The sequence below is a fragment of the Pelophylax lessonae genome, assembly GCF_965119305.1.
Source record: "Pelophylax lessonae genome assembly, chromosome: 1".
NCBI classification, from domain to species: Eukaryota; Metazoa; Chordata; class Amphibia; order Anura; family Ranidae; genus Pelophylax; species Pelophylax lessonae.
Genome location: NC_138768.1, coordinates 667,200,530 through 667,272,618, shown reverse-complemented (window position 1 = coordinate 667,272,618; position 72,089 = coordinate 667,200,530).

The following is a 72,089-nucleotide window of genomic DNA, read 5'->3' as shown; positions in this document are numbered from 1 at the left end:
TGTCCTGGTGACAAGGCAGGAAGTGAGGGGAAATCTCTAACATGGAAACCAACAACATCAAGAAGCTGGGGTTCTAGCCTTCCCATTATGCTACTGGTAAAGGGTCTTGTTTCTGTCTGTGTTGCAGTTTGAGATTTCCCTTACTTCCTGTCTAGTGAAACCATTGTCACTGAAAAGGGAAATAAGAAGAAATCTCTCTAACACCCAAGATAGTTGTAAAAACCTAAAAGGGGTTTTAACTACTTCCCGCCCGCCCGCCCGCCCGCCCTATAGGCGATTGACAGCGGGAAAGTGGTTGCATTATCCTGACCGGACGTCATATGACGTAGGCTCTTTACCATGTGACCAGCTGTGACCAATCACAGCTGGTCACATAGTACACAGGAAGAGCCGTTGATCGGCTTTCCTTAGATCATGCCTGACAGGCACGAGTAGAGGAGAGCTGATCTGCGGCTCTCCTGATGGGGGGGGGGTCTGCACTGGTAATCAGATCATTGATTACCAGTGCAGACCCTCGGGAGGGGGTGCCACTAGAACCACCAAGGGTGCCCACCCATGACCCCAGGGATGCCCACCATGGCCACCAGGGATGGCAATCAGGGCTCCAGTGCCCTCCCCATCAGTGCTGCCCGCCAGTGCCCTTCCCATCAGTGCTGCCTACCATTGCCCATCATTGCCATCTATCAGTGCTACCCACCAGTGCCCATTATTGCCCACCAGTGCCACCTATCAGTGCCCATTAGTGCCCATCAGTGCCACCTATCAGTGCCCATCAGTGCTGCCTATCAGTGCCCATCAGTGCCACCTATTAGTGCCCATCAATGCCGCCTATCAGTGCCCAGCAGTGCCACCTATCAGTGCCCACCAATGCTGCATATCAGTGCTGCCTATCAGTGCCACATATCAGTGCCCATCAGTGCTGCCTATCAGTGCCGCATATTAGTGCCACCCCATCAGTGCCACTCCATCAGTGTCTCCTCATCAGTGCCTGTCAGTGCAGTCTCATCAGTGCTCATCAGTGCAGGAAAAAACATATCTATTTACAAAATTGTATAACATAAACAAAAAAACTTTTTTTTTTTTCAAACTTTTAGGCCTTTTTTCATTTGTTTAGCAAAAAAGAAAAAAACCTTGCGGTGATCAAATACCACCAAAAGAAAGCTCTATTTGTGGGAAAAAATGACATAAATTTGGTTTAGGTACAGTGTTGCATGACCGCACAATTGTCATTCAAAATGCAACAGCGCTAAAAGCTGAAAATTGGCCGTGGCAGGAAGGGGATGAAAGTGCCCTGTATTGAAGTGGTTAAACCTTTCCTACTCTATCCAAAACTAAAAAAATAATTATGGCTGGACTTGTATGTAGCACTGCCACCTTGAGAGTTGCTGGTTTTACACACTTTTGGATTCCCCTGGGTTACCCGTAGCAACTGCTTGCAGATATCTTAGCACTTTACGTTTGGCTCAGTCAATGACCGGTTGTTGTTTTATTTTATATTGGGATGGGAGAGGGGATGAGTTGGATACTCCAATACTTGAACTATTCACAATTCTGAGGACTTCTAACTTGAGAATGCGGCAAGGTCGCTACTTCATCCTGTCACTGCATGAATCTGAGGTAAATGTTCCTTCTGGTATTTCTCTTCAGGGCACTACCTAATACCCCCTTTCCTCCACCAGCTGACACCCGTCCACTAATTACACTACTCCAAAGTGGTCCCCTTCCTGGGCAGACCCTTAGGGAAGATCCTCTGTACTCAAGATACTGTTTTCTAGATTATCGCAGTGCCTCAACTCCTCCAGTCAGCTCTCCTAGACCTCTGGGCTCAGCTCCACTCCTCTGGCTTACCAGGTCGACTGCCTGTGACCACACACAAACTACTTCAGAAGAGGAAGCAGCCGCCACCCTCCTTCTGAGACTCTGCTTCCCACCAAAGACCTTGTGCACCTGTGCCCCTGCCTTTATATGCTAGACCCCACAATGCACCAAGACATCAGTCTGTGCCAATCCCTGGGGCTGTATCAAAGCCTGTGTCCTCATTGGCCAGGTTTCCTCCACTGTCCAATGTGCCTCCCCATTGGGCACAGTGGAGACACTCCCTCAGACAATATGAATCACACACACACACTGGGCACATTGAGCAGACCTAACTCACAGATCCTGCTCCCTGTTAAGCAGAGTGCAATATATAATTTACCTGCTGCTCCTCTGATAGGCAGGCAGAGCCAAAAACTATACTCACTCTCTAGCACCTACCTAGGAGGGTGCTACAAAGTGGTGAAGTAAACACAAAAGTAGAAAGGGAATGATTTAACAGATTAGCAAAAGACTGTTAGGACAGTTACATGAATGTTACTGGAGTTCCTTAGGGTGCAGAAGGGTGTTGTACGTGGTGTTGTACCAGCGAGCCAGCCAGCCACCCACAGGCCCTGTACCAGCCAGCCAGCCACCCACAGGCCCTGTACCAGCTAGCCACAGGCACTGTACCATCCAGCCAGCCAGCTACTCACAAGCCCTGTACCAGCCAGCCACCCACAGCCCCAGTGCCAGCCACCCACCCGCCACAGGGTGCCAACCAGCCAGCCACCCACCACAGGGTGCCAGACAGCTAGCCACCCACCACAGGGTGCCAGACAGCCAGCCACCCACATGCCCTGTACCAGCCAGCCAGTCACCCACAGGCCCTGTACCAGCCAGCCGCCCACCGACCCTGTACCAGCCAGCCACCCACAGCTCCTGTTTCAGTCATCCAGCCACCCACCACAGGTTGCCAGCCAACCAGCCACCCACCACAGAGTGCCAGCCAGCCAGCCACCCACCACAAGGTGTCAGCAAGCCAGCCAATAAACATTAAACAAAAATGAACATGTTCAGTACCAGTAAAAAAATGTTTTTATTTTTCAAAACTTTAAATGTACAAAATTTCGGCCCATGTTGGCCGATACCGATACGTTGTGACCAAAATATCGGTATTGGCCCTGAAAAAACCATATCGGTCTAACCCTAGTATGCGGGACCACTGGTGATATTCAATCCACAAATGGATGGCCTGTTATCCAAAGTTTCAACTGGCAAATCACCAGTGTCATAGAAGCAAGGGTTGACACAGGAGCAAAACAGGATAGCTGATCACATGGCCCAGGAACAGGAGGCATGGCCAAATATCATTGCAGTTTACATTTATTTATTTATTACAGGTACTTATATCGTGCTCTCAGTACACGCATTGCTTTACATATATACAGTGTATGTATATATATATATATATATATATATATATATATATATATATATATACAGTATCTCACAAAATGGAATTCCCCCCAAATCAAATGATTTTTGTAATCATTTGAGTATATCTTTTCATGTGACAACAATGAAGAAATTACACTTTGCTACAATGTAAAGTAGTGAGTGTACAGCTTGTATAACAGTGTACATTTGCTGTCCCCTCAATAAAACTCAACACACAGCCATTAATGTCTAAACTGTTGGCAACAAAAGTGAGTACACCCCTAAGTGACAATGTCCAAATTGGGCCTAATTAGCCATTTTCCCTCCTCAGTGTCGTGTGACTCGTTAGTGTTACAAGGTCTCAGGTGTGAATGAGGAGCAAGTGTGTTAAATTTGGAGTTATCACTCTCACTCTCTCATACTGGTCTATAAAAAAGAACTGCCACTCTACATAAAGATGGCCTAGGCTATAAGAAGATTGCCAAGACCTTGAAACTGAGCTGCAGCATGGTGGTCAAGACCATACAGTGGTTTAAAAGGACAGGTTCCACTCAGAACAGGCCTTACCATGGTCGTCGACCAAAGAAGTTGAGTGCATGTGCTCAGCGTCATATCCAAAGGTTGTCTTTGGGAAGTAGATGTATGAGTGCTGTCAGCATTACTGCAGAGTTTGAAGTGGTGGGAGGTCAGCCTGTCAGTGCTCAGACCATACACGCACACTGCATCTAATTGGTCTCCATGGCTGTCGTCCCAGAATGAAGCATCTTCTAAAGATGATGCACAAGAAAGCCCACAAACAGTTTGCTGCAGCCTAACGACTAATGACATGGATTACTGGAACCATGTCCTGTGGTCTGATGAGACCAAGATAAACGTATTTGGTTCAGATAGTGCCAAGCGTGTGTGGCGGCAACCAGGATAAAGTACAAAAACAAGTGTGTCTTGCCTACTGTCAAGCATGGTGGTGGGAGTGTCATGGTCTGGGGCTGCATGAGTGCTGCCGGCACTGGGGAGATACAGTTCATTGAGGGAACCATGAATGCGAACATGTACTGTGACATAATGAAGCAGATTATGATCCCCTCCCTTCGGAGACTGGGCCGCAGGGCAGGATTCCAAAAGGATACCGACCCCAAACACACCTCCAATCCAAGACGCCCACTGCCTTGCTAAAGAAGCTGAGGGTAAAGGTGTTGGACTGGCCAAGCATGTCTCCAGACCTAAACCCTATTGAGCATCTGTGGGGCATCCTCAAACAGAAGTTGGAGGGGTGCAAGGTCTCTAACATCCACCAGACCTGTGATGTTGTCATGGAGGAGTGGAAGAGGAGTCCAGTGGCAACCTGTGAAGCTCTGGTGAACTCCATACCTAAGAGGGTTAAGGCAGTGCTGGAAAATAATGGTGGCCACACAAAATATTGACACTTTGGGCCCCAATTTGGACATTTTAACTTAGGGGTGTACTCACTTATTTTGCCAGTGGTTTAGACATTAATGGCTGTGTGTCGCGTTATTTACACTGTTATACAAGCTGTACACTCACTACTTTTACATTGTAGCAAAGAGTAAGTTCTTCAGTTTTCTATAGGATTAATGTCTAGAGACTGACTAGGCCACTCCATGGCCTTAATGTGCTTCTTCTTCTTCAGCCACTCTTTTGTTGCCTTGGTGGTATATTTTGGATCATTGTCATGCTAAAAGACCCATCCATTACCCATCTTCAGTGTTCTGGCTGAGGGAGGAAGGTTGTCATCCAAGATTTTACAATTTGTAAACGGGGGGTTGGAGAACCAGCGCTATGGATAAGAACTGCCAGGCAGTGAAATAAAAGGTTGCAGCCACCAACCGACCCCTAAGAAACTTAGGGGCAGAAATGTAGTGTGGGGGTGAAGAGTTGGAAAACGGCGCTACCTAACGCATGTGCAAAGATGCGGGTGAAGAGGAGAAAGTGCTTAGTGCGTACAAAGTAGTGCAGATGTGTCACATATACCGGTAAATATTGTGTTTGTGAATAAATATATATAAAAAAATTCCAGCCGAGACAATAAATAAATAAATATATGTGAGGTATGGTAAGAGGTTAAAAAATAAAAAATATATACCGGATTAGTGGTTAAAATTTCCAATAGGTAATGCTGAATAAATAAATTGTGAATCAATCATAAATCATAAGAGCAGTGAGAATGCTAATTGTATACCTTTTAGGTTGTAATTCTCCAATTCAAACACTAGGGGTCACACTTACCCTAAAAGCCACAGATGGTATGTGTGTAAGCCAAAAAACAGGATATAGGTATGGTCCTCAAACCTGCTTGCTGGCGGTCCATGCGGACCAAAAAGATCCCATCTGGGTGTAAAGGGAAGAAAAAGGCTTCTTAGTGTGATAAGTAAGAGCGGGTATACAAAAAGATATTAGTGACTCACGCTTAGGTAGTAGGTAGTAGATGCAGCAGATCCTTTCAGATAGTGGCAGTCTGCGCCGAGGAAGCTTCCGCGTTCCAAGCATAGGCGAGCTGCGGACCGGAAGTGACGTGGGTTTCCGCCCTACGTACGTTTCGTCATAGGCTCCCCGTAGATGTCCTATGATGAAACGTACGTAGGGCGGAAACCCACGTCACTTCCGGTCCGCAGCTCGCCTATGCTTGGAACGCGGAAGCTTCCTCGGCGCAGACTGCCACTATCTGAAAGGATCTGCGGCATCTACTACCTACTACTTAAGCGTGAGTCGCTAATATCTTTTTGTATACCCGCTCTTACTTATCACACTAAGAAGCCTTTTTCTTCCCTTTACACCCAGATGGGATCTTTTTGGTCCGCATGGACCGCCAGCAAGCAGGTTTGAGGACCATACCTATATCCTGTTTTTTGGCTTACACACATACCATCTGTGGCTTTTAGGGTAAGTGTGGCCCCTAGTGTTTGAATTGGAGAATTACAACCTAAAAGGTATACAATTAGCATTCTCACTGCTCTTATGATTTATGATTGATTCACAATTTATTTATTCAGCATTACCTATTGGAAATTTTAACCACTAATCCGGTATATATTTTTTATTTTTTAACCTCTTACCATACCTCACATATATTTATTTATTTTTTGTCTCGGCTGGAATTTCTTTATATATATTTATTCACAAACACAATATTTATATGTGACACATCTGCACTACTTTGTACGCACTAAGCACTTTCTCCTCTTCACCCGCATCTTTGCACATGCGTTAGGTAGCGCCGTTTCCAGAGATGTATAGTAACGAAGTAGAACTACTTAAGTACTGTACTTAAGTACCGAAATGCGGTATCTGTACTTTCCTAGAGTAGAATTTTTTTCTCCTACTTCTACTTTTACTTCACTACATTTTTTCGATGATTTCGATACTTCTACTCAAGTATTTTTTTTTTGTGCTGCATAGTTACTCGTTACTTTTAAAAAAATTACCACTGCCAGAACAGTAGATGGCAGGTTGCATAAAGCTAAAAAAAATGTGTATAATGTCATTTGTAAATCAGCGCATACGAAAATAAAGGCTGTGTATAATAAAAGCTGCTATACCAAATCTTTCCAATAAAAAGAAAATATGAAACAAACAAATAAATGGTGCTACAGCACTTAAAGTGCATCAAGAAACTACTAACAAACACAGGTTAATCATTTGAATAAATCATTTGAAATAATAAAAACAATATGATGTTCATACTTTTGACTTCTTTCTTTAATAACTACATAACACAGTACTTGTACTTCTACTTTCAGTACTTGAGTAGAAATTTTTTTTCAAAACTACTGGTACTTTTTACTTTTAGTACTTAAGTAGCAAATTTTTTGAAAAAACTACTTGCAATACTTAAGTAAAAAAAATGTTGAATACTTTAGTACTTCTACTTAAGTAACTTTTTCTGCGAGCACTTCCACTTCTACTCAAGTAATTTTTTGATCGAGCACTTGTACTTTTACTCAAGTAGAAATTTCGAGTACTTTATACAAGTCTGGCCGTTTCCCAACTCTTCACCCCCACACAAGATTTTACAATACATGGCCCATCAGCACCTTATATATATTTGCACATTGTTGCATTAATAAAGTTCTCTAATTTCATTGGGATACCCTGTCAGCCCCTGCCCCAAGCCTTACCTCTACTGTTCCAGATGCATGTATACATAGTGAATGTTTGTAAAACTACTTTTGAGTACATTGTGTTATCTGATCTTATGGATATATATATTTAAAAAAATATTTTTGATGTATGTATATTCATTTTTTGCTGTATATTTCTTTGCGTAGAAATTGTGGGTTTGGTATTGAGCCCCTGAGGAAGCGCAGATTGGACGCCAAACATGTCGGGCTCACTGTACCCCCATACTGGACTTGTTGTCATGATGTTGGTTACCCATCAACACTGATATACAGAAATCTCCCCCGTTCAAAGGGATCAAACCTATATTATGTGTTGATGAATGAATTATTTGTGGGCTATAACTTTGAGTATCTAGGACACTGGTCCATGTGCAATCAAAACATTTGTTGGATGAATTTGTCTTTCTATAATTAACTGTTTTTAAAGATATTTAAATAAAAAGTGTACTATATTTTTTTAAAATAATTGTAGACCTCTGTGAGGTTGTGTTGTGCCATCAAAGTCCTACCCCCTTTTGTATCGAAATATCTAGGATGAGGCACAGATTTACCATTTAATGTACACAGTGCCACCCTGTGGAGACATTTAATTTAACACTATACTTGGTAGCAGAGCCAGAAATTATGAGGAAGGCCTCTCTTACAGCTTTGACTCGGGGCCCCTGGTAGTGTGAATAAAAGGCGCAGGAGTGCAGAGTGGCAAGAGTGCCTGTAGGACTTTCCAGTAGCAGAGCAGGTATCCACGCCAGGCAGGAGAGGTCGTCAGTAGTCTACAGTGAAGCCAGCGGGCTGGTAGACAGCTGGAGGATGGTAGACTGAAGCAGGCGAGTACTGGTGACAATGAGAAGGTGGGGAATGCGCTGGTAGCGGACTGTAGAACAGCAGGCACAGCAGGATGTGTTTTAGGCAAGCCAAGTCATATACTGGCAACAGGCTTTTTCGGCAAGGAAATTTAGACAAGTTTGGTAAACATGTGAACAGGAGACTAGAAGGATTTGGATATGTTAAATATTTACTATAGACTATTACTGGTGTTGGAGAAGGCTGGTGCCATCCAGTCATAGGGAATTATAGAAGATGCCACAAAACCATTGTCTATTCTAGATGGATTTCTGGAACTACACAAAATCCTTTCATTAAGGCATGGAGGATGTGACATGTCCCCTAAAAAGATCACTCTGTGTTGATCGAAAATGTTGCATTTGTGTACTGAAAACTAAGTCTCCATTCACACTAATACGACTTGTCAGGCGACTTGTCAGCCTGACAAGTCGCGGTCCGTCGCGGTCCATTGTGTGGTACGGGAACCGTTCTAACAGGAGCGACACAAGTTTCCTGTACTACTTCGGGGCGACCTGGAGTGACTTGCATAGACATTCATTCTGTGAAGTCCGTGCAAGTCGAGCCGAAGTCGCGCTGCACGCGATTTCACAGGTCGCCCCCGAAAGTCGCGCCGCTTCAGTGTGAACAGAGATGTATAGTAACAAAGTAGAACTACTTAAGTACTGTACTTAAGTACCGAAATGCGGTATCTGTACTTTCCTAGAGTAGAATTTTTTTCTTCTACTTTTACTTCACTACATTTTTTCGATGATTTCCATACTTCTACTCCGATATTTTTTTTTTGTGCTGCATAGTTACTCGTTACTTTTAAAAAAATGACCACTGCCAGAACAGTAGATGGCAGGTTGCATAAAGCTCAAAAAAATGTGTATAATGTCATTTGTAAATCAGCGCATACGAAAATAAAGGCTGTGTATAATAAAAGCTGCTATACCAAATCTTTCCAATAAAAAGAAAATATGAAACAAACAAATAAATGGTGCTACAGCGCTTAAAGTGCATCAAGAAACTACTAACAAACACAGGTTAATCATTTGAATAAATCATTTGAAATAATAAAAAACAATATGATGTTCAAACTTTTGACTTCTTTCTTTAATAACTACATAACACAGTACTTGTACTTCTACTTTCAGTACTTGAGTAGAAATTTTTTTTCAAAACTACTGGTACTTTTTACTTTTAGTACTTAAGTAGCACATTTTTTGAAAAAACTACTTGCAATACTTAAGTAAAAAAAATGTTGAATACTTTAGTACTTCTACTTAAGTAACTTTTTCTGCGAGCACTTCCACTTCTACTCAAGTCACTTTTTGATCGAGCACTTGTACTTTTACTCAAGTAGAAATTTCAAGTACTTTATACAAGTCTTAGTGTGAATGTGGTCTAAGTGTCAGCAGACGGTGACTGTGTATCCACTTTATTGAGCTCTGCTTATCCAAAAACTGTCTGGGATTTGACAAGTGCCAGCCACAGGAGACTGCCCTTGCTCTGTTACTCCACAAAATTTGTATACAAACAGCAAAAGCTTTATTCCAGGTCTGTCATTTAACAGTCCTCCTCCACTGCCAAACCCAGTGAAGCATTTCGCCCACATTGGGCTTAATAGTAGAGATCAGGGGGAATTGTGTCTGAGGGGTGTTGCTACGGGTGGAGGCTGTTAAACCGCAGACCTAGAGTAAAGCTTTTCTGAAGGAGTAATGTGATCAGTAAAAGGGCCAGTTCACACCACATGCAGTCCAGTGCGTTTTATTTGTGCATCAAAAATGCATGGAAAGTAGGTAATATGGATTTCAATGGCATAGTTCACACCAGTGCCATGTCCTTATTAAAGGTTAAGAAAAAAGGGGGAAAAATGCGCTAGACTGCATCAAAAATGCGCCAAAAACACACATGCAGAAAAGCATCTGGAACGCATCCGGGCTGCATTTCTATGGTGTGAACTGGCCCTAGGGCTGTTCGTAAACAGATACAGTATAGAGGATGAATGCGTGCTACAAACATTTTCACTTTTATGTTTTATATTCTTAAGGGCCAGTTCACAACACATGCAGTCCAGTGCGTTTTTTTGTGCATCAAAAATGCATGACAAGTAGGTCATATGGTTTCCAATGGCATAGTTCACACCAGTGCTTGCAGTTCCAGTGCGTTCCAGTTCCAGAAAAAAAAGTACATGCATTTTTCCTGCACTGGACTGTACTGGAACGCTGTAAAATGCATCAAAAATGCTCTGGAATGCACCTAAATGCAACAAAAATGCGCTGGAACACATGTTTCCTTATTTAGGGTCAAGAAAAAAGATGGGGGAAAATGCACTGGACTGCATCAAGAATGCACCAAAAATGCATTGGAATGCATTGAAAACGTGTCAAAAACGTGCATGCAGAAAAGCATCTGGAACGCATCCGGACTGCGTTTCTATGGAGCGCCCTTAATCAATACTCCAATATCCATTCCTTACTGAGAGCAGAAATCTGTAACATATTTTATTGCATCTTGTTTCTAAAAGCTCTTTCTGTTTTTGCCTGTTGTGTCTTTTTCTTATAAGGTATTGTGTTTTAAATACCATCAAACCTACATTTCCAGCTCATTTCATCTAATTTGTATATTCCACCCACTGAGTTTATTCTTTGCAGAACTTTGAAATGTCACTTGCAGTGAGTCACAGTTTTCTTTATTTTACTTACTTGCATGTACAGTAGTCAGACTGTTCTTTTTACTTGTAATATATCACGGTATTTATTCATAATGGACAATTCTACAATCTTCTTTAAAATACTCTTCCATGGCTGTATTCCAGCAGAAAATAATGCAGAATTTTTTCGAACCTCTTCAGTGGGAATCATTTTTCTATGTGATTAAACCTATACAATCCCCAGAGTGATAAAAAATCTGTCTGACCTGCAGAGAATCAAAACATTTGTTGAATGTATTTGTATTCACGAATACAGGAATCCATATTTGTGTGATTCTTCAGACAAATGTGCATGCATATATTTAGGTCAATCAAATATTTGAAAATCATCAATTCCATAATCATTATTATTAACCAGTGGGAGAAAAGATAATTATAACCGGGGTAGGTTAAAAGAGCAAGCACTAGGCTAGGCTGGTATATACAGTATGTAATGGTGATAATACCAATGATGCTTAGGATTTTGAAAATCTGAACAAGGTGCATTGTTGTCTATGGAACAGTGCACAAAGCTACGTGAAAACCTGTACTGTAGCAAATTCAGAGTTCAGAGCCATAAAAAAGAAAGAAAGAAAGAAAAATGTATGTTTGAGTGCAGTGATTTATGTGCATACATGTGTACACACATGTATATACGGACACATACTGTACATGTAAATTGCACCACTGACAGCTAGAAGAGGATATAGAAGAATTTTACATGTGTATACGTACATACAGTATATGCACATTTACGTTCCTATACATGTATATACAGTACCTAGGGTGCAATATAACTTTTTACTCAAGATCTGGCAGCAATATCCTGTGTATAAACATCAGTAAATTATTATGTCCATGTACAAGAGGCCTTATACACAATCAGATGTGTTGCAGTTAAGAGAGTGAAAGATTGTATTAACATGCCTTATTATATTTCATATATATATTTCAGTTTATGCCTGTAAGATCCTGGTACTTTCAGTACCTTCTAGTCTCTTACTTCCGGGTTGCGTTCCACCATTAAGGTAGATGGAACGCATATAGCTGCATGTCTCTTTAACAACTGATGATGTCATCACTAGGTGCCGCTCTGAGCGGCTATTTCAACCGACGGTCTGCACTCACAAGGTGTTCGTGCAACTGCTCATAATACAAGCCTGACTGACGCTGCCGTATCCTCCAGCTATCTTCCCTATACCTGGACTGACCGGAGCCTCGCTACTTGATCCTTTACCTCGCTACCTGATCCTTTACCTCGCTACCTGATCCTTACCCTCGCTCACCAGCCCGTGATAAGTACCCCGCAGGGGATCCCTTCCTACCAAACCACTTGCTATATCTTTCTGCATAATAAGACTGTTACTAAGCTCTAAGATACATGCTCTCACCATCTATCACCTGCATCGCTACCTAAAGTGTTAGCTCTTGAACCTACTACCACCTGTAACCTATATCCTTGTGTTTGCTTAGCATATCCTGTACACTTCATCTGTTATCACCTATCACCTATTACCTGTACATGATTGCTATCTCTCCTGCATACTATCTATCACCATCTGCTATCACTCCTGCAACATTACTACCTGAGTGCTTATTATTATTTGCTATCACTACTCAAGCCTATCCCTTCAGTATATCACCTCACTACTATTGCATAGACCTCTATCACTCCAACAACATCATCTCTGAGTGTTTGTGTGTGCATACTGAAGCAGGCTGAACCACCATGATGAGTCAAGAGAGTTGGATAAAGTGATTCAACACATCTCTACACGACTACTGAGTGGAAATTCTGCAGCTGCAAATCCAGTTCACAAAATCAAACCCCAGAGCGTTACAGATTGCACGAACCCCGAAAAAATGGATTCAGCAGATTTAGCCACTCATGTGATGCACCTAACACAAAAGGTAGATGCATTCATTGTTTCTCTTACCGAAGTGCAAAAAGAAAATCAGACTTTGAGACAGCAGGTAGCCCGTGTATCACAGCTCACTGCTGCTCAACCCCGTGAGCCCAAAATAAACCCTCCACAAGTGTTTACAGGTGATCGGAAAAAATTTCGTGAATTTAAAAACGCATGTCAATTGCTTTTTAATTTAAAACCTCGTACTTACAATACAGACCAAATTAAAGTCTGTACCACTATATCATATATGTCAGGTGATCCACGGGCCTGGGCAGACTCCTTCTTTGAGAAAAACGACCCTCTTCTCAACTCCTATCATGCACTCTTAGCAGAACTTTCTAGCCTGTATGAAGACCCAAACAGGCAGAGTACTGCTGACACCCAATTGAGGGCTTTAAAACAGGGAAGGAGACCTGTTGAAGACTTCGTAGCAGAGTTCAAGAGATGGACCCTAGATTCAGGGTGGAATGACGCATCTCTACGAACCCAGTTCAGGCTCGGGTTATCCGAAGCCGTAAAAGATGAGCTCGCCTGAGCGGATTTACCTGGCACTTTGGATGCCTTAATACAACTCAGCATCAATATCGACAGACGGTTACGAGGAAGGAAGGCTGAGAAAATGGGAGTACCATTAACCAATCCTTCTCGATTTTCGTCCTCCGACCCTACTCCTATGGAGGTAGGAATTATACGTCCACCATTGTCGTCTGTTGAACGAGCCAGGAGAAAATCTCAAAATCTCTGCATGTATTGTGCATCCGCTGATCATCTGATAAGCGTCTGTCCCCTTGTCCTCAAAAAAGAGGGTAAGTGTTCACATGTATTACTGGGGGGATTAATGACTTCTTTTTCTAATCCCTATCTTTTCATTCATTTGATCTTACAGTGGGACCAAAATAGAATCACTACTAAGGCTATGATCGACACAGGATCTTGTGGGAACTACATTGACACTAGTTTTGTTGCTTTGAATAAAATACCTATTATTTCAAAACCTATCCCCGTCTCTGTCAGTTTAATTAACGGTATTCCGTTATCTTCTGGTCCAATTACCAATCAAACACAAGCACTTCTTGTTACTACTAACAAGTCTCACGTTGAGACCACCACCTTTGATGTATTACCTTCACCACATTTTCCCATTATTTTTGGGCTTCCCTGGTTGCATATACATCAACCAAACATTGATTGGAAAACACGGACCCTAACTTTCCCCTCTCACTATTGCGAGACCACGTGTAACCTCCAATCTTATAAAAAAATCCTGTCCATGGTGTCGGATGAATTCACACCACCACCATGCTATCAGGACTTGTCTGAAGTCTTCCTTGAGAAAAATGCTCAAGTATTGCCTCCCCATAGGGACTATGATTGTTGTATCGATCCACTCCCTAACAGTAAACTACCTTTTGGACATGTTTATCCTCTATCTCAGGATGAACTTTCTCATCTTAAGGAATACTTAGATGAGAATTTAGCGAAAGGGTTTATTAGACCCTCTACTTCTTCCACAGCTGCAGGACTTTTCTTTGTCCGCAATAAGGATCTAAGTCTTAGGCCTATCATTGACTATAGGCAGTTAAATACTATTACTATAAAGGATCGCTATCCTCTACCTCTCATTCCGGAACTCATTGAACAAGTGCGTGGAGCCACTTACTTTTCAAAGTTGGACCTAAAAGGGGCTTACAATCTCATCCGCATCCGTGATGGGGATGAGTGGAAGACGGCATTCAGAACTAGATACGGACTATTTGAATATCTAATGATGCCCTTTGGATTGTGTAATGCTCCCGCAGCATTCCAACGCTTCATAAATGACATCTTCAGAGACCTACTCAATGTTTGTGTTGTGGTATATCTGGATGATATACTCATTTACTCTCAATCCTTGTCTGAACATGTAAGACATGTACGACATGTGTTGTCCAGATTACTCGCACACAATTTATATGTAAAGCTGAAGAAATGCCTATTCCATAAGGAAGAAGTATTATTCCTAGGATACATCATATCAAAGAATGGCATTAAGATGGATATGAGCAAGATATCGTGTATTCTGGATTGGCCTGTACCAACAACTCGTAAGGCATTACAACGATTCCTCGGATTCTCAAACTTCTATAGGAAGTTCATCAAGAACTTCTCTTCTATCGTAAGACCGCTCACACAACTCACAAGTGTGAAAAAAATATACAAATGGTCTGAAGAAGCAAATAAAGCTTTCCGCTTGTTAAAATCAAGCTTCACTTCTGCTCCCATACTACGCCATCCAGACCCATCCCTCCAATACATCCTAGAGGTGGATGCGTCAAATATGGCTGTAGGAGCAGTTCTTTCCCAACGACCAACAAACGCTTCTCCACTTCACCCAGTTGCTTTTTTCTCTAAATCACTAAGTAGCCCAGAGGTGAACTACCCAGTGGGTGAAAAGGAGCTGCTTGCCATGAAACTGGCACTTGAAAATTGGCGACATTTACTCGAAGGTACCCGGTTGCCAATACTCATATATACAGATCATAAGAATCTCCAATACCTTCAGATCAACAAGACCCTTTCCCATCGGCAGGTACGGTGGTCATTATTCTTCCTAAGATTCAATTTCTTAGTGACCTACACTCCTGCAGATAAAAACAAGAAGGCGGATGTGTTATCACGGTTAACCGAAGATAACTGTGCTGAAATCCCTTCACTTCCTATAATACCCCATGATCGTATTATTGGTGTTGTTCGTTCCTTAAAGGAAGAGATTCTGCACAGCCTAGGACTGGATTCACCACCACCACAACTAAGTGCTGATGCAGAAGGCTTCCTCTATTTTGACAACAAACTCTACATACCTCCTGGTATGCGTACAAAAATTTTAGAACTATCACATGACGTACCTATGGCAGGACATATGGGTATGACTAAGACATTTAATTTACTCACCAGGCAATTTTGGTGGCCTGGAATGAAGACGTCTGTATAGAAATTTGTTTCCTCATGTGACATCTGTGCAAGGTCCAAAATTGACACTACAAAACCATTTGGTCTACTTTGCAGTCTACCAATACCCAAAGTTCCATGGGAAGTTGTGTCTCTAGACTTCATAGTAGAGTTACCACCTTCCAAAGGATTTACTACCATCTTAGTGTCAGTGGACCATCTGACAAAGCTGGCACATTTCATTCCTATTCGCAGACTACCTTCATCTAAGGAAACAGTGGAATTACTGGTGAAACATGTGTTCAAACTACATGGAATTCCAAAGACTCTCCTATCTGACCGGGGATCACAGTTCATCTCTAAGTTTTGGCAAGCTCTATGTCGCATATTGCGTATTGAGCGGAAGCTTACTTCCCCTTATCACCCACAGACTAATGGGCAAACTGAAAGAGTCAACCAGTGTATTGAACAATATTTACGTTGCTACACCTCATACCTACAGGATGATTGGGTGGACCTCCTCCCTTTGTCAGAATTTGCTTATAATAATGCAACCCACAGTACTACTAAGCAAAGTCCGTTCCACCTAAACTATGGGTTTCATCCCACACTTCTTCCACCACGCATTCTACCATCAAGTAATCCAGTAGCCTCTGACTATCTCACCCAAATAAAAGACTCTCTGGATTTACTTAACACCACCATATCACATGCTCATAGCCAACAAAAAAGGTACTACGACCTTCGTAAAAGACCTTCCCCTCAATACACTATTGGGGATCTTGTCTGGCTATCTACAAAAAACTTGAGGTTGAAAATCCCCAGTAAAAAGCTTGGCCCTCTGTTTTTGGGACCTTTCCCAATCGAGAAACTCATAGGAACGTCTGCGGTTCGACTCACATTACCGGCGGATCTTAAAATACACCCCATTTTTCACGTATCGCTATTAAAGCCACATATACCCAACCAAGGGATTAGACCTACCATCTTACCTCCACCTCCAGTACAAGTTGAAGGTGGAGAAGAATTTGAGATTAGGGAGATTTTGGATTCTCGTATCCACAGAGGAAAACTCCAATATCTCATCAGATGGAAAAACTATGGACCCCAAGACGACACCTGGTTGGATGCTTCTGACGTTCACGCATCCAGGCTTATACGAAGATTTCACTCCAAATACCCTGAGAGACCAGTGCTATAGGCCTTCTGGAGCCGGCCTTAGGGGGGGGGGGTACTGTAAGATCCTGGTACTTTCAGTACCTTCTAGCCTCTTACTTCCGGGTTGCGTTCCACCATTCAGGTAGATGGAACGCATATAGCTGCATGTCTCTTTAACAACTGATGACGTCATCACTAGGTGCCGCTCTGAGCGGCTATTTCAACCGACGGTCTGCACTCACAAGGTGTTCGTGCAACCGCTCATAATACAAGCCTGACTGACGCTGCCGTATCCTCCAGCTATCTTCCCTATACCTGGACTGACCGGAGCCTCGCTACTTGATCCTTTACCTCGCTACCTGATCCTTTACCTCGCTACCTGATCCTTACCCTCGCTCACCAGCCTGTGATAAGTACCCCGCAGGGGATCCCTTCCTACCAAACCACTTGCTATATCTTTCTGCATAATAAGAACTGTTACTAAGCTCTAAGATACATGCTCTCACCATCTATCACCTGCATCGCTACCTAAAGTGTTAGCTCTTGAACCTACTACCACCTGTAACCTATATCCTTGTGTTTGCTTAGCATATCCTGTACACTTCATCTGTTATCACCTATCACCTATTACCTGTACATGATTGCTATCTCTCCTGCATACTATCTATCACCATCTGCTATCACTCCTGCAACATTACTACCTGATTCCTTTTTATTATTTGCTATCACTACTCAAGCCTATCCCTTCAGTATATCACCTCACTACTATTGCATAGACCTCTATCACTCCAACAACATCATCTCTGAGTGTTTGTGTGTGTGCATACTGAAGCAGGCTGAACCACCATGATGAGTCAAGAGAGTTGGATAAAGTGATTCAACACATCTCTACACGACTACTGAGTGGAAATTCTGCAGCTGCAAATCCAGTTCACAAAATCAAACCCCAGAGCGTTACAATGCCCATTCTATGATGAAATGTGGCCCCCTGCAATTACAGATTTAACGAGCCAGGCTAACACCCATTCATCCACCCTGGACAGCAGACAGCTGTATATTGCATTTAGACGACATGTTAAACCACCTTTCCATTCATTCATTTGAACACTTGACAGTTGGATATTTTGCATTTAGATTACAAGACATTTTGCATAGAGATTACTGACACCACCCATAAACAATTGACAATTGCTTACATTAACACATCAGGCAAGATGAACACAGACGGACCGACTCTGCCACAAAACACAGATTCAGATACAAGATACCTCATATTGACACAGATGCATAGAGAAAACAAAAGCCTTTCATGTACTGTTTTGTGAGATATGTGCTATTGTTAATTTGACTGATGAATTGTAAACCAGTTTGGAGCAGTCTTTCCCGCTCAAAACGTGCCTTAAATATGAGCGAAACTTGCAATAAAATCAGTTGTGTCTGCACTAAGTTTGAGTGCTATGTGTCGTCATAACTCCCGGCCGGATGAGGGGAAATTCACTATCTAGGGGGGGTTAGCCACTGAAGGGCCGTGTATCATCTTTTAATTGCCTCCTGACGAGATTTTAGCTAACAGTTTGGTGTCAGAAAAGTGGAATCTGCCAAAACACAGTATGGGGTAAGTAATTATATTTTTTATTATTATTATTATTACTACCCTATACTGTCAGAGCAGATAAACGGTACCCAGTTAACCGCTAATTTTAGCCCCTTCCGGGAATCTGATATTCCCAAAGATAAGATGGAGTCTGATACTCCAGGGCCTGAAGCCCCGAAGATAAGATGGGGTCTGATATCCCAGGGTCCAAAAACCCGTTTACGAAGCAGTACTGTGTGGGATAGTGAATTCTCCCTCTAAAACTTGTATATATTGCTGTATAGACATCTAAGTGTATTTTTAGTCGTTATATAAGATTGCATGCCATTGTATAGATGTATGTGGAGATTGTATGTGATATTAAGCTGAGCTTGAAGGTATACACTTGCCCACCAAGGATAGTTAACAGAAAACCATGAGTCGGGTGTATATAAATCTGATTAGAAAGTAGCAGGAAACCACATAAGTTGGGAAACTAGGTTTTCCAATAAAGTCTAAATACTGACCTCACCATCCCTATATATATATATATATATATATATATATATATATATATATATATATATAAACCTTCAAACTCAGCTGATCTCACTTTGTATTCTGAGCTTAGATAATGGGCAAGTCTCAAGGTAAGGGGAATCTCAAAAAAAAAAAAAAAAAAAAATGATGAAATTTACGTTTGGGAAAATTGTATGAAAATTGTATCGTGTATGGGCAACCTTAGATCCATGAATCGTTATGTTGTGTTCGTTTTAACACTGTTCCTAAAGGTGCTGTATCAGCAAAGCATTTCATAACACTGAATGAATATTGGTTGCATAATAATTTGTTTTGTGTTTATTACTTATGTTTTAAAGTGATGTGATTTTGCCACGAAAAAGGTAACAAATCCGTACTATGCTGGTCATGGCAGCTTTTAGAAGCAAGGAAATATATATTTGGTGTGTAAAGTGTGACCTTAAGGACTAAAATTGTATTTCTATCCTTAAAAATCGTAAGCAATTTTGAACTTTTATCATTAAGGTTTTGTGTCACCGACTTTTCTTTCTTTATCACTGACTTTTTAAAAAAAATATATATTTTCTGGTGCCTTTTTAGCAAACAAACCCCTCCCCCCTCCCCCCTCTCCTGTCTATGACACAGGTAACTGCAAAAGGAACTGTAAACAGTTGTATTGTCATACAAATTAACTATCAGTGTTGCTTTTGTAGAAAAAAAAAACAGTTTTGAAGGATGTTCCAAATGGGTGAGAAGAATGGTGATGGTGACGTATGGGTTCTTGTATCCAAATGTGAAATTACTAATGTTTATTTTTGAGCTGCTCATTTTTTAACCATGGTGAACAATAATAATTTTTTTCTTTAAGTTTATGGTATACCATAATATGAAAAAATATATAGAAATCCACGTGGTAATAATTAATTTGACGTCAACAATTTTTGGTATTAGAGAAGTGCACTGTTAGGAAGGGAAATATTTGACATGCTTACTGTATGCTAAATTCCTCTAACCGTTGGTTTATTTTTAGGAGGAAAAGTAAAATGTTTTGTTACTAAACCTTTCTTGATGCTTTATTCCTCAGATAAGTTTAATTTGAGACTTTCAGAACGAACAATCACAGCCTTCAACGACAACTCAACCTTATGGGAGTATTGTTTACAAATTGTTTTTTTTCTGATTGATTAGACTGTTTTTATTGGGTGTCAGATATTTGATGTGTTCTAATTTGACATATATGAGCTCTGGCATTAATGAGGTGCTATGCTTTAGATAATTAAGCATCTCTTATAAAGTTTTCTTTTAGGATATTGTGAAAAAAAAAAATATAGGATGGAATTGGGTGACTTGTTGATAGTGTGCTAAGAATTATAATGAATTTATGCCAGCGTTACTACTTTGAGATGTTACTACTTTGATATGGTTAAAGATTTAAAATTTTAAGGTAACCCCCTGCGGTGAATTCAATTAGTTGCCAAGCCATCTCTTTTCATTCAAAGGTGACTCATTGCCCAGGCTTTGCATATAAATGGTCCTTGAAGTCAGATCCTGTGTCTCCAAGGCTATTTGTTTTCAATTTCCTGCTTGGTGTCACTGAGCAAACTGTGCAATCTCTTATAAATTTATGTTTGCATGAGTACTCACTTCCAGCTGTTTTGTGTGTCTCTATGTGTCCATGTACACAAGACAGCTTGAATTTCACTCCCTGCTGTTCAGTGATCACAGCATCTTAGCCATGCAAGGGATTCTTAGTTCTAGGTAGCTGCCTGCTTGGGTGAGTCAGAGTACCGCAAGCCAACCCATCTCCACCTTTGGAGGAATACAAGGCAGTTCAACTCCTCCAAGGGCCCTCACCATTGTTGCATGCGTAGACATGCTGTGTTCTCCTAAAATAGTGCCATTAGGTATCCTTCCTGTCTTAAAATTACCTGCCTTCCTGTAGGCCCTAAACCCCAGTGCTGCGGGTAGTTTTACTAGCATTTATTTTTGCTGCCTGCCTGTAGGCCAGAAGCCCAGTGCCGCAATATACTCCTGCCATTCTTGTAAAACTTGTATTCTTGTCTCTGTACTTACCTGCTATTCTTGCTAAAGTCAGAATGACTCCAGACCCGTCTCAACCCCATGAGTCCATTTATTCTCATATCTAGTGATTTTGCAAGAGGGATATGTGGCAGAATTAATTGAAAAATTAAACAGTGATTATGGTGATATTTCGATCTTGTTTCGTTTGCCAACAGGTGCACCAACCCACCCATTCAAGCCTGGAGACAGACGGAAGCCCCACCCCTGGACCAGACGAATGACTGGAGATTGTGACGAGCACCAGACGAATGACTGGAGATTGTGACGAGCACCAGACGAATGACTGGAGATTGTGACGAGCACCAGACGAATTGCTGGAGATTGTGACGAGCACCAGACGAATGACTGGAGATTGTGACGAGCACCAGACGAATGACTGGAGATTGTGACGAGCACCAGACGAATTGCTGGAGATTGTGACGAGCACCAGACGAATTGCTGGAGATTGTGACGAGCACCAGCCGAATTATTGGAGATTGTGACGAGCACCAGACAACTTACCGGAGATTGTGACGAGCACCAGACAAATTCCAGCTGGATCTTGGTACAATGCCAACGGACACCCCTACTCCTGGAAGACTTCGCATTCATGCAACAGTGGTACGCTTTGTAGCAAGCTTAGCACTAGTAGCCACTGTCTGGTTACTTGCAACATGTGCTCACCACCCCGAGAACCTCTCCTCATTTTGCCCTTGCTCACCCCAGGAAAAGAGAGAGACGCGAGACATTCATGTCTCCACTTTACAGTCAAAGTCAAGCCTATTGGACACAAAGGACAGTGTTTTACGTTGTAGCCGCCAGGGATTTAGTCTGACCGCTCTGTTGAAAGGAGGGTCGAAAGGGAATTTTTTCCTCCCATTGAATTTGGGAGTTTATTTTTGCCCTTTCCTGGCAAAGGCTTTAGGACATGTTGAAAAATCACATGCCATAGTCAACAGGTGGTATGTGCTGCCATGGTCTATTTGTAGTGACTTTATTGCAATAATATGGAGTTTGGATTTTTCAGGCCATGGATTCTTGCAAGCTATGGCCCTCCCCATTGAACATGTCTGTTTTGATTTGATAGAATTCTAAGAAGTTATATCCCTATGTGCACACAACCAAGCCACCAGCCTACATACACCTTGGAATATAATGTCACCTGTTTTGTGCAAATCAGTTACCAATAATATGACATGCACTCATACAAAAACACAACCCAGGTATGTCAAGAATGTCCAGCTCATTCATAGTTGGACATATATCCCAGGAGGGCACATAGTGCTATTCAAGACTCTAAGTGATCCCACCGTTATGAATAAAGTTGGGATCAAAGGTTGGGTTGAAAGATTGTATTAACATGCCTTATTATATTTCATATATATATTTCAGTTTATGCCCATTCTATGATGAAATGTGGCCCCCTGCAATTACAGATTTAACGAGCCAGGCTAACACCCATTCATCCACCCTGGACAGCAGACAGCTGTATTTTGCATTTAGACGACATGTTAAACCACCTTTCCATTCATTCATTTGAACACTTGACAGTTGGATATTTTGCATTTAGATTACAAGACATTTTGCATAGAGATTACTGACACCACCCATAAACAATTGACAATTGCTTACATTAACACATCAGGCAAGATGAACACAGACGGACCGACTCTGCCACAAAACACAGATTCAGATACAAGATACCTCATATTGACACAGATGCATAGAGAAAACAAAAGCCTTTCATGTACTGTTTTGTGAGATATGTGCTATTGTTAATGTGACTGATGAATTGTAAACCAGTTTGGAGCAGTCTTTCCCGCTCAAAACGTGCCTTAAATATGAGCGAAACTTGCAATAAAATCAGTTGTGTCTGCACTAAGTTTGAGTGCTATGTGTCGTCATAACTCCCGGCCGGATGAGGGGAAATTCACTATCTAGGGGGGGTTAGCCACTGAAGGGCCGTGTATCATCTTTTAATTGCCTCCTGACGAGATTTTAGCTAACAGAGAGGATCTAGGGGTTGGATAAAACTTTAAAGTGGAACAAAATCCATTGATTTAATTGTTTTCCAAAACAGTTTCATTTAAGTCATGCTGTGATTTATAACAGTCACAGTGGCTCTCAACAGAACTGTCAAATGGCTGGTGTCATAACTGATCTCATTAGCACCTTGGTAACTGTAGATCAGAGACTAAAATGCTTCCTTGGCTGTAAAGTATAGGTGGGTTCTAAGGGATCTCTCATGGTTACGTATATTCACTGGGCACAAGGGACTGCCATTTGTACATTGTCCCATATAAGTGGTTTCTCTGCAACTTGCACTATATATTTCTTTGCACTTTTTGCACATTGAAGAATTGCACTTTTTTGCACATTGTATTATGAATTCAGCACACTAGTACCTATGTATGAAGTTTTTTTTACTGCTTGTATATGTTATTTTAAGAATTTATGAATTTTCTATAATTTAATGAATTCTTATAATTTATGAATCTGTAACCATATATACACACATTTTTAGTGTGTTGGTTCACCAGCCAACCGAATATTGGCACACAAACACATTTGATATTAACAGTTTTATTTATATTTAGTCTACCTTCCCAACAGGCAGCGCCACTACTCACCTGCACATCAGCACTTTTTATAATTTATGGGACACCACCACTAGGTGGCAGTCTTCGGTGAGGGCAGCAGCCGCACACTCACATACTTTTTAGGTCCATAGCGTGGGTCAGCCCCCCCTTTTTTTCCTTATAGGTTGGTTTAAAGCGGAGTTACGGCCTCGGGGGTGAATTTTATCTAAAAATTTCCCCGGGACAGTCAAGGCTAGTACATTCCACAATGGATAGCCTCTGTACTGTCCCGGGTCGCACTTACCTTTTAGAAGAAATACTTACCTTGAAAATTTCTTCTCCAGTGCTGCCATCTCGATGTGGGCAGCTGAAGCTAGCTGAAGCTAGCGCGTCCTCTTCTGCGTCCTCTTCCGTGTCCTCTTCTCCCAGTGCGGGCACGTCATCCCTCCACAGCTTCTGGGCATGCCCAGAAGCTGTTTAGCAGGGAATGAGAGGCGCCCGCACCGGAAGTGACGAGCGGGGCCGGTGCAGGCACATTGATTCCTGGGAGCGATGATGTTCAGCTCCCAGGATTTAATGCAAAGAGAAAGTGACGGCGCGGGCCGCGGCTGCAGAGGGAGGAAGAAAGGTGAGTATATTTTCTTCAATAACAAGGTAAGTAAACAAAAAAAAAATCGTAACTATCCATTTGTTTTTCAGGTGACCAAGAGCAAGTGGATGGCCCAAAAACGATTATGTCGATTTTGAGGCTGGAACTCCGCTTTAATTTCATTTTAAAGTATAATTCATTTTAAAATGGAGTTCTGTTTAATATTTTCTGCTAGTGGTGCTAACATTGACTCTGATCAGCCCAACATTAGGTAGCTCAGTTTACCAGCAAAGTGCACAGAGGCCATCAGAGCTCCATGCCTTGTAATCACTGTGATGGCCAATCACAGTGATTACAAATGTAAAAACTTCTACTGTTTACATTTGAGGGACCTCTCCTTCCTCAGAATGCAGGAAGGGGAGGAAGGAGGCTTTAATGAATGAATGAAGGCGTTGTAGGCAGCAGCAGATTTAAGGTCAGGGGGTTAAATTAGTTTGATTGTGGGATTGTTTTTTTTAAAATTATAAATAAGAAACAAAATGTGCTTATAATAAAAGAATAACTCAAAAAACCTTATAGTATCAGAAGGGACATAAATAAACATAAATAAACATAAATAAGTCGCACTACACAATGAGTTAATAGAACAATCATAAAGATCGATTTAGAAGAAAAACATAAACAGTGTGCACAAAAATAATACCAAACAATCAATATTAAGTCCCAGTGAGAATGTCATGAAGGAAATTGAGTCCTCTTCATATATGCTCAATAGTTCTGTATATATAGTAAACATTTATCATCGTTCCAAGCTGTGACATCACCACCACCTTTATGTGGTAAAAAATGCAGGCTTACCAGCAATACAGGACCTTCTTTAAAGAAGACCACCGACGGGCAGAGTAATGTGCTTACATCATTGTGTAGTTCTGTTCCCAGATGTGTGGCTTCTCTGCTATATGCCGAACGGCAAGGTTTCTTTTAAAGGTGTTTTAGTCATCCTATTGATGTAAGTGCAATCTTATGTTTTAGTAAATGTATCAAAAGGTTTTTACACTATGTGGAGCATCTTTCTGTGCTTTTGGGGATGAGCCCATGGGGATGGTTTAGAGAGGATCACCACTGTCTACACATCTGCCTCTAATGGGACCCCACAGGAACGCTGCAGGAAGATCCTGGCTGGGTTGTTTAGCCACAAGCTCGGATGACCTTTCTTTTTGTACCATATAAAGGTGGTGGTGACACAGCTTGGATCCCACTAACTTGCTTAGAGGGCGATCGCTTCACTGATCCCCGCTGAGCAGGTGGATGACAGGTCCTGTCCGCTCCACTGAGCATAGCAGACACGGACACATTCCCACTCTCCTCTATGGGGAAATCAGGTGGAAACCGACCACCTGTCCATTTTCATCCAATCCTATCTGATCCAACAGATGAATGGAAAATAGGACCACCATCCATCTGGATTTTGTGGGCAGGATCTGATTGGATGTCGGCAGATGTTAGCAGACATGTCACCGCTGACATCCGCCACCCCATAGGGAAGATTGGAGGGTCTAATCAGGTCCGCCTGAAAAACTGAAAGGCAGACCTGATCAGGCCCCCTTATGTTTTTACTCCTAATGTCATTAAATTTTTGATTGATCGATTATCTCATTGTGTATCGTGGCTCCTTTATGTTTTTTTAACCCTTACAATTCACCTCCTCTGAGTGTGAGCTGTACATCTCCATGCTGTCTCTGACCCTCTGAACTGTGTATTGCCAACTTTTATGTCTTTTCCTGCACATTAACTCCCTCATCCCCATCATCTCACTGTATGAGACTAAAGTAACCCTTTTACCTCCTCCTCTATGTATGACCCGTACATTATTAATGGACTGTATTTAAAGCACCATTATTTAACCACCCCAATACCTCAAAATTTGGCAAAAAATGAGATCACTGAGGATGATGTGTTCTTTTTACTTTACAAAAATGATTCATATTGGGGATGTTTTTACTGTCCTGACTTTTTTTGTTTCATACCAGAAGGTAAAGGAAAGGTTTTTTGTTTTTTTTCCATATGCTTAGTCTTTTTTTTTTTTATATATGTTAAAAAAAAAAAAGTTGGTTATCAAATACTGCAAAAAAAAAAAAAAAAAGCTCTATCTTTGTTTTTGTACAATGTTACATGCGTTGCTGCACTATTAATTTTGATCTACCTCCCAATACACTAGACTAGATCAACACAAAGTAGTGCATTGCAGTGCACTGAAAAATCAGATTTTAGGGATGTTTTGTGCCTTAGCAGCCCAATCATTCTAATAGGCTGCCTTAATGCAATGTTTATTATTGCAACGAAAAAAAGGTATTTTTTTTTCTTTTTATATCATATTTTGAATTGTATACTTTTTTTGAGTTCCAAGCATAATAAAAAAAAAAATTTTTGTAAAACGAAAACATTTTCGATAAGAGCTCACAGGGTTTGTTACAAGGAGACAGAAAAACACAGTAAGAAACAGATCCTTGAGAAATAGATTACAGGGCCATTAAGTAGTAACTGTAAATGGATTATTTTTTAGAAAGTACGCTTATCGTTTTAAGGTTTAGTTACGTTAAAACACAGTTATGTAAAGTAAGAAATTAGTTCTTATAATATGCCTGTAGCATACATTTAGCTATCTATCTAATCATTTTTTTGTAGAAAAATAATTTTCTAACTGGTTATGTTTGCTTTGATACAAGGTTATGCCAATATTGCTGCTGAAGCGATCACTGGAGCTTACTAGTGCCCTCTGCTGTAAAACCCTGGAAATAAAGGATAGTGTGGAAAATGTAGCAAAGGTATTTTGCTTGCTACATTTTCTAATTTAAAAAGGAAATTTAATAAATATCCGTTTTTTAAATAGTTTTAAAGCACCAAAAACTAGAGCTTAAAAATATTTTTAAAAATGTATAATGATAACATGCTAATTGCCTTGCAATAAATATTTTTTTTCTTTTATGCTTAAAAAAAATTAAACACTGCAACAAAGTGCACGCATACAGCATGCTCATTCCTAAAACATACATACATATGTTCTTCCCTGTGCTCCATGTGGTTTATTCGTTTCTTCTCAGCAAGAATGGTGCAGTTATTCTTTACATAAGGCTGTTGGTGCTCAACATTATTAATAGTCCCGATGCTTCCCTAAGTGTCACTAAAATTAAAATTATTTGTAATACTAAAGCACACCTTGACACTTAATAGTCTACTAACATCAACCATAACACTTAACCTAATGCCTGAAATGAGTATTTACCTCTTCATTGCACTACCATTTCAAATGTATCCCTAACCCTTCAAGTTAGCGTGATTATAAAGACAATTTTTTTTTTTTTTTACTTATATGCTTTGTGAAATGGTACTGCACAGTGCGGTCCCCCCTCCTCTCCTTTTAGAGTCCCTTGCCGGTGCTGTCTGCTTCTCCTTCCTCTGGATGCCCTCTCAGTAAGTGCAGTGCTAAGAGGGCACCCACGTGGGCCTGCTCCTGATCCAGGCTATGTGTGTCCAAAGACACACACAGTGCCAGTGAGCCCCACCCCCTCTCACTCCTCACAGGAGTTTGACTGACAGCAGCAGGGTTCTATGGCTCCCATTGCTTACCGTTTCTAAGGTGAGACCAGGAAGGGGGGAGAGCAAGGTTGCAGCTGGGACAGCGCTGGATCAGGGAGAGGAGGCAAGAGTAGTGGGGAGTGTTTTTTTTTTTTTTTTACCTTATGCAGAGAAAGCATTAAAGTTAAAAAAAATTGTATTTAGAACCACTTTAAATCATAGCACTTAACCTGACTTTACCATTAACCCTTACTGAATACTTAGGGATATATTAAAAAAGCAATGAATATGACATTCACCAAACATTCACTGCAGGTAAGTCACCAACTAGAATTAAAATATATGCACTAGGAAGATTGTTGTAAATGTTTGGTGAATGTCACATTCATTTCTGTATAAATATGCCCTTAACGCTTAAGGCAGCCCTTTAAATTAGCTCCTAATACTCCTCCCACAACAATAACAGACAGTTTGGATCCAGGGTCGTGTGTCCTTACACATGTTTACGCAAGTCCTAGTGGTTTCCAACGTATAGCCATTGATTACTATGGGTGGCTATACACCGCACGTGGGGCTCCTGAGTGGGGAAATATGACTACATTTTAGGTTGCATGGCCCCAGGTGCTGTGTGCATAAGGCTGTCTGCTATATCTGCTGTTACTCAGAGTTGCATTTTACCTGACAAATTCATAAATTACAGTACAGTATATCTCTTTACATATAGAAATAAAATTACTGACAATTGGAGGAAACACACTGACATCAGGGGCTTCAAAGCCATTCATTTATTTCCTTTCATTGGACAAAAGAAAACAAAGTAAAGTTGATACTTTCTACATAACAAGTGCATGCAAAAGGCATACTAATGGATTACATGAATTTGTTATACACAATGTATACATCAAGTGGGTTGTAATTGTTTTTAATGTTATCTAGAGTTACATTTTAGGGTATATATCAGAGATCTCAGGATAGTTGCCATGGTGACCTCATCTCCTCTAATTCTAGAATGCCTAATGTATAGAGTTTAGGGTTTATGGGCATAGTCGTCTTAAATATCCTGTTAGGAGTGTGAACCAATATCTACCAGTATACCAGTTTTCAGCATCTCCACAGCATATGAAGGAGTTCTCCAGGATCCCTTTCTCACCGGGTACAAGTTGGGTCAGGTAGTTTTCTCATTTGGAGTAACTTCAAAGGGGTGTAGTGAGTCCTCAGAACAATGTAGAGTAGAATCAGATGATGGGACACATTCAGTAAACTCTGAGCTATTGATTCCCACAACTCTCTCTCTCCACAGACCCAACATCTCCCTCCTATTGGACTGCAGCCCTGTAGGGGTGTTTTTTTCAAAAATATAAGGAGCAGCATGGAACAGCACATAACTCCCAATTTTTCCTTGATTTCAAGGGACTATCCCTGATTTGGAATAATGTCCCCCGTCACTCCTTCCTCCTCATTTGTTCCTCATTTTGGACTGATCTATATAGTTGTCTATAAAATTCCCTTTTAAAGTGTTTCCCAGCGCTAAACCTTTCATCCAATTTCTAAATTGTTGCATTTGTCAATTATAAAAGCCCATATAAAGGAATAGTAGTGGTAAAAAAAAAAACCTTGTGGGTGTAACTAATCTTTTTTTTAATTTTTTTTTATAATTCTCCTTTAACCGGTTGCCGACCGCCGCACGACTATATACTGCGGCGGTCAGCCCCGGCCAGGCAGAGTGACGTATCGGTACGTCACTCGCCTGTCACTGACTTGCGAGCCTATAGCGAGCGGGCGCGCGCCCGCCGAGGCGCGCGCCCGCCGCGGCTCGTTCACAGGCAAGTCAGTGCGTGTGACCGGCGGACTCGATGTCCGCCGGCCACACTACGATCGCTCCTGTGAAGGGAGAAAGACAGAGCAGCTTGTGTAAACAAGCTGCCTGTCAGTTCTCCCTGTGTAAAAGTAAAGATCTGACCGTTCTACTATGTAGAACGGTTGATCTTTGCTTTTACACCAATAGCAATGTCCCTACACAGTAGAAAGCACGCCCCTAGGACACACTTAACCCCTCCCTTCCCAATAAAGTTAACCCCTTCCCTGCCAGTGTCATTTTTGCAGTAACAGTGCATATGTATAGCACTGATTACTGCAGTAATGTCACTGGTAACCCCAAAAGTGTCAAAAATGTCAGTCAAGGGTCCGATCTGTCCGCCGCAATGTCGCAGTACCGAAAAAAAAATCGCAGATCGCCGCCATTACGCGTTAAAAAAAAAAACACCAAAAATGACAAAAATCTTTCTCTTTGTTAGTAAACGCGATAACTTTTGCGCAAACCAATCAAAATACGCTTTTTGCGATTTTTTTTACCAAACATAGGTAGCATAAAACAAATTGGCCGAAAAATGTTAAAAAATTTTGATTTTTACTTTTTTTTTTGGGGAATTTCATATAAAAAAATGTGAAAAATATTGTTATTTTTGCAAAATTTACGCTCTTTTTTTGTTTATAGCGCGTGATCAAAAAATCGCACAGGTGATCAAATACCACCAAAAGAAAGCTCTGTTTGTGGGAAAAAAAGGACGTCAAATTCGTTTAGGTACAGCGTCGCACGACCGCGCAATTGTCCGTTAAAGTCACGCAGTAAAAAATCGCAAAAAAACCCCTGGTCCTTTAGCAGCCAAATCCTCCGGGGCTTAAGTGGTTAAGGGGGTGTAGCAGGGTGTGTGTCCTATGCCTACTTACTTTTGCTAATAGGTGTCCCTCATTCCCATCTCAAAAAGTTGGGGGTATGGCAGTGGGATATAAACCCCATTGGTGCTTTCCATTTCATGTATTAACTTAAGAACAGGAATGGGGCTTAAATGCAAACTCCGGTGGATATTGGGTGGGAGAGCTTGGTTAAAAAATCTGGCACAATCTCCTATGTAAAGTCAAAGTTTGTAAAGAGATAGTCCTCATACCTCTCCAAATAGAGAGACTATGGGGAATGGGGATTTTTAAGTGCCGAAGACCAGTAAACAACATAGCACAGCACATAAAATGACAACATTTTTGATTATACAAAGTTTCAAAAAACCTCCATAAAAGATAATATATAATAGTCATAGACATATAATACAAACGTCTGTGCATCAACGAATAACAGAGAGTATATGGATTGATGTGTTTCGCCCAGCAAAAGGGCTTCTTCAGGATCCACTTTTTAATGTTTTTTTTAATCTTATAGCTAATGGATAATATAGACAATATATTGGTTCCAAAAAGTGCAAAAATATATAAACCATCACATTTGTAATAAAAAACATCATGTGCAAACATATATATTCAGAAAATGAGAGACAAAAATATCACCATCATATCACCACTATCTTTTGAAATCTTTATAACTAATAGTAGTTGTGAAGAAATCCGAAACTTGTCGAGGATGATACAAAATCAACATATTGGGGGGATGAAAGCCAAGAAAAATGGAGGAGCATACATTCTGATAGTGTGTCTTACTCTTACCTCAAATCAGAGCCACAAAACACAGGATATACAATGTGCACATATCTTGAGAGAGAGCAGCACACTACGGTCACAAACGTGGTATATGTCACAGGTGTCTGAAGAATCACTAGAATTAAAAGGTCACCACCACATAGCAGTCATCTAGTAAGAACAAAAGCAACAAATGTCAAAAAAAGGTGATAAAGACTAAAAATAGTAAAGCACAACACAGCCAGCACTAAAGACCACTTGCCAAGTGGACATAGTTTATAGATGGCTGAATTCATTGGGCCTTGGTAATATTGGTCAAAACATCCAGGTAAAAGGTGACAGATGTATCCCTGCAATAGGAGCCCAAATGTCAAACAAAGAGATGATCAAAGCTGGTTAGAACCAGAAAGAAAATGCTGACACAGGAAAAGCATTATGTCAAATAAAGACCAAATATACACTGACGTTTTCTGTGAAGTTCAATAAAAATAGCACTGGAAAAAAAGACACAAATAAATGGAACTCCAAACATGTCACCACATGCCCCCCTACTTTTTTCTTGAAGTACTTTTGCTGGTCTAGTGATGTGACCACAGCTTCTTCTTTTTCTCTTGGCGGTAGGGGGTGGGCATTCTTGCAAGAACGTTGCATAAGATGAAGTTTGGCACTGTTTTTTTTATAAACTCTGAAGTTTCATTTTAGAACTAAAATAAAAAAACCTATATATTACATCTGCCTTTATATGATGAAACTATTTTCAAAAAATTGACATTTCAGTTATGGATTCTAAATAGAGATTTCATTATAATAGTATGCATGTTGTCTGCACTAAATAAATTGAGATGACATATGGATATGTTTGCAGAAATAATTTGTCAAAAAAGTTTATAGTTCGCAGCAACTCTGTTGCCAAGTTAATCAATACAATAAAGGCATAGAATACCTCAGTGGTGCATTATGACTGCCCCTATACTACTAATGTGCAGGAGAAACTTGAGGACCAGTTACAAGTGGATATTCAATCCCAGTCTCTAAATCTATGTGCTCCCCACCAGAGATCCCCTCCTTTCTGAGGCCCTTTACAGTTTGTTATACTTTTCTTTATACTTACTTGCTTCTGATGTCTTCTAGGTGATCACATAACGTGCATGATTCTATTTCTCTTCCATCTACTTTCAAGGGTAGGCTGTTCTGGGTGATAAAGAGAGTGGCTCTTATATCATGACGCTGTGTATAAGTGGGAGTCTATGTGCTCCTAATTGATGCTGCAACAAAGGGGAGATAGACATTCTTTCCATGCACAGTCCTCAAAAAAAAAAAAAAAAAATGTATTTAGTTTATTTCAGGTACTTGTATTGCTCCATCAATATATACATGTTATACATTCACATTGTTTGTCCCTGCCCTCAAGAAGCTTATAATCTAAGGTCCCTTATTCACATTTATATACTACAGTAAACTTACCTGCCAGCATGTCTTTGGAGAGTGGGGGGAAACCTACGCACAGGAAGAACATGCAAATTCCAGGCACGTAGTGCTGCTAGGGGGAAGTGTGAACTAGCTGCCTGGAAATCCCCTGGAAATACATATGCAATTCGTTTCGGGCTGAATATAAATTTGAATGCATTTTTGGTTTATCAGAGATTCGGATGTGTTTGAATCTCCAAATTAATTAGTAACACGTTTTTTTAATTTCTTATATTTGGATGGGTCGAAAAATGATTGACTGATTCTAATTTTGTGTGAAGAATAGCTGGTTGTTATGGAGTGGGCCAGGAAGCTGGCCGTCGTGTCCTTAACCACCGCTGAATCATCAGCTGTCAGCGGGCTTCCCTGCTGACAGGTGAATGTAAACAAAAGAATAACGGCAATGAAAAATGCAGAAAAAACAGCATGGGGTCCCCCCAAAATCCATACCAGACCCTTATCCAAGTATGCAGTCCTGCAGGCCAGGAAAAGGGGGGACAAGCGGGACGAACCATACCAGGTCCCATGTCCTCAAAATGAGGGGGGGGGGGGTTGGGCAGGGGGTGTAGATCCATTGGCCAATCCCTAGTGTAGATCCATCATCAATCACGATGCCCGCCACCACCACCAACCAAAGAAAAAAAAAAAACCTCCACTCCCGACAATGCTCCCACTGTCTGACAGTTCTTGAATTACTAAAAGTAATTGGGTGACCCCACCCCATCATGACGTCATCGACTGGGGCATGCTGGGTTTTAGTTTAGTTATTTGAGAACTGGCAGATGGCTAAGATGGCAGATGGCAGGAGCTATTTAAGAACTGTTTGTGCGGTTCCTGCGGCAAGGGAGAGAGGAGGAAGGAAGAGGAGCTGCGGGGACACGTGCGGGGGAAGCCGCACAAGGGGTGCGGGTGCACCGTGCAGGGACCAGCAACTGAGCGGAGGTGGAGGACGGGAGCCGAGGCAGAGAGCGGCGGCGGCGGCGGCGGAGGTCAGAACCCGCCTTCCTTAGTGCCTGGAAGAAGAGGAGGAGGACCGTCCGTGCCCAGTGAGGAGGAGGAGGAGGAGACATCCGTCCCAGTGTGTGTGTGTGTGTGGCAGCAGCTGTGAGTAGAGCAGCAGCTGCAAACAGGGGGAAAGCTGTGTGACTGTACTCTGTGAGAAATCAATAGCTGTTTGTCTGTACTGCGACTGACTGCTGTGTGACTGTCTCTGCAACTGAGTACCTGGGAAGTCTGGTAAGTATCCTTGCGACTGGTGAGTATCTTTGCGACTGGTGAGTATCATTGCGACTGGTGAGTATCTTTGCGACTGGTGAGTATTTTTGCGACTGGTGAGTATCATTGCGACTGGTGAGTATCTTTGCGACTGGTGAGTATCATTGCGACTGGTGAGTATCTTTGCGACTGGTGAGTATCATTGCGACTGGTGAGTATCTTGCGACTGGTGAGTATCATTGCGACTGGTGAGTGTCCTTGCGACTGGTGAGTATCTTTGCGACTGGTGAGTATCATTGCGACTGGTGAGTATCTTGCGACTGGTGAGTATCTTTGCGACTGGTGAGTATCTTGCGACTGGTGAGTATCTTGCGACTGGTGAGTATCTTTGCGACTGGTGAGTATCTTTGCGACTGGTGAGTATCCTTGCGACAGGTGAGTATCCTTGCAACTGGTGAGTATCCTTGCAACTGGTGAATATCCTTGCACTGGTGAGTATCCTTGCGACTGGTGAAGTAGCTTGCGACTGGTGAGTATCTTGCGACTGGTGAGTATCCTTGCGACTGGAAGTATCTTTGCGACTGGTGAGTGTCCTTGTGACTGGTGAGTATCCTTGTGACTGGTGAGTATCCTTGCGACTGGTGAGTATCTTGCGACTGGTGAGTATCTTGCGACGGGTGAGTATCCTTGCGACTGGTGAGTATCCTTGCGACTGGTGAGTATCCTTGCGACTGGTGAAGTAGCTTGCGACTGGTGAGTATCTTTGCGACTGGTGAGTATCCTTGCACTGGTGAGTATCCTTGCGACTGGTGAAGTAGCTTGAGACTGGTGAGTATCTTGCGACTGGTGAGTATCTTGCGACTGGTGAGGATCCTTGCGACTGGTGAGGATCCTTGCGACTGGTGAGTATCTAGTGACTGGTGAGGGTATTAGCGACTGGTGGGTACCCCAGGTTTTGTACCAGGGAGGTTAGAGGTAGTGTAGGTAAGGAAGAGCAGGTCGTTAATATTATCCCCATAGGGTAGTGGGTAATAATGTCCGACAGGATTGGGGATGCCACTCAGTGCACTTCTTGCGGCATGTATGCGTTCCTTGATGAAACAATCGAGGACGAATACTGCTGTACAAGATGTGAGCGACTTGTTGCTCTGGAAGCCCACATCGTGGATCTAGAGAACACAGTGACAAGACTGCGTGGCATCTACAACCTGGAAAGGAGCTTGGACATTACCCATCAGGCGCTGGCAGGGGTCAGCATAGAGGAGGGAGGAATAGAGGAGACGCAAGCAGCAGAGGTACGCAGCTGGGTGACTGTTAGGAATGTTAGGGGGAGGAGTGTCAGGGAGGCCAGTCCTGAGTTGGTAGACCCTAACATGTTTGCCGAGTTGCAGGTTGAGGGGGATATCAACTCAGGGGTGGCAGTGCTGGAGCATGCGCCCTCCCCCAGCTGCCAGGGGAGGGACGGCTCCAGGAAGAAGGGGGGCCGTAACGCAGGAAAGGTTAGACAGGTTGTGGTAGTTGGGGACTCAATTATCAAGAGGACAGAGAGGGAAATCTGTAAAAAAGATCGCGTGAACCGAACAGTTTGTTGTTTACCGGGCGCCCGAGTTCGGCACATCGCAGATCTGGCAGACAGATTGTTGGGCGGGGCTGGGGATGACCCAGCGGTCATGGTGCATGTGGGCACTAATGACAAAGTTAAAGGTAGGTGGAGGATCCTTAAGAACGATTTCAGGGACTTAGGTAATAGATTGAGGAAAAGGACCTCCAAGGTGGTTTTCTCTGAAATACTGCCGGTACCTCGAGCCACACAGGAGAGGCAGAAGGAGCTTAGGGAAGTTAACAAGTGGCTGAGGAATTGGTGTAGGAAGGAGGGGTTTGGGTTCCTGGAGAACTGGGCTGACTTCTCAGTCGGCTACCGGCTCTTTATTAAGGATGGGCTGCACCTTAATGGGGACGGTACAGCTCTTTTGGGGAGAAAGATGGCCACCGAGTTGGAGGGGCTTTTAAACTAGGAGATGGGGGGAGGGCTCAGAAGTAGAATCAGTCAGGAGGGAGCAGAGGACTGAAGGCAGTTGTAGGGTCAACAGCGACAGTAGGTCAACAACATCAATTGGCGGGTCTGTGCGGGAGAACAGCAGACCAAACAGAAATAAACAAAACCGCCAATCACGTTTAACTTCCGTAAAACTAAGAGGGGTATATGCTAATGCCAGGAGCCTAGCTAATAAGATGGATGAGTTGGACATGTTAGTACATGAGGAGGACATAGACCTTGTGGGAATAACGGAGACTTGGTTCGACCCCTCACATGACTGGCTGGCAAATATCCAAGGGTATTCGGTGTACCGGAAGGACAGGGTTGGTAAAAGAGGGGGAGGGGTATGTCTCTATGTCAAGAACAATATAAAGGTGCTAGAAAGGAGTGACATTACGGATGGGATGAGCATGGATTTAGAATCTGTGTGGGTTGAACTCGATAGGGAAGAAGATAAGGGAAAAGTAGTTGTGGGGGTTTGCTATAGGCCACCTAACCAAGGGGAGGAGGTAGAGCTGGAATTTTTAGCACTAATAGGTAAAGCGGCAAAACTAGGATCAGTCATCATATTGGGGGACTTCAATTATCCCGACATTGACTGGGAAGAGGGGACTGCACACTCGCATAAGGCCCGGCTATTCACGGAAACCTTACAGGATAACTACATGTCGCAGTTGGTGGATTCCCCTACTAGAGAGAATGCTATCCTGGATCTATTGATCACTAATGACCCAGACATAATCTCGGAGGTAGGAGTCCAGGACAACCTGGGCTCTAGCGATCACAGGATGATCACATTTAGTATAAATAACAATATAAAAAGGCAAGTGGGGAACATAAGAACCCTAAACTTCAGAAGGGCAGACTTTCCAAAATTGTACTCATTGATGGAAAGGGTAAACTGGGACCAAACCCTGGGATCACTGACCACAGAGGAAAAATGGGAATGCTTTAGAACAATATTAAGCAAAGGCATCTTGCAGTGCATTCCTATGGGGAATAAATTTAGAAGAGACAAAGCCAAACCTGGCTGGCTAAACCGTAGCGTTAAAAAACTTATTAGGGGAAAAAAATTGGCCTTCAAGAAATATAAATCAGAGGGCACAGTATCGGCCTTCCAGCAATACAAGGAGGAAAATAAGAAGTGTAAACACGAAATCAAGATGGCTAAAATCAACTTTGAGAGACAAATAGCGGAGGATAGTAAAAAAAACCCAAAGAAATTCTTTAAATATATCAACAGCAAAAAAACTAGGGCAGAGCATATTGCACACATAATTAACGATGATGGGAGGATGGTTACAGAGGACACTGAAAAAGCAACCGTGCTGAATTCTTTTTTCTCGTCAGTCTTTACGCAGGAAAAGGAAGGGTACACTGACCATGACTGTATGGTTAGTAGTAATACACAGGACTTGCCACTATGGCTAACAGAGGGGGAAATCAGGGAAAGACTGGATAAACTTAACACAAACAAATCACCAGGCCCGGATGGCGTACATCCGAGAGTGCTCAAGGAACTCAGTATGGTTATATCTAGACCACTGTTCCTGATCTTTGCTGACAGTATTAGGACAGGAGATGTACCAGGGGATTGGAGGAAGGCTAACGTGATTCTGATATTCAAAAAGGGCCAGAGACATATCCCGGGAAATTATAGGCCTGTCAGTCTGACATCAATAATATGTAAACTTTTGGAGGGGATGATAAGGGACTATATCGTAGAGTATGCTAAAGACAACAACATCATCAGTAGTAACCAGCACGGGTTTACAAATGGACGTTCTTGTCAAACCAATCTCTTAGCATTCTACGAGGAAGTGAGCTGTGAGCTAGATAGGGGAGACCAGTGGATGTGGTGTACTTGGATTTCGCTAAGGCGTTTGATACAGTTCCCCACAAGCGCTTAATTTATAAAATAAGGTCTGCAGGTATCGACAGCAGGGTTTGCTCTTGGATACGGAATTGGCTAAAAGGCCGTGTCCAAAGGGTGGTAATAAACAGCGCATACTCAGACTGGTCTGAGGTAGTAAGCGGGGTGCCCCAGGGCTCAGTCCTGGGACCAACCTTGTTCAATTTATTCATAAACAGCATTGAGGAAGGGATCAGTAGTTCGTTATCAGTTTTTGCAGATGACACAAAATTGGCCAGGGCAATAACTGCACAGCATGAAGCAGATATCCTACAGAATGACCTGGACAAAATTACGGAGTGGGCAACGACATGGCAAATGAGGTTTAATGTGGAGAAGTGTAAGGTTTTGCACTTGGGGACCAAAAACATAAAAACACAATACACGTTAGGAGGGGAACCCTTGGGGGAATCAAAAATGGAGAAAGATCTGGGAGTCTTGGTTGATGATAGATTAGGCAACAGCATGCAATGCCAAGCGGCAGCTTCCAAAGCCAACAGAATATTAGCATGCATAAAGAAAGGGATGTATTCCAGAGATAAGACTATAATCCTTCCACTTTATAAAACTCTGGTCCGACCGCATCTGGAGTATTCTGTCCAGTTCTGGTCGCCAGTCCTCAGGAGGGATGTGTTGGAGCTGGAGAAAGTCCAGAGAAGGGCAACTAAACTGATTAGGGGGTTGGAGGACCTTACCTATGAAGAGCGGCTGCAATCGCTCGATTTATTTTCCCTGGAGAAGAGACGTCTGAGAGGGGACATGATAGCAATTTATAAATATCTTAATGGGGATCTCAGCTTAGAAGAAAAGCTGTTCATTCGAAGGAATTGCATGAGGACTCGAGGACATACAATGCGATTAGAGGAGAAGCGTTTTAACCTCAGGCAACGTGGGGGGTTCTTTACTGTTAGGGCTACAAGATTGTGGAATTGTCTACCACAAGAGGTGGTTTCTGCGGGTAGTATGGTGACTTTCAAAAGACTCTTAGACTTACATCTCAAGGATCAGGAGATTGAGGGCTATGTTAGATGATTACAGTCACACACACCTACACAGGTTGAACTGGATGGACTATTGTCTTTATTCAACCTCACCTACTATGTAACTATGTAACTATGTAACTGTCAGATGGCAAAGCTGGCAGACGGCAAGAGCCTTCTTCGGGACTGGAGGATTTTTTTCCCCTTTTTTTTGGCTCGACGGTTGCAGCAGGCATTGTGACGATGGATCTACACCGGGGGACATTTATTTATTAATAAAGGACTTGTCAAAAACTTATGTTTTCTTTTTTATTTACTTTTTACACTTTTTTGGTGAGTGAGTAGGGGTACCATGTACCCCAGACTCATTCACATGGGGGGAGTGGGTTCTGGGGGCCCACTTGTTAAAGGGGGCTTCCAGATTCCAATAAGCCCCCCCCACCCACACATCCCCACAACCACCAACCAATGTTGTGGTGAAGAGGCCCTTGTTCCCATCAACATAGGGATAAGTTGGTTTGCCCGTCCTCGCCCGTCCTCTCTTTTCCTGGCCTGCTGGGCTGCATGCTTGAATAAGGGTCTGGCATGAATTTTAGGGAGGCCCATGCCATTTTTTTTAAAATTTAGCAGAGGGTTCCCCTTTAAATTCATAAGATATCTAAAGGGCATTCATTGTTTTTTACTTTTAAACCGTTATTTGTTTTGTTTACCTTTTGCTGTCAGCGAGGAATCCCACTGACAGCAGATGAGTCATTGTTGTTAAGGACGCCAGCGGCCGTCCACTTCTTAGCAACCAACTATTTTGATATCTGAATATACAAAAAGAATGCCGAAGGTACGAAACAAATTCTGAATTTCTGAAAACTAATTGGTTTAAAGAAAGGCCCAAAAGAAAGTAATTAGAAACACATGACTCTCCATTCAAAGTTAAAATAATATGATTTGGATGGAGTTCCACATTACTCTCAAACTAATACAAATGAAGTATACCCCTTATCCTTGAAGGAGCCTCTGATAAACAGGTCACCTGATTCTGAATGACAATGACCCTTCTGGAAATGCAAAACCCTACCCTCTGACACACCAAGGGTGAAGAAGGAGGATTTATTTGGGCTACATACAGTATTCAACAAGGCAACAACAACAACAACAAAAAAGAAAAATGGCCACAGCATTAAACAATCCCAAAGTAAAGCAAATTTGTACAATACAACAAAGACAATGCCAGGACCAAGTCATTTTGGACCCAATCCCCTCTGGGTACATGAATCCTAAATTTAGGGGTCCTACCTAAAGGCGATACTCATCTAGAGGCTGAAAGATCCTAGAGTCTCTCCACAATCCATCCCCCTGATAGTAAACATTGGGGCCCAGAGCTCTGCAGTAAAATTGGAATCTCATGGTAAAGGGTGTAAGTCCACAAAGTGAGTCTGGCAATATCCCTTAAGGAGGAGGGAAATGGGGTTATAACCAGTGGCTTCTCACTACTATGCAATCCAGTGTTAAGCCTCCTCCCTGTCTCTGGGGTCCGGAGCCCTGGACATTCAAGGGGTGTTTCCCATGGAATCAGTGGCTTTGGTGGCAACTCTGAATCCTGTAGCAATGTTTTCTCATGAAGCCACTGACACAGTGACACTCTCCTCTAATTCACTGGATATCTTCACACTCCAACCATCTACTCTCACCACTCACTTGAGACTCCCTGAGCCCAGGCTTCTTCTTCATCTTTCCTCGTCTCCCAGCACACCATTCCTCCTGGGACTTGTAGTCCCATGCAGTTCTCCACCTAATGGAGAATGCTGGGAACTACATCTTCCACAATTCCAAGTGGCTCCCACCAGTCTTTCACAATTCCTTGGAAAGGCTCTTCCTTTCACAGACTGCACTGCAGTCAATCACAGTGTTCTCAGTATCCTGGGGCAGAGTCTTCCTCTGTTGGCTGTGCAGCTCTGTCACAGTGCCTGTGTCTATCTCCCCACAAAACCACACACTTCACTTACAGCCAGGGACAGGGTAATGACAGCTGCAGTGTGAGGGTTTGGTGACAGCCCCGTCCATGCCACTGCATTCCGGAAAGTGATGATACCCAAGGCAACAGCTGATTGCCTAATGCCCCATACACACGTGCAGATTATCTGCAGACTTTTGTCTGCAGACTTACCAAAACCATATAATATGAGGTCAAACCTAAACACTTTCAATTTGTATGCAATCCGGCAGGCCCTTGCACTACATAGAAAAGGTAAGTCTGCAGACAAAAGTCTGCAGATAATCTGCACGTGTGTACGGGGCATAAAGGCCCGTACACACGTACCGATCGTCGGCATACAAACGTCGGTGGACGAAGGATCTGCCGATTGTACGCGTGTTAGTATGGTGCCTCCGACAGATGTCTGCGCACAATCCGCGGACAAAAGTCTTTCTTGCAAACATGAAAATTTTTGTATGCCGACACCAGAACGGACGATTGTTCGCCTGTCAGTACACAATTCGGCCGACACACAGCTACAAATCCCAACACGCATGATCAAACCAAATGAGTTCCCGGAAGAATTTTCTCTAGTAAACTCAACATTTTATTCAGAAAGAACTTTCGGCTCGCGGAAGTCCAAGAAATAGGTGAAATGCGGAGCACATGCTCATCTTGATAAATGTGAGAAGAAGGAAGATGCTGCTCATAATGCCATACTTTTCTAATAAAAAGGCATGTGTTCTGTTATGATGAAGATAATGTTTGTCTATTCTATCTGTTCTATCAAATTTTATAATTAAATAATTTGAACTCTTCACCATTATTTTTGTATTTTCACACCAAAGATCTAACTATTGATATGACCCTTTATTCTTGTATGAATTAATGTCTAAAACATATTTTTCAGGTTATGCACAATATTAAACATGTTAACAAATTCAGATAGGCCATTTTGTATTTTCAATTTCTTTATTTTTTGGATCTCAGCAAAAAAAACCAAAGCAAACATCAATACTTTCCGTATAATAAACTAAACATAAAAAAGGTCCATTTGGACAAAATTAAACTAGAAACTGGCAAACAGGGGTAAAATAAATAATAGGGGGTTACAAAAATTAAAGTTGCTGGTAACTGTAATCAGGTTGCCATGAGGGCAGGTTTGGATCATGCTGGCCATATTGCCACTGGCCATGTGGCATTTGGCGAGGTGGTGGGTGTTGTGGAGGTGGAGGTGGAGGTGGAGGTGGAGGGCACGGGTGCTCCTGGCATGCATGGCTGTGCTCAGTAAGTATGCCGTTTTCAGCCTTTTGCAGCACATCAAGAATAATTTTTCTGGCATACTGACACTGCCTGAGGTCCACCTTATCCAAAATTTTGGCAGTCATATTCTTGAAGGACTCATTTGCCTCCGGTTTCCTACGGAGGGCTATGGTGGCCTCCTGTATGAATTCATCTGTGATGTCGTCGATGTGTTTCCTCTTTTGCCTCCGTTTGGCAGGAGGAGGTGGTGGTGGAAAGAGTTCCGCAGGCTCCTCAGGCTCCTCAGGCTCCGCAGGCTCCCCAGGCTCCTGGCTGCAACCTGGCTCCTCCTCAGTGACACTTCCCTGTTGATGAAATGAACAATTGATTAGAATGTTATAGTGTATATAAAAATGCATGTTTGTTATATTATTGTGAACAAATAGCAGACTTTACATACAGTGGCGTATCTAGGGTCTCCAGTGCCCTTGTTGAGGAGCTGTATTTGGCAACAACCCCCCCCCCCCCCCAAGATCAATGTAAAACTGTAACCCACCCCCCCAAAAAAAAATTAAAGGGCATTAAAAGTTTCTAATTTGCCCCTTGTTTGCCCAGTGTAGAGCTCTCTAGTGGGCAATCATTGTCTCAGGTGTGAAAAAGAAAGAGAGGGTTGAGAGCTAGAGAGAGGGAGAGAAAGAGGGGGTGTGAGAGAGAGAGGAGGGGGTTGCAGAGAGAGAGGGGCCTGAACTTGCAGAGGGCTTGATGTAGGGCATTGAGGGTGAAGCAGTGCAGGGAAACAGGAATAAGGAAGCCACCTGCCTTGCTGACCCAGAGTGAGAGACCAGAGACATGGAAGCAAGGATGGATGGATCATTTGCAGGAGCTGTTAGTTTTGTATTAAAAAAGGTTGAGCCAGAGGAATGCTGAGGCTACAGCAGTGTTTGTTAGGACCAGAGGTGTGCTGGGGATGCAGCACTGTTTGTAAGACCGGAGGTGTGCTGGGGATGCAGTGAGAGGCAGTCTCAGTCTCCTGGTCTTTTGGCTCAGCTGCTCTCAATGTTTTACACCTGCATGAAGCAGCTCTCAATGTTTTACACCTGCATGAAGCAGCTCTCAATGTTTTACACCTGCATGAAGCAGCTCTCAATGTTTTACACCTGCATGAATCCACCTGCAAACTGGGGGTTCTGGGGTGTGCAGGCTGAGTGGATTGTTAAAATAAACAATAAAACAATGCCAATGTTTTTGTGACCCACCCCCCTTGGCCTGCGCCCCTGGCGGTTGCCTGTCATGCCAACCCCTTGCTATGCCCGTTTACATAAAGGGTCAATTATGGTTTAGCTTATAATTTTGTTACATGATTACATTTTAGCAGACAATATATTGTGAAATGCCATACCTGAGTAAAACTCTCCTCCAGGAAATCCTCATCCTGGCTTGGATCTACCGACACTGAGCCCTCTGCCGAAGTAGAAGGCAGTGTTGAAATTGACGGCCTGGATTCCATGGTGTCTGCCAGGAATCGCATGTTATCATAGTACCACAGCCGTGGTACATATACATTCCGTGCCCCTGCTCCAGACTGGGTGGAATCTTCAATTTTTTTTAACTCCCGCCTGTAGGCAGTGCGAATACTGTTTATTTTTTTGCGTATATACTCAAAATTTGCCCCAGGACAGACGGGCTTGTAGAAGGCCACCAAATGTTCCATGGCCTGTTTTCTGAGTTTTCTATTTTTATAATCTGCGGACTTGACTTGCCACAAACACGGCAGTTGCCTGAATTCATCAATGAAACTGATGAGAAAGTTGTGGGTGGTGAAATTGTCCACCATATTGCAGGACAGTATATGCCTGCAAGACACAAAACAACACAAAACATATTAAAATAGCATGTATTTTGGCACATAATAAAGATATTCCTAATAAAAGCTGTATAGGGCCCAAAACACACACTTTCTATTAAAAGAGTCGTACCTTTGTTTGTGGGGAAAAGTCGTGATTCGCCGCTCGATCGTGCTCCAACTCTCGATATGTCCGCTAGCGAATCGTCGGCCGAACGATCTGGCGTCCTTTAAATACAGCGCAGGCGTCAACTCCTCCTCCAGTGGCGGGCTTGTGCAGGGGTGTGTACGTGCCGAAGATCAGGCCTACATGCGGCACTCACACCTGAGGCAGTGGAATAATCATTGTTTAATTAGGAACCATGTCTCAACAATCTGGGAGCTCAATTAGTGGGGGCCGAAGTGATTGGGCCACCCGAAAATCAAGGGCTACACCCATGTCAAAGCCAGAAATGGTGGAGATGGTCTCCATTTTAGAAAAAATGGATTACGATGGAAAGTTGGCAAATTACGATCGGCCCAATGCCAGGAAAGATGGCATCATGGACAAGGTGGTGGCCTGTTTGGTCAAAAAATTCGGTGTCGAGCGATCGAAAGATCAGATTCGGAAACGGTGGTCCGACCTCAAACACCGTGAGCAGGATCAGCTTTCCCAAATCCATCGGATTTTGAAAAAAAGTAAGTTTTATTATTTTTTTTTTTTTTAATCATGCAATATGTTTTTTATAATTTTGTGTATGTTGTATTAACATGTCTAGATTATAATGTCTATGTAAAAAGTTAGATTACTCATTTTAGTTGTCATGTCGTGATTTGATCGATCTATTGTTGATGTTTTAGTATATGACATTAAAAGTCAGGAAGCCATAGTTAAAAATATATGTATTGTGTTGCAACGAACGTTCTTTCCTGCACGAATCTTCTCAGCAAACATTCCTATTAATCACAGATTATTATTCAAACCTTTAAATAGGAGAAAAACGTAAACTCCGTGCCAAACAATGGGAAAGGAGGAGGAGAGGTTTGGCAGCTCCATCGGCAGTTGTGGAAGAAGAGGAGGACATGGGCCCAGATGGTGGCACAGATTCCACTAAAGGTAATTGGTTCCTATGCACTGTCAAACATTAATGTACCATATTTTTCGTAGATAACCATGTACATGTCTTCATATTTGTTACTAAAAGAGCTATCAAGCAGGGCACCATGTCCTAACAAATGTACCTCTTGTGACTTTTATGATATGGCCAATGTTTTGTATTATGTAGATGAAGACATTATGCCTGAGGTGATTCTGGTGGAGCCTACAAGTGACCAGACACCAGAGCAACAAGAAGGTTGGTAGTCACAGATTTTTGTGTAGTGGGATCATAGAAATATGTGTATTTGCAATGATTGTTTAACCTTATATTCTTGTATTCCCTTACAAATTTACATTGCAGATGTTGCGTCATGCCAGGATGTGGCATCCCCAGCCAGGTCTGAACCAATATCTCCTGGCAACTTGCCAAGCAGCATGGAAGCCACTTCAGAAACTGTGGAGGAACCAGGACCAAGTGTCCAAGAGCCAATTGTGTGCCCACGTAGGTTTTTTCAGAATGATTTTTATCAGTGTTATTTTTAGCCTCCAATTTACAACACTAGTTCCCTATGGGAGCCTCTTTATTTGAATGGAAGTCGCACCGTAAGTCGGATCAGGATGCTCTGACTTGCGGGGCCACTTGCGTTGTGAAGATTTTTGAGGGGGAACTACACCAAAAAATTGAAGAACCCACCGTGGGTGTCCCCCCAAGTTCACAACCAGGCCTTTTGTGTGTGGTATTGAGTTTGAGGGTATGCCCACAACAAAAAGACAGCGTGGGTTACCCCCAAAACCCCTACCAGACCCTTATACAAGCATGCAGCTTGTCAGGCCAGGAAAGAGAACGAGCAAGCGGACCAAACACCCCCTGGACCACAGCAGGACACATGCCCTCAACATGGGGGGGTTTTGTTGCTTTGGGCCAGGGGGCCTCTGCACCGCACACCCAAAAGCACCTTACTCCCATGTAGAGGAGGACAAGAGCCTCATCCCCACAACCCTGTCTGGTGGTTTTGGGGGGTCATGCGGCCAGGGGGTTCCTAGGACTTTGGAAGCAACCTTTAACAAAGGGTGGCCCCCAGATCCCAGACCCCAATCACTATGTGAATGGGTATGGGGTACATAGTACCCCTACACATTAACCACATAAATGGAAGTGTATGTGAATAACGACAGGAGACGTTTATGAAATGTTCTTAAAGATCTTCGTCCGGTCTTCTCCACTCTGCTCTTTGGATCTTCTCCTCTCCACTCTTCTGCTGTCCAATCTTCTGCTCTTATGTTGTCTGCTCTTTTGCCCTAGGCTCTTCTTCTTCCTCCTGTCCTCCTCCAATGCTGTTGCCGTGCATTCTGCCCGTCTCTGGTCTCTGCATCTTAATATATATACATTACAACCATGCCCTCACAATGACGTCATCATGCGTTCACACCCCTAATGAATATATAGTAAGCTCAGGAGACCGGCAGAATCATCAGCAACAGCATTGGAGGAGGTCAGGAGGAAGAAGAAGAGCCTAGGGCAAAAGAGCATAAGAACAGGGTAGGTATTAACTCGAGAGGAATTTAAGATTACCTGGACACCAAATGTTTCTCTATTATTATGACCTCATGTAGGTGATTCACATTGACTCTTTTTTTTTTTTTTTTTACAGACCATGTTTTACATAGTTGCACATTAGCCAAATTGACCCGTGAGGCTCTCCAATGCTGCGCAGACCTGGAACAAATAAAGGAGACTGCAACGGCATTACAAATCAAAATGCGCAATTTTGTGGACATGATTGGCAAATTTTAAGCCACAATTTTCCTACGTTTTTAATGTTTGTATTGGGATGTTCCTGATGTTACAAATTTTTTATGATGTTTTATGGCATTTTAATTACACTCAGATGTTAAAGAGTGTACCCAAGTTTGGGAAAAGCACTTTACAACACCCTAACCCTAACCCTAACCCTAACCCTAACCCTAACCCTGTGAATGTTTGATACTAAAACATTTTTACATTCAACAATGTGTGTTCAATTCTTTATTAGACTTTCGTTGGGGGGTCGAGGTCTAAAGCTGTGTAAAGAAGCACTAAATGTATGATGGCTGTCCTATTCACATATTTACATGTTAATGAAAGCATTTTGGACACTGCCATATGCGAGTTGCTGGAGGTGTCAATGAAATGTTAAAGATACCCCCAGTTTTAACGCATATCACAGTGCGATCTGACATTTCACACAGGATCGGATCACACAAGTTTGAACGACTGTGCGATCCTATCCTGATGCGGCTGAATAAATGCATCATGTGCGACTTTTGTGCGAGTGCATTGCGAATTGAGCCATACAAACTGTATAGCTGATTTTCGCATGAACATCTGATCGCATGTAATAAAGGAGCAGTGCGCTACGATATTACATGCCATCAGATGTGCAGTGTGAATTGAGACATACACTTTGTATGGCTACATTCGCACTGAACACGCATACAAGTCGCACATGACCCTTTATTTCTGATGTATCTGGATTGGATCGCACAGTGCTTAACACTTGTGGAATACAATCCTGTGCAAAAAGTAAGTGGCGGGTCACCCTTATGCAATGCTGGAAGGCTGCAAAGTCGCAGACTTCCCGCATCGCATAAGTGTGACTCAACACTCAAGGTACTAGCAGTCCTAGGATTCAATATGGCATTGATATTGCCAGTAGCAATCAGTGTAGGGAGATCAGTGTAATCTATAGTGTATTGCTTGTTCGTTGCTCTAGTTCACTTTCCATTACCTATATATATAACACTTTGAGATGAACAATGATCAAGTTTCACATAACACTGACATATCCTAACATTGGTGGGCAGTGAGAAGGATGTCATAAATGAACACAACATAACAGGTGTAGGTACTTTGTTAATACCCTAATGTATTATATGAAATATATAGTATGGGCAACTTCTGGACAATGAACACCAATGTAAGGTGACATTAGATGAACCTTGGGTGTGACCTAGTTCTCAATGTGACAGGGTTTGTGTATATTTTGTGGGGTGCAGAAGGCCCTTGTATTTACACCACTGGCTAAAAAATAACACATGGCCATCATCACTTTGGATCAGCTGGTGAGAGACTACAGTCAAGAAACACACTGATGAATGTATTAACCCTTCCAAAGTCACACATATATAACACATGATTAACCCAAATAATTGTGTTTGGCATATGTGCCCAAATGATTATAATCCATAATACAGAATCATTGCAATTTTTGTTTAATGTGTTGAAAAATAATATATCTCTGACATTTATCTTGTGTGTCCAATCTTTAACAAGATTAATGGGTGTGTGACAGTGATTGCTGCCAGGACACAGCTCCTCTCCCCACAAAATATTCCAGATATTCCTGGCGGATCTGACGGGCCCTGTGTGATGCCAATGCTGACCGTCCAACTTCCATTGACGGCATGGACTCCACTTGGTTAGAAGGTTGGGCCTCTACACTTGTACCTGGCATAGCAGGGTCAGTATCCAGTTGATGCAATACATAATTTTGTGCATTCCTGCGTAGGAAGTTGTGCAAAATGCAGCAACACAAGACCACATTATCCACTTTGTACAGTGCCAGGTTTATGGACGTCAGGAATATCCGGAACCGGTTGGCCATTATCCCGAAGGCATTCTCCACAACTCTGCGAGCTCTGGACAACCGGTAGTTGTAAATCCTTTGGTCTGGGGTGAGGTTCCTCTGAGGGTAGGGCTTCATGAGATGCTCCCCAAGCGCAAAAGCCTCATCTGCGATAAACACAAAGCTCATACCCTCAACAGTTTGCTCCCTGGATGGCAGGTTCAGAGTGCCGTTCTTTAGACGACGAGCGAACTCCGTCTGATCAATAACTCCCCCATCCGAATTGCGGCCATTTTTGCCAATATCCAAAAAAATAAACTCATAGTTTGCATTAACTATGGCTAGCATGACTATACTAAAAAAACCTTTATAATTATAATAAAATGTGCCGGAATTCGGAGGGGGGACAATGCGGACGTGCTTCCCATCAATAGCACCCCCACAATTGGGAAAATTCCACTTCTCCAGAAATTGATCAGAAATCTCCAGCCATTGCTCTGCGTTTGAAGGAAACTGTGGGGAAAAAATAAAAAAAAATAAAAAAAATAAAATTAGTGCTTGAGCACATCACATTATTAATTACACACACAGTTGTCTGTTAAATGCTTATGCAACTTGCTAAAAAAATATACAACAGGAAGGCAAAGGTTTGGATATGGGGATGTAACATCTACATACATTTATTTTCAACCTCCTATTGTTCTTATATTGTAAAGGGCCATACACACTAGAAGATTCTCTGAAGACTTTTTCGTGCAGATTTACCTTTTCTATGTAGTGCAAGGGCCTACCAGATTGCATAGGATTTGAAAGTGTTTGTTGGACCTCATATTATTTGGTTTTGGTAAATCGGAAGGATAAATTGTTCTGACAATCTTCTAGTGTGTATGGCCCATTATACTCACCAGCTAGAGCTGAGATTTACAAACTACGGCCCTCCAGCTGTTGCAGAACTACACATCCCATGAGGCCTTGTAATTCTCTGACATTCACAGACATGACTAGGCATGATGGAAATTGAAGTTCGTGAACAACTGGTGGGCCATAGTTTGAAGACCTCTGAACTTGAGCTTTGGTATATGCTGACTTTGAGATTTAGCATGTGGGTGGGGGATGGGTAAGTAAAACTGGGCATTTATACATCAATAAGGGCTTGTGGTCAGTGAAGGTTTTAACATCATTACATAAACATACAGAATCATAGGTGGGAATGGATGGACTGATGTATTTTAGATAAATCATTAACTAGGTACTAAAACATTGGCCAAGGAATAATTGTTTGAGGGAAAGCAATAAAATGACCCAAATTCAAAATACTGTTAACAGGCAATGCGTTTAGGGACACATAGGAGAGAATGGTGGGGTGGTTAGTGGGTAATTTTACAAATGGTTAAAGATAATCTACATCTTTACTACTATGTGCATGCGGACAGAGGGTAGTTTACAAATAATGGCCTGTGTCAATTGCTGTACATCCAAAAACATCATAATTCGGGTGAAACTAGTAATACATGTAATGTAATGTAAAAAATCAAACATACCTTGATATAGTCCTTCTGCAAGACCTTGATGATGGCAGAGCAGGTCTCAGGGATGATGATACCAAGTGCTTGGGGGGAGATGCCTGTGGTGAACTTCAGATCCTGCAGGCTTCTCCCTGTTGCAAGATACCTCAACGTCGCAATTAACCTTTGCTCAGGAGTAATTGCAAGCCGCATACAAGTATCCTGCTTCAGAATATAGGGGGACACCAGGGCAAGAAGACGGTAAAAGATGGGATCCGTCATCCTCAAATAATTCCTGAAGTCATCAGGATTATTTTCCTGGAGCTCCCTCAGCAAGGACATATGAGAAAATTGATCACGGTTAAGCAACCAATTTTTCGTCCAGGAGGTCCGCTTCTTCTTCCTATTGCTCGTACGTCGTCTCAGAGCCAAAACTCCAACACTAACGACAGCAACGGACGAATTCACGGTCGCCATAATAAATTCTCGAACGATGTCTCGGAAAATAGCGAAATGTCGTCAACCAAACAAATGCTACCGAAATCAGCGCGAGATGCCCAGAAGGGTCACGGCCAAACACTCACTTCCTCTTTTGTAGCGGCGAACGTGCGTGGAACGTAGTGACGTCATTTTCTGTCGGAAGACAAATGTCCTGGGCAAGTTTAGAGCACTTTTCAACAGACAAACAACAAACACACCAGCCGCGAACATTTGTAGGACGTTCTGTCGGCCGACGATCGGTACGTGTGTACGGGGCTTAACTCTCCTTGAAGTCCTAGGACAAAAGATGTACAATTATGCTTGAGTGTCAGGATGTCAGTCCAGATGATGAATGAGGGTTCTGTTGTTTAAAATGGTGCCACACTGCAAAGACATTTCCTTATTTTTAGGGAAAACTAGGTGACGATTTTCAGTTCTGTGAATTGTATTCTATCCCTACACCAATTGTTGCTGCCTGCTGTTGTTAATTGTGACTCCATCCTAACTAACGGGTTTTTTACAATGCTTTATATTATGAACTTTAAAAAAAAAATGCATTAGCCTAAATTCATTTTGACATTATCATCTCTGTCTTGTCTGACCCTGGAAAAAAAACATGACATTTTACACTAATTAATGCAATTTTTGCAAATTTCTGTATGTGAACTGCATGTAATTACGTATTTGCAGTGTCCTATTAAACTCAGGATGTGTCTTCACATATTTACATTTTTGCACTGTATTATTTATATTTGTAGACAGTTTGGTCTGTAGAAGAGGCAGAGAAGCTAAATATTGCAGAGGCAAAAAAAAACCCTTACCGAATAAGTCTAATAAGACTTTTTTTTACTTTTTTAACAGCCCGTAGAGCCATTAGGAGGCATTGAATTACTTGTACCTCTCATGTGGTGGAAGAATTGATAACAGATATGAAAAAAACTGTTATATACTGAAAAACTAAGTGTGGAACTCTCGAATCATACCCATGTTAACAATTTTTTTTAACAAGTGAAAACAATTTATAGACTATACTCTAGATATGACAGAGATACAACAATTTATATCTGCAGTACATTAGTACTAGTATAGTACTAATAGAATAGAATATAAAATATAGTATAGAATAGTATATCAAAGCTGATATGACTAATAATTTGTGTAATCTTAAAGTGATTGTAAACGATCACCTTGTAACAGGGCTATCTTTAATATTGATTGAACCCTGGGCAAACATTTTCTTGGGCCCCCCCAATGCAATTTCGCTCTCCACCCCAACATCCCAAAAAACAAACAAACACACACTTAGACGTATCTAAAAAAAAATTTAATAAAGAAATGCCCCCCCCCTCGCCTATCAGCGATAATGTGATTTGAGCCACACATGCGCAGCTCACATTATATTTACGGGATGCTCTGTGTGTCGTGGCAATCTGACTCCTGTGCGTATGTGCTAGATTGATGTCACCGTAGCTCGACTGTTCAAGCGGCTGAAGATAGAGAACCTGGAATGAAGACTTGGAGAAGAGGGATGTGCTGAGGGCTAAGGGGAGCCATGACAGCACAGCGCTGGAGGGCTCAGTTTACAGGTAAGTCTGTCAAAATGTTCTTACAACTGCAGGGGGAGCCAGCTTTTTTATTTAAATAAATGATTTTACTACCGCAACTTGCCGACCGCCTAACTGGGAAAATAAGTTATGACTTAAATGTTTAATCCCAGGGTTGTGACTGCAGCTAGATGCCATAACCCCGGTATAATTTTTTCCCTCAGGCATTGGTTTTTCTCATAAAAGTGCCCCGAGTGGCGGATTCACAACTGGGTCACTTTTAGAAGCGGTGGGAGGGTGGTTTTAGAAGCACTTTCTGGTGGTTTTCGGGCTTACCTGGCGGATCAAGAAGCCCGAACACCATTCTGGTGCTGGCGATGTCTGGTCACAGGGATGAGCGAAGGAAAGATGGCTTTCGCTCATCTCCATGCCCTAGGAGGACCAGAGCGATGTCATGACGTCACTTCTGGTTCTGGCCACATGTAAACAAGGCCATTTTTTTTTAAAGCAAAAGATCAAAAAAAAAAAGTTTTAATCTTTTGCTTTTAAGGGTAGAGGAGAGCTTTAGGGTCTTTTAGACTCCAGATCTCTCCATAAAGAGGACCCGTCATACTGTATTGTTATCGCAAGGAATGTCTATATTCCTTGCGATAGCAATAAAAATTAAAAAAAAAATGTTTTTATAGGGACAGTGTGAAAATTGAACAAGTAATAAAATAAATAAAAACATTTTAAAGCCCCACCGGTCCCCGTGTGCTCGTGCATATGTAGGTCATGTCCACATAGGTAAACAGTGTTCGCACAACAAATGTGAGGTATCATCATGAATGTTAGGGTGAGAGCATTCGTTTTAGCACTAGACCTCCTCTGTAACTCTAAAGTGGTAACCTGTAGAAATTTTTTAGGCGTTGCCTATGGAGATTTTTAGGTACCGTAGTTTAGCGCCATTCCACGAGTGCACGCAATTTAAAAAAATTACATGTTAGGTATCTATTTACTCTGTGTAACATTATCTTTCATAGTATACAAAAAAATTGTGGTATATATTATGCTATTTTTTTTGTGTATTTTTTTCAAAAACATTGCATTTGAAAAACTGTGTGAAATAAAAAATTGCAACGCCATTTTGTTCTCTAGGGTCTCTGCTAAAAAATATGTATAAAGTTTGGGGGTTCTAAGTAATTTTCTAGCAAAAAATACAGATTTTTTTCTTGTAAACAACAAGTGTCAGAAAAAAGCCTGTGCAGTGGGGGCATGTCAGGAGAAGTGTAATAATTGGAGGAGAGCACACTGACTTCCCAGCATAGCTAGAGAACTGACCATGGTGTGCTCTCCTGCTTAGTGTGGTCAGTTTTTAATAGGAAAGCAGAGGTACTGGCAGGAACACCAGGGATTTCACATAAAGGAAGCAATACAAAGAGAACAGGATACTTTCTCATACAAATACATGGTACAGCAGGAACATATCAGGAATGTGAAATGTTGGGGTAACAAACACTTTAAACTTAACTCATAGTAAATATATGAACTGTGGGCTATTTATTAATTATCCATTAATCTGTTTATTTATTATTTTTATGATTACAGGTACTTACTATATATAACGCCATCAATTTACACAGAACTTTACTATTATTTATACATATATGATTATAGAGTTGATATCTGAGGTAGATAACAATTATTTATTATATTTGTTAGCTTATGTTTTATATATGTATGTATATATCAATTTATTTATTTATTTTCCTTTATTTCTTTTAAATAGAATGGTTAAAGTGTCAGCATGCACGGTAATTGTAATTAAGATTAAGTCCCCATTCACACTAGCGCGACTTGTCAGGCGACTTGGGCGCCTGACAAGTCGCGGTGGGTCGCCTGCCATTGATTAGCACAGGACCCGTTCTAATAGGAGCGACACAAGTCGCTCCGACTTAGAAAAAGGGTCCTGTACTACTTTGGGGCGACCTGCATAGACTTCAATGATATGAAGTCCGTGCATGTCGCGCCGAGGTTGTGGTGCACTCTGTGCACCGCGACTTCACAGGTCGCCCCAGCAAGTAGCGTCGCCCCTGTGTGAATGGGGTCTTAAGCTGTTGACATCCCTTGATATTGTAAAATGCAGAAAATGAAAACTAAAAATGTTATTGTAAATATTTTTTTTAATCTATTGCCTAGCACAGTTTTGGAGAAAAAAAGTTATTTATTGCAATACCCTGCTTTTTCCCTACATGGCCCATCACAGAGTCACTATTCTGTGGTACAAGCTGGTCCTTTTCAAGGCCGTCTTCCCTGTAGTGCATCATCAAGATGCCCAGTACCTACAGTACAATGCTGCATAGATTGTTGCAGATATCATTATGTTAGCACTGCTCTATGCATCATTAGAACCAACAAAAATTGTATAAGAAAAAAGGAAGGTGACCGGCAGGGAGACTGCTGGAAAAATGTATGTATACAAAAAATGTATAAAATGAAATGCAGGAAAGGGGTGGGGCATTGACTTAGCCACAAAGGTGGCCTGCTTACCCAAACAGATGTTGGACTCTAAAGAAAACCTTACCTAAAAAAGATATGCAAGCTGTCGTTCCTGACTTCTTATTCTAAAAAGGTTACCTACCTGTTTGTTATGCTGACCCTCTTTTTCAATACTTAGTTTTCCCTTTTCACTAAGTAAGCATATAAGAACATCTAAATTTATTCTGTCTTTTCTGATCAGCACCCTTGCTCTGAATTAGTGATTCAGAAATACTGAAGCAAGAATGTGGGAAAAGGGGAGCAGTGTATAGAACCCCCTTTTCTATGGCAGGAATAGGTTTTAACATATTAACATTCATTTAGTTGAAGGGAATTGGGATAATTGAGTCTGAGGTGAGGGTTATTTGAACTTTTCCTTAACCACTTAAGCCCCGGAAGATTTTACCCCCTTCCTGACCAGGGCCTATTTTGCGATTCGGCACTGCATGATTTTAACGGACAATTGTGCGGTCATGCGAAGCTGTACCTAAATGAATTTGACGTCCTTTTTTCCCCCACAAACAGAGCTTTCTTTTGGTGGTATTTGATCACCTGTGTGATTTTTTGATCATGCGCTATAAACAAAAAAAGAGCGTCAATTTTGCAAAAATAGCAATATTTTTCACATTTTTTATATGAAATTCCCCAAAAAAAATGTAAAAATCTTAATTTTTCAACATTTTCGGCCAATTTGTTTTATGCTACATATGTTTGGTAAAAAAAATCGCAAAAAGCGTATTTTGATTGGTTTGCGCAAAAGTTATCGCGTTTACTAACAAAGGGGAAGATTTTTGTCATTTTTGTTGTTTTTTTTTAACGCGTAATGGCGGCGATCTGCGATTTTTTTTTGTGGTACTGCGAAATTGCGGCGGACAGATCGGACCCTTGACTGACATTTTTGACACTTTTGGGGTTATCAGTGACATTTCTACAGTAATCAGTGCTCCGCCACATTGGACTCTTCTTAGGACCCTGCGGCAGCCGAGTGTTCCTCCTCTATATAATGCCCCTCTCTAAGATGGCGGTCAAGAGGCCTGAGGAAGGAGCGCATGCTCCGACAACGCGTCGCCTACATCATCACGCCTACGTCATCACGCTTTACGCCCAACCCGGAAGTCCGCCGCCGGAGGCGTTGCAGGTGTCCCCGGGGTCCGGATATCGCTGACTCACGCAGTCGGACGGATTCGTTTGGAGCACATCAGCCCCTCCTCGCCCAGGCATTGGAACAACCGATCCTTTGAGCACATTTACCATGTTTTTATTAGTTTTATCATGTGAGTACCCAGTATGGTAGAGGTTTAATAAAGTACAGAATCTACTGCACTTAGAGTGGCGCTTTTCTTCTTTTCCAGTATCTTGCAAGTTTTCTTCTCCACTTGAGATTCAGCTGCCTTCTGGAGTGCACAGACCGGTGTTTCTTATGGACTTTTTGGACTTTTCAGTACACCATCCAGGTCCGTTCATCTTCCCATAATATTTTTAGGAGGCTATTGAGGTTCACTTTTGAGTCCTGTTGCGCCAGTTCATTTATGTTTTGTTTCTATATGCACTGTTACTGTTTAATATTACACTGGCAGTGAAGGGGTTAACTTTTTTGAGAGGGAGGGGCTGTGTGTGTCCCTAGGGGCGTGATTCTAACTGTGATTGGCTGTGGCTTGAGCTGTAGGAACAGTGATTAACGGTCCTACATAGTAGAACCGTATGATCACTGTTTCTACACAGGGGAGAATGACAGGCGGCTTGTTTACATCAGCCGCCTGACTTTCTCCCTCTGCAGCGACGATCGCCGAGTGACCGGCGAACATCGGGTCCACCGGTCACACGCGCGGGGGGGGGTCCGTGACCACGTGGGAGCGCGCCTCCGGGGGCGCACGCTCGCTCCCTAGACCCTCACAGGCTAGCGACGTAGATCTACGTCACTTTGCCTGTGAGGGGCTGACTGCCGACGTAAATAGTCGTGCAGCAGTCAGCAAGTGGTTAAGAGGTCAATTGTCCTCCTTCCCGCTCAAATTTCCTGCCCAAAGCTACCCTGTATCCAGCGAGAATTGGCTAGTTGACCCTTTCCCTGGGGTCAAGTGGCTCTTTCCCGCTCATTTATCCTGCCTAAATAGCCCGTCAGAACCCAGTTTTAGGGTATTTAAGGGGCGCCTCAGCAGAGGATATTCAATCGCTTCAGAAATTGAGCTGTGGTGTTTTCCTCCCTCCCTCCCTCCCCTTGTTTGTTGCGGCCAAATTATTATGTGGTGGTGTCACCTTTGCTTATTGCATAGGGGGTCCAAATTTGTTTGCAATGTGTGGTTGTTGATTTTCATTTATCTTATTGCTGGAAAAATATTTTTGGATCAAATTTGTTATTTATACAACCTGTAGCGGCTAGGTTGTTTTGAGTGTTATGAATATTTTTATTATTAAAGTTGTTTATTTATTATTTGAAAACCAATAATAAATGGCTGCGTCCTTACTTATTCCAACCCAATGTCTGGTTGTCTTTTATTTGATATACTTGAGTTATTATCTATGGCTATGTGTTTTAATGTTATATTGTTTTAATTCCTGCCTGCCATCCCATTATAATATGACAACTAGGCAACCGGCCTTTTCAAGAGATCAGCAATGGCAGCCTCTATATTTTAGAAAAAGTTTAATTTAAACAGCAACTGCATCTGATATTTTGTATCAATTCTAATAATCAATTAATGTATTACTTAATAATCAGTTCTTCAGTTCCGTCTAGATCTGGATATTACCTGTATATACTGAACGTGCTTTAAATCTCTCAGTGGCACAGCAATGTAGAGAAAATCAGTACACAGTTCCCATTCATACTCTAGACAACAATGAGAAATTAGCTGTTGTAGGCAGACATCTGCTGGTGTATTTAGAAGAAGAATGGGTGCTGGCTTGCACACAGTTGTATTGTGGATTATATTGATGCTAAGCAGGCACACGATTCTCCCAAGCTGTATTGCTGCCAGGATTTTCGAAGAAGGATGGATTTCAGTCATTTCATAATCTTGTGTGCATGCTTTTCATTTACTTGCACTTTTATTACTGAATAATTCTATTAGTAGTACTAACACAGACACGTCACCGATGACCAAAGAAAAATGTGGGTATTTGTCACCTAAACACATTTCCCACATCAAAGGTCAGATTACTCTGGTCCTTGAAATGTTTATAGTTCACTGTAAGCCATGTCAGATTTATAGATGGTAGCCCTGTTGTTTACCTCAAATCTCTTATCTTATCATATTTCTCTGGTTTCCTTTTGATAGTTATTGTTTTCAAGAGCAGGAAATATTAGGTTGTTTAAAAATGTTTGCGGTTTTGGTACAGGGAAAAGTTGAACTAGGCCTAACCTATTAGGAATTTTTCTTCAAGTCAATTTGGCTCATGCACACATTTACAGCTACTGGATATAAATGAGACCAACATGAACAAGGATAGTAAAAAATTAAATATTTGGGAAGTTGTTTAACTTTAACTACAGACAAACAGCTAAGAGCCGGTTCACACTGGGGCGACTTGTCAGGCGACCTGGTCGCCTGACAAGTCGCCATGGGTCGCCTGCCATAGATTAGCACAGGACCCGTTCTAATAGGAGCGACACAAGTCGCTCCGACTTAGAAAAAGGGTCCTGAGCTACTTTGGGGCGACCTGGAGCGACCTGCATTGACTTAAATGATATGAAGACCGTGCATGTCTCTCCGAGGTCGCGGTGCACGCTGTGCACCGCGACTTCACAGGTCGCCCCGGCAAGTCGGGTCGCCTGTATGTGAACCGGCTCTCTAAATGTACAGTTTTTTTGGTGGGGGTGTCCCTCATCTTTACATACTGGACATATTCTCTGTTTAAAATAAGATTTACAGTGATTACTCCATTTTATTATTCCTAAGAAATTACCCAAGTATCCTTCTTCCCTGGCAGTCCCCAAAACTTTTTGCACTGTACGTCAATTGAAGCTGATGCCCAACTCATGGTCATTTTCTGGAAATCTACAATTCCACCACCACGTACACTCTGGATATAAACCATAAATGACATAATGTGCTTAGCTTTAGATAAATATACACTTGACCAGCTTATGACACAATTCAGTGTTTGGTTACAATATTTTTCAAATCTCCTTCTTAAAGCTGGACTGTACACATTTCCTGATAAACTGGTTAAAGTTCAATCAGTGGGTGGTCCTTTTGCCACTATCCTGCACTATCCTACAAAGTAGAGTGTGGGGAGGTGATGACTTGTTTGTTGAGGTTAAAAAATTTAAAACCAACATCAATATGATGGGAGACAGTGATATACAAACACTAAGATTCAGGCTGCAGCTGTCCCAAGAAGGGATTGGAGAACTTGGATCTGTGTATACAAGGAGGAGTGGGAAGCACCGCCATCTAAGTGCAATTAGTCTAAAAACAATTGAAGCCAGAGAAAAATGAAAGGTGGCACTCACATTTGGTGAAATTGTAAAAACATATATCCTGGCGGATACTATGCAGAGCTCGGTGGGGCCGCAGCTGGGTCTCTACAATCAGGCTGTAGGAGCTGCTCGGCGAGGGCATCCATTTGGTTGGGAAAGTGCTGTGGATAGAAGCAGATCACCCGCAAGATGGGGACAGCAGCGGACTGTGGAGATCAGCTGAGGGGATGTACCGAGGGGATGGAGGTTCAGTTGGCAGGCTATGGTGACTACGCCGATAGAGAATCTGATAATAGCGACTGATCAGCCACTTGGCAGTGGTGGCAGGAGTCTATAGCAATCAGTTAGTTGGGTGCAGCACAGGGATGGTAATCCTGTCAGCAGGCTGGGATGGTAGAGCTGATGTCCGAGAGTAAACTAGTGCTAGAGCCAGAGCGGCGAGGCAGCAATGTTCCAAGACTTGCAAGTTCCAAGAGGAGGCCGTGGGCGGCATGGAGGTGTGGCTATGTGTTTTGGGGCATCAAGTACCTCTCCTTTGTCAAACCATGGCTCTACTGCCCACTGTCACTTGTGAACACAAAAGAAGCTTCCTGCAACAATTCTGTGTTTACATATGACAGTGCCTCCCATCTCGCAGTTTCCCAACTTCCCCCTGGGCACCAGTTGACCTTGTGTCTTCACTGTTAACTTCTGTATCTCATTCTATGGGTTACCCGGAATAAAAAAGATAAGGGGTGCTGCTATAGCCCCCTTTCTTTATGGGATGGTGGCAGGGGGATAGTAATCCATATTATTATCTATGGGGCTTTCCTCAGGTAGTCAGGGAAGTGAACTTTTGACCCAGGTCAGTCTGGGGTTTGTATTTCCCGCTCATTTGAGGTAGTATCCAGGCAAGTTTCATTTGAAATGCAGCTTTCCCGCCCGTTTTGTGGCTATCACTAGGCAGATTTTGAGCGTGGAGCTCCGCTCCCGCTCAAATATCCCGCTCTTTGTCAGCTGTTCCAGCTCAAGCTGGTTCTCAAAGGGGGCTATTTAAGAAGCGACCGCGGGGCTCCGGGTCACTTCACCCTGTCAGGACTTCAACTTCGGTGTTCTGTGCTATCTGTCTTTCGTCATGAGCCTACTTAGGAAGCTGATTGAAAAGGCTGGCGAGGAGGGCGGTGAAGACTGGGTTCGCCGCTGTTTGGAATTGCCGATATCGTCGGCGCAGTCAGCCTCGGCTACTTCTGTGGCGGCCGCCAGTGGAGACCCCATTGCCAGCGGGAGCGGAGTCACCGTGGAAGAGAGCGCAAGTGAAGAACCATCTCGTCCGGCGGAGGTCGGAATTATGGCAACCGGTTCTTCACGCATGCGCAGCAGTGTCTCTTCGGTCATGTCCGGAACGGAGGCGGGTCCATCGAAGAGACGTAGGATGCCCCGAAAGAGCTACTCACTGACAACCGGAAGGAACGATGCCGGTCCATCACGCAGAAGTTCCCCGCACGGAAGAGGAGGTCGACGCCTGAGTCACATCCCGGCAGAGGAAGCATCGCGGAGGCAGCGTACCCCTGGGCGCAGGGTGTCCGAAGACAGAGCGGTGCCGCTACTCCGGAGGGGGCCCCCCCTTCGGCCACCAGAGAAGCCTTATCTTCATCCCAGGCCGGAGCATCGGCTCTGCCTACCTCGGGTGAGTCACCTGCCCCTGAGTCCATGACATCTCTGATGTCTCAATTGCTGACAGAATTCAAAGCTTTTACTGATCATTTTAAAAACCCACAAGAGGTTCCTAATAATGCCAGTTCTGTGTGGTTAGCGCCACCTAGTGGGGAAATTGCAGTCAGTCAGCCTGTTTCTTCCTTTGACCTTGCTCAGAGTCAGAACTTAATATACGAAATATGTTTAAGGGAGCCTCTGACTTGCGAAGTTTCCCCACTTGGTTTCCACCTTTCTGATGTTATTAAAGAGAAGATTTGGCAAGGTGCATTTATTGACCTACTGTCCTTGTTGCCATCCGCTAAGGATTTTGTATCCAACAAAAAAGAGGAGGATGAAAGGAAAAACCAATTACACAATCTTTTAATAATTGGTTGCAAGCCTTTTTGATCTTCTCAAGTGTGCTTTGTGAAAAGTTCCCAAATAAAAGTGTGGGTTTATTTCAGCACATGGAAATAGTTTTAGAGGCATATAAGAATTTTGGAGGGTTTGCCTGGTTTAGTTACGACGTAGCGTTCAGGCAAAAGTTGTCCGTTCAGCCATCATTAAAATGGGGAGTTAAGGATGTGGGTCTGTGGTTAGATCTGTTTGTCCCTCAGCGGTCCTTTCTCCCCAAGCCAACCACCAACCCTCAACAAACAGGTTTGCAGTCATTTAAGAAAGGCCTCTGTTTTAACTTTAATGAAACGCAATGCAGATAGCCCGGATCTTGCAAATTTAAGCATGAATGTGCATTTTGCGCCGGGCCACATCCCGTATTTAAATGTTTTAAGAGAATGGCAAATGCACAACAACCAGGTTTTCAGAAAGGCCAACTCCCCGGTGAGGTTGCCAGAAATGCTCCCCTGGCTCCTCAGCTACCCAGATCAGGAGAAAGCGGACCTATTAATTGAGGGATTTACTTTTGGATTTGTGTTACCTTCCTTTAAGGGCAAGGGCTGTGTCATCCATAAAAACCTAAAGTCGGTATTGGGCCTGCAAAGCATTGTGGCCGGTAAAATTGCTACTGAATTAAGGGAGGGTAGATTTGCGGGTCCTTTTCTTGAGCCCCCTTTCTTGGATTTTAGGGTCTCTCCATTAGGCATAGTTCAAAAAAAAGAGCCAAATTCATATAGATTAATTCACCATCTGTCTTACCCCAAAGATGACTCTCTTAACGACAATATTAGTGATGATTTGACTTCAGTTCAATACGCTACCTTTGAGGATGCCTTGGAGAGACTTCGGTTTTCAGGAAAGGGGGCTCTTTTAGCTAAGGCAGATATCAAATATGCCTTTCGCCTGTTACCCATTCATCCTAGCAGTTTCAACTCGTTGGGATTCCATTTTCAAAACCATTTTTATTTTGATAAGTGCCTACCAATGGGTTGTTCATTATCATGCTTTTATTTTGAACGTTTTTCCACTTTCCTAGAATGGGTGGTTAGTCAGGTTTCAGGGTCACACCTCATAGTACACTACCTAGATGATTTTCTTTTTATAGGTCCTCCTTCCTCTGACACCCGTGAAAATTTTATTGAACACTTTTTTACAAGTATGCAAACATTTTGGGGTCCCTCTAGCCCCTGAAAAACTTTTTCCCCCTGCAATTGCCTAGTGTTTTTAGGTATCACAATCGATGCGGCCCGGATGGAGTTTAGACTACCGGAAGAAAAGATCGAGAAACTTCGCAGATCCCTATTGCAGACGATCAGAAAAAAAAAAGGTTTGTCTCAAAGAGCTTCAGTCCCTGTTGGGGCTGTTAGCTTTTGCCTCCAGGGTGATACCGGTAGGTAAAATATTCTCCAGACGAGTTTATGCCGCAATCTCTGGCCTGAAATCACCTTCATCTCACGTGAGGATTTCAAGTGAGATGAAGGAAGATTTTTTAGTATGGATACAATTTTTGTTATTTTTCAATGGTGCCACAGTTTGGCAAGAACCTTTTATTGTAGACAAAGATTTTTTGCTCTTTACGGATTCGGCGGGGTCCAAAGGCTTCGCCGCCATTTGGCGCAATCATTGGTGCGCTGCTCCATGGTGCGCTAAATGGAAAAATCTTGGTCTTACACGCAACATTGTTTTACTGGAACTGTTCCCGATCGTAGTGGCCCTGGAATTATGGGGCCAGTATTTTCGGAACAGAAGGATTATGGTAAGAACGGATAACAAGGGCGTGCTATTTGCAATAAATTGCTTGTCTTCAAAATCACCGCCCGTTACCATAATGATGAGATACTTGGTTGCAAAGTGTTTGAAATTTAACATTTGGTTGAAAGCATCTTTTGTGCCGGGAAAAGATAACATTTTGGCGGACTGTCTGTCCCGTTTTCAGATGGAACGATTCTTTCATCTGCTGCCAACGGCAGACTTAACTGGACACTCCTGCCCGGGGCACCTATGGGATCTGATCTAGCCAGTGTCATGGAAAACATTGAATTATCTCTAGCCCCATCAACGCTCGCTGGATATCGATCAGCTTGGTTGCTGTGGCTACAGCATCTTCAGTCCTCTAATGTGCCATCGGATGCTTTCTCCGAATTTTTACTTTTATCCTTCCTGAACTCACTTTTTTAAAACAAATTTTCTTGGTCACACATACACAAGATTCTTGCAGGAATATCCTTTTTTCACAAGCTTCATAACAGGCCAGCTTGCCTTTCCTATTTTTCCATAAGGCCATGAAAGGTTAAGAGAAGCATCATTTCAAAACTGACGATAGGAAACCAATTTCATTAGAATTACTGTGTGAACTATGTGCAGCCCTGGATAAGGTTTGTTTTTCTGGATATGAGTCAAAATTGTTTAGGGCTGCTTTTGTAGTGATGTTTTTTGCAGCACTCAGGATATCGGAATTAATTCCTGATAGGAAATTGGGTTTTACAGGTCTAAGAATTCAGGACATTTCTTTTCATTCGGCTAGCGTCTGTATTTTTTTGGCGCATTCTAAAACTGATCAAATGGGCGCTGGCAAGCATATCACTCTTTACGAGTTCAGAAATTCTTCAATTTGCCCTGTGTCTCTTTTGAAAGAGTTTGTTTTGTTAAGTCCGTGTTGCAGCGATGTTTTATTCGTTCATTCTTCGGGTAAACCCCTTTCCCGTTACCAGTTTTCAGCGGTTTTGCGTATGTGCTTGAAATACCTAAACTTGAGTGAGGTCAAAATAACCTCTCACTCGTTCCGCATTGGGGCAGCAACTGAGGCTGTTAGGTTGGGTTTAGGGGTGGAATCAGTTAAAAGAATTGGTAGGTGGGCTTCAGATTGCTACAAATCCTACATTCGCCCTAACGCTTCCATTTAATTTCAGGGAACAAGTTCACAGTTTGGATCCTGGGCCATTCATATATTCATTGGGCTCATCAACGGGCAAAGAAGAGGGTCTACTCCGAGAACCTGGGATTGGACAGGAACAAGTTTCAAGTTTTTTGGTTTGGCAAACACGGTATGGTATGGGCTGAGCTCATTGCAGAAGTGTTAAGACTTACCAGATCAGACCCCCCACCGGATATCTTAGTAATACACCTGGGGGGTAACGACATTGGGCGGGTAAAAACCTTAGATTTGTTGTTCACCATTCGAGATGATCTAGTTTTTCTTCAATCCCTATTCCCTAAGTTGCGTTTCGTTTTTTCTGAAGTAATACCTCGTTTAGTATCTTTCCGTTATCACGGTTTTAAGCCTATCGAGAGGATGAGGAAACGCTTGAATAGAGGGCTTTCCAAGTTATTGGGGGGTTTAGGAATCCTGTCTTTTAGGCACGTTGAGTTAGAGGGGGGTTTGTTAGGTCTCTATTGGAAAGATGGCATTCATCTTTCCGAAATTGGCTTGGACATCCTGAATAACAATCTGGGCACTTGTATAGAACAGGCCGCATGTTGGGATGGTGGGGACAGGCGGAAGTTTTCCGCCTGTCTGGTGGATAATGTTGGTAAAAGTTCTAGTGATGTTTGTCAACCTGAGCCGTCTGGCTAGGTTGTTGATGTAAGTCTATTCTGTAAGTGTAAACACAGTTCAAAGTATTTATTTTATATGTAAAGCCAATAATAAAACAGCCGCTGCCTTTTTACGTCCAAGCCAATATTGTGTGGTCTATTTATTTATTAATTTAAAAAAAAAAAAAAATGAGTTTTATATTTATATATGTCTGTATGGTTAAATTATCAAAGTCGGGTTTTTTTATTTATTTAAGACAAAACATCCTGCCTACCATTCCCATAAAAAAGATAAGGGGTGCTGCTATAGCCCCCTTTCTTTATGGGATGGTGGCAGGGGGATAGTAATCCATATTATTATCTATGGGGCTTTCCTCAGGTAGTCAGGGAAGTGAACTTTTGACCCAGGTCAGTCTGGGGTTTGTATTTCCCGCTCATTTGAGGTAGTATCCAGGCAAGTTTCATTTGAAATGCAGCTTTCCCGCCCGTTTTGTGGCTATCACTAGGCAGATTTTGAGCGTGGAGCTCCGCTCCCGCTCAAATATCCCGCTCTTTGTCAGCTGTTCCAACTCAAGCTGGTTCTCAAAGGGGGCTATTTAAGAAGCGACCGCGGGGCTCCGGGTCACTTCACCCTGTCAGGACTTCAACTTCGGTGTTCCCCTCCCTCCCTCCCCTTTTTCTTGTCGCGGCCTAGTTATTATTTATTGGCTATTACTGTCGCCTTAGTTTGGATACTTGGGTGGACGAAATTATTTATTGGTAAAGTCTGTGTGATGTTGGATAATGTTGGTAAAAGTTCTAGTGATGTTTGTCAACCTGAGCCGTCTGGCTAGGTTGTTGATGTAAGTCTATTCTGTAAGTGTAAACACAGTTCAAAGTATTTATTTTATATGTAAAGCCAATAATAAAACAGCCGCGGCCTTTTTATGTCCAAGCCAATATTGTGTGGTCTATTTATTTATTAATTAAAAAAAAAAATGAGTTTTATATTTATATATGTCTGTATGGTTAAATTATCAAAGTCGGGTTTTTTAATTTATTTAAGACAAAACATCCTGCCTACCATTCCCATAAAAAAAACATTTTTTATCCCCTTTCTTACCTTTCCCTAAACTTCAATTCTCTAGAAATCAGGAAGGAAAAGTGTCTTTTTGGGAAAGGGTGTAGAAAAACCCACTGAAATGCACTGATATGCGTGTAAACACACCAGAAATGAACCGAAATGAACATATCCTGAAGTGAGCTGAAGAAAAAAGAGGAAAAAAAAACAACGAAATGTATCAAAAATGCATCGGAAACATGTGTAAATGTGCATGCAGTAATGAAGTCGGAATTCAGAAATTGTGGACCATCTTTAAAGAGGACAGGATTAACAAGTGTACTTATACAAACAATCAATAAGATAATAACACAATAATAATTCACTTGCAGTATTCTGACTGAATTGCATTTACCTAGCAACAAACAAGTTATAACTTGTTATAACAGTCCCAGTTTTTTCCCAATGGCCAGTGATTAAAGAAACAAAAAAGCCTTTTGGCTGGCAAAGTTGGGGCCCTTGAAGAAAGCACAATAGTTCCCAGCAGACAACAGATTAACTTGTACAATGTCAGTCTCTTACTGGACCCAGAGCGCCATCTTCTGGGTCTCTAGACATGTTGTCAGGGAAATGGCCATGGAAGAACTGGCATTGCTGCCAATACTAGAGATGGGTGCTTCAGGAAAACTCCCATACGCATGCGCAATGGCAGAAGAATGGTGAATTTGCGCACGCAGGTGCGCGGTGGCACGAATCAGTGAACGCATGTGCATAATGGTGCACACATAACATGACAGATGAGGCCATTTGCTGGCCTATATAGGACCGCTGCTGATTCCATCAAATTGCTGGATTGTCGTCAGCCTTCCTGTGTTCCTGAGCCTCTGTGTACTTCCCTTGGATTTCCTGTTGTGATCCGGCTTGTTCCTGACCTGTCTGATCTCCTCTCCTGGCATTGACCCTCTGGCTTGTTCTACCAACCTTGCTCTGGTTCGATCACCTGTGTATGACCTCGGCTTGCTTTACAGACTTTGCTATTACTACCTGCCTGCCTTCCTGTTTTGACCTCGGGCCAAGTTCCTATTTCCACTACCTGCCTTTGCCTCCGGACAGATTACCCGTGTTTGACCCTCAGCCTGGCTTCTACTACTGATTCCTGTGTGCACAAGTTTGCTATGTACATCTGGGGTTTCCCGAGAGACATCTGTCTTGCTGTGTATCCTGTCATCTCCAGCATCCCCCAGGTGATTGCTGGCCCAGCTCTTCAGTACCATGTTGGCAACATGTGCTTCTTTGGGCTCTACACCTCCTGTACCAGCTTCTGGGGTGTAGTGCACTTAGCCGCAAGGGGAGCCCTCTGAGCATGTTGGCCTCGGATCTGGTACGTAACACACATGCTCTGATTCAGTAAAAGTCATATTCAAGTCAGATAGGGATAGAAGTTGCTATGATTTCTTTTTTAATCCTGCTGAGACAGCAGCAAGAAAGAAAGAATGTCCACAGCAGTTATAAGCTACAGTCCGGGTTACACACACATATATATATATATATATACAGGTCCCTCTCAAAAAATTGGCATATTGTGATAAAGTTCATTATTTTCTGTAATGTACTGATAAACATTAGACTTTCATATATTTTAGATTCATTACACACAACTGAAGTAGTGCAAGCCTTTTATTGTTTTAATATTGATGATTTTGGCATACAAAATTCCTATCTCAAAAAATTAGCATATCATGAAAAGGTTCTCTAAACGAGCTATTAACCTAATCATCTGAATCAACTAATTAACTCTAAACACCTGCAAAAGATTCCTGAGGCTTTTAAAACTCCCAGCCTGGTTCATTACTCAAAACTGCAATCATGGGTAAGACTGCCGACCTGACTGCTGTCCAGAAGGCCATCATTGACACCCTCAAGCAAGAGGGTAAGACACAGAAAGAAATTTCTGAACGAATAGGCTGTTCCCAGAGTGCTGTATCAAGGCACCTCAGTGGGAAGTCTGTGGGAAGGAAAAAGTGTGGCAGAAAACGCTGCACAACGAGAAGAGGAGACCAGACCCTGAGGAAGACTGGGGAGAGGGAAATGCCAAAATTCCTGAAGTCCAGTGTCAAGTACCCACAGTCAGTGATGGTCTGGGGTGCCATGTCAGCTGCTGGTGTTGGTCCACTGTGTTTTATCAAGGGCAGGGTCAATGCAGCTAGCTATCAGGAGATTTTGGAGCACTTCATGCTTCCATCTGCTGAAAAGCTTTATGGAGATGAAGATTTCATTTTCAGCACGACCTGGCACCTGCTCACAGTGCCAAAACCACTGGTAAATGGTTTACTGACCATGGTATTACTGTGCTCAATTGGCCTGCCAACTCTCCTGACCTGAACCCCATAGAGAATATGTGGGATGTTGTGAAGAGAAAGTTGAGAGACGCAAGACCCAACACTCTGGATGAGCTCAAGGCCACTATCGAAGCATCCTGGGCCTCCATAACACCTCATCAGTGCCACAGGCTGATTGCCTCCATGCCACGCCGCATTGAAGAAGTCATTTCTGCAAAAGGATTCCCGACCAAGTATTGAGTGCATAACTGAACATAATTTTTTGAAGGTTGACTTTTTTTGTATTAAAAACACTTTTCTTTTATTGGTCAGATGAAATATGCTAATTTTTTGAGATAGGAACTTTGGGTTTTCATGAGCTGTATGCCAAAATCATCAATATTAAAACAATAAAAGGCTTGCACTACTTCAGTTGTGTGTAATGAATCTAAAATATATGAAAGTCTAATGTTTATCAGTACATTACAGAAAATAATGAACTTTATCACAATATGCTAATTTTTTGAGAGGGACCTGTATATATATAGACACAAGTATAGCAATAGTGCAAAAGTTATATATAAAAAAAAAAGACTAGTAACAGTACATACAGTACATCCCATACTGTATATAAACATATAATATAAGCAAATGGGCCCAACAGGAGTCCTGGTGGAGTTGCACACATATACTCAGGTATATATAGTTTTTCAGCAAAGATACTTGCAGATGAAAGTAGCAGGAAAGTTCAGTTGCAGGGGCCCCTGGGAGGTGATCAGAAATACAGTGTTCACTCTTGTTCTGAAGATTAAATACTGGAACAGTGATGATGAAAAGATCCTCCAACTGATCCTCGACTACTCGGAGAAGTATCTTTTTGCCAGCAAAGTGTCAGCTTGTCTACTCTGCTTCTCAGATCCTAACAGTTTTCTGATCTGTAACCAGGCCTTTACCTACCAATGGGTCATATCAGATGCCTAATCTGGCTTCCTCCTTAGACCTAGGCTAAAGCTAGATAGAGAATCCCAGGCCAGAAGGGATGACAGTTACTTAAAGTGGAACATTGCTCTCTCAATTAACATTGACTGTTTGTAATCCTTATACTGCTAGCGTTAGTACAATCGGGTCCATAAATATTGGGACATCAACACAATTCTAATCTTTTTGGCTCTATACACCACCACAATGGATTTGAAATGAAACAAACAAGATGTGCTTTAATTGCAGATTTTCAGCTTTAATTTGAGGGTATTTACATCCAAATCAGGTGAAAGGTGTAGGAATTACAACAGTTTGTATATGTGCCTCCCACTTTTTAAGGGACCAAAAGTAATAGGACAATTGGCTGCCTAGCTGTTCCATGGCCAGGCGTGTGTTATTCCCTCATTATCCCATTTACATGGAGCAGATAAAAGGTCCAGAGTTTGTTTCAAGTGTGCTATTTGCATTTGGAATCTGTTACTGTCAACTCTCAATATGAGATCCAAAAAGCTGTCACTATCAGTGAAGCAAGCCATCATTAGGCTGAAAAAACAAAACAAATCCATCAAAGAGATAGCAAAAACATTAGGTGTGGCCAAATCAACTGTTTGGAACATCCTTAAAAAGAAAGAACGCACCGGTGAGCTCAACAACACCAAAAGACCCGGAAGACCACAGATAACTGTGGTGGATGACCGAAGAATTCTTTCCCTGGTGAAGAAAACACCCTTCACAACAGTTGGCCAGATCAAGAACACTTCCCAGGAGGTAGGTGTATGTGTGTCAAAGTCAACAATCAAGTGAAGACTTCTCCTGAGTGAATACAGAGGGTTCACCACAAGATGTAAACCTCAAAAACAGGAAGGCCAGATTAGAGTTTGTCAAACAACATCTAAAAAAGCCTTCACAGTTCTGGAACAACATCCTATGGACAGATGAGACCAAGATCAACTTGTACCAGTTGGATGCCTCACTCCTCCCGCCGCCTTTTGCCGCTCACCTGGGCTCTCCCATCCAACCGGAATTGGCTTTGATCGAGTCTTGGCTATGGTAACCCAAGAAGCAACGTCATGGCATCACTTCTGGTTTACTCGGGAACCAGCGGGGCCAGTTTTTTAAAAATCAAAAGTATTCAAAAATTCAAACCTAGGCATTGTGAATGCTTTCAAATGCATAGGAAGAGTTTGGGGTCTTATAGACACCAGATCCCTACATAAAGAGTACCGGTCACATGGCTATTGCTTTTACAGAAATGTTTATATTCCTTGTGACAGCAATAAATGTGACCAGAAAATAAAATAATTAAAGGGACAGTGTAAAAATAAAATAAAATTACATTAAAATAAATAGAAAAAAAGTATTTAACGCGCCCCATCCCCCCGTGCTTGCATGCGGAAGCGAACCCATACCTAAGATGCGCCTGCATATGTTCAAACAACACATGTGAGGTATCATTGTACAAAAAAAATTGTGCTAACTTTACTGTTTTTTTTTTACTATTTTTTTTTTTCTGTTTTTTTTTATACTGTTTTTGTTAAAAAAATTAATTAAAGTGTATTTTCCTTAAAAAAAAATTGCGCTTGAAAACCCTTTACCCAATGACAGTGTGAGATGAAATATTGCAGTGCCATTTTTTCCATAGGGTCTCTGCTTAATATATATATATATATATATATATATATATATATATATATATATATATATATATATATAATGTTTGGGGGTTCTAAGTACTTTTTTTTAGCAAAAAATATTGATTTTAAATTGTAAGCAACAAATTCCAGAAAAGGCCTGGTCTTTAAGTGGTTCATTTTCCCTGCACTACCTGAAAACACTCCTGTAAAAATATCAGAGTCTTCCAGTCTGGGATTTCTGACCCAGCTAGCAGGAACTGGAAGTGCATTTTCACCTTCAAGCAGAAAGTGTCTGTCTATAACCAATTAATTCTGTGGTAATTACCAAGCAATTGTTATTTCTAAGCGCAGACACTAGAGAAAATAAAAACAGATTTAGCGGTAAATGTAGAAGTATAATATATACGAGCAGTAAGCAGTTTAACCTGCCAAAAGAGGTTTAATTTTGTTGAGCGAGGCTTGAAATCCTCACGCTTGTGACAGTTAGCGTAGCCAGTATCTTCAACTTCCTTAAGGAACACTAAACTCCTCAAGACACTTTAACGTTTAAAACTGTCAAAAGCCATTTTTTTTACTTTTGGATAGAGTGGCAGGTGTTCGAGTTCCCACCAGGTTTTTACTTCCTTTAGGAGAGATAATAAGAAAGAAATTTAACTTGAGTATAGTTTAAATTAAAAAGGAAGTAAATTCACATTTATTTACTCTTATAAAATATCTCAGGCAAAGGAATTTCAAAATGACAGGATTCAGTTGGCAAATTGTCAAAACATTACATTTTCATCAGTTTTGTGCTGTCATTCTGTAAAGGCCTTTTTGTATTACCGACTTTTTATAGACTTTCCTAAAACTTATCCATCCTTTGTATAAACTTTATGGTTTTATAGCATATATATATAGGTAGCTGCCATGTTTGATATCACTACTGATTTGTAAAAGCTCATTTTAATGTACCCTAATGTAATGTTTTGACAATTTTCCCATTGGATCCTATCCATTTTTGGATTCTTTCTGCAAGATATTTTACGAGAGTAAATAAAGGTGATTTTATTTCCTTTCAAGCTATACTCCAGTTATATTTCTTTTTTATTCTTTCTCCCTATAAATTATTACTATGAGAAATTGTGGGTAGGGTTGGAAAAGACATACAGTATAATATTTCTTCTTTATGGATGGACACCAGGTTAATTGCTTCTTTTTTTTAGTTTTTTTTTTTTGTCTTTGTCCCCGTTAGATATTTTAAGTTATTATTTTCCAATTAATCATGCTTGAACAATGGCCACTGTGAAGAAAAGAAGAGATATTCCTCACTTTGGAGAGATTTTTACTTCCTGTTGTATCATCTTTCTGATAAATGAAGCCAAAAGCGTCAAGTTTTCAAGCTTTTCATCATTTCTGGTTTTAGAGCTGTCATGTCACAATCTGTGCTTCATTAGCTTCAGTGAGATGCAGGATT